At 36.4% G+C, this 72,089-nt stretch overlaps 1 protein-coding gene and 1 long non-coding RNA gene across 10 annotated transcripts; one reads left to right on the top strand and one right to left on the bottom strand.

Moving 5' to 3' along the window:
• The first annotated feature begins 6,731 nt into the window (after positions 1-6,731).
• On the top strand, positions 6,732-40,379 carry LOC131035570 (protein SUPPRESSOR OF GENE SILENCING 3 homolog). 9 transcript variants are annotated; one of them, XM_057967294.2, is made up of 10 exons: positions 6,732-6,889; positions 7,513-7,714; positions 7,827-7,891; positions 8,957-9,064; positions 9,221-9,781; positions 9,902-10,779; positions 27,901-28,195; positions 28,497-28,741; positions 28,957-29,156; positions 39,759-40,379. In XM_057967294.2, the coding sequence occupies exons 5-10, from the start codon at positions 9,223-9,225 to the stop codon at positions 39,985-39,987; spliced, it is 2,406 nt and encodes an 801-aa protein (XP_057823277.1). In that variant the 5' UTR covers positions 6,732-6,889; positions 7,513-7,714; positions 7,827-7,891; positions 8,957-9,064; positions 9,221-9,222; the 3' UTR covers positions 39,988-40,379. The 9 variants fall into 9 exon arrangements, with proteins under 9 accessions (XP_057823277.1, XP_057823281.1, XP_057823284.1 ...); XM_057967298.2 differs by having other exon boundaries at positions 8,967-9,064; XM_057967296.2 differs by having other exon boundaries at positions 6,733-6,889; positions 7,513-7,746; positions 8,957-9,085.
• On the bottom strand, positions 38,419-42,253 carry LOC131035571 (uncharacterized). The gene is made up of 3 exons (XR_009103977.2): positions 42,161-42,253; positions 38,707-38,785; positions 38,419-38,486 (listed from the first exon to the last, which is right to left on the bottom strand). It is a non-coding gene; the product is annotated as an uncharacterized LOC131035571 (long non-coding RNA).
• Between the last annotated feature and the right edge of the window lie 29,836 nt (positions 42,254-72,089).

Here is a 72,089-nt window from a genome sequence, read left to right on the forward strand (position 1 = left end):
TGTCCCCAATAATCTTCCAAATGACATCCTCCACCACATCACCCTCTATCACAAACAATTCTTTTAACTACTCTAAAACCAACTTTTGATCATAGGTGCACTTTCATTCAAGGATGGTAATGAATTCCTCAACCACGGTCTCATTGCAATCTTTTCTACACTTCTTTTTTGCTTGAGGTAAGCTTGAGCTATATAATTGAGGACCCAAACATGTTGTCATTGCCAAGTCTTATTAGTCTAGTCCATTCCAGAGCCAAAGTTGATGAGGATTGTCCTTATCATCTAGCCAAATTTTGAAGAGGTTAGAGCATATCTTACGGGCTATTTATTCACCCAAGCCCATTGCTAAGTTAAAGCCATCTAAAGCCCATGAGCCATAGAAGATGATTGACATTTCACTCTTATTAATGGCATGTTTGGAGAGAAAATTAGCCTCTGTATTTGCCTCTCTGTAGACATGTCTGATATTGTATTCACCCAAAGCTTTGAGAATCTCATAGATACCTTCAAGCCACATACCCGATTTCCAACTCGGAGCATTGACTGTAATGATAGCACAAATGATATTCAATGAATCACCTTTGACGTCTAGATTAATCATTCCTTTCTCCTTGCATAGTGTTAGGCCAGCTATAGGGGCGACATACTCAACATCATTTTTCATGCCATCAGGCATCTTGATAGACCTTCCCCATACTAGTTTCCCAATGTCATTCCTAATTAAGAACCCTACTTCAAATAAGCCCGAATTTACCCATGAAACATTGTCGAAATTCAGTTTGAGGCCCGAACTTTCCACTTGAAGGTGGCTATACCATTATTCCATGTGACCTCCATGTAATCCCTAACTTTTTGTTGGTGTAAATAAATATTCATAATGGATATTATTACACTTTACTTAAGTTAACTTAGGATAATGCATCTCTTCGTAGTTTGGATATGAGACACTTAGGGAAGTGTGCACATAGGAATATAGCTTGTAGGAGAAATTCCACCTTTTGTGGTCTTATTTTGCTGTTACACTCCACATTCGGTGGGTCATCCACCTCTTGTGGAATATTATATTATTTCTCCTACCTACCCCTAGTATTTCTTACCTACCCTTGTTTCTCATTGAGCCACATGTCATGATTGTGTGCTCGTATATCCATATGGCCTTGCCTATATAAGCAGGCTCATATTCATTGTATTGGTTAATCCAGTTGATCATTTTGTATATTGATGAGAATGTAGTTTGTTAGTGTCATTCTATTGTCTCTCTTTATGCTTTTCATTGTGCCCTTGATCTGGGCAAAATCTCACACTTTTTGCTCGATAATTGGCCAAACAATCTCTCTCACCCTTTCCATACTAGGGAAGTCAATTAGTGGTCTATATCAATTCCATGAATCCTTCTCAAAGTCTTCCTTCCTTCCATCTTTGATCCTCCAATACAGGTGATTGATAATGATAACTCTACACCTATTCATAAAGTTCCATATAGTAGAGCCACAAGGTGGATTAGCGATGGTCAATATTCATTATGAGGGATCCTCGTCAACGTATTTCTTTGGAAGTACTTGACACCATAAGTCCCCTAGCTCTTTGTACATTCACCAAATTAGCTTCGCCACTAGTACTTTTTTTGTAACATCTTTGATCCCTACTTTGCTTACATACTTAGGCTATTTAACAATATCCCATGCAACTAAAGGAATCTTATGCTTTTCATTGGCTCCATTCCACATGAATCTTTAGAATTGATTAGTGATCTCATGTATTGTTCTACTCATTATTTCCATAGTAGATAGCATATATATTGGTATGGTTGTGAGCACGAACTTGATCATTGTTATTTGACCAACCATGGTGAGCTACCTACCCTTCCAACAATCTATTTTCTTTCTGCATTTAGCCACTACTTCGTTCCACAATTTATTCCTCACCAATCCACAAAAAAGTGGCATACCCAAATATGTTGCTAGAAGCTTATCCACAACATAGCCTAAAATCATTGCAATCCTCCTCTACATTGTATGGATTGTATTGAAAAAGGAATCCTTAGATTTCTCTTTGTTGATGTGTTGTCTGGATACAATACAATAGTCATCTAGAATGCACTTGATGTTTGTGGCCTCATCTAGAGAGGCCTGCCCATATAAAATTGAATCATCAAGGAAAATTTGGTGTGAAAATGAGGGAAGTGAGGGAACAACTTTAATTCCAGACTAGGAACTCAAGAGAGTCATAATAACAACCTTTCTACTCAATGCATCAACCATAATTACAAATAAGAATAGAGACAATGGGTCTCCCTATCGCAACCCATGTCCACCTTGAAAAAATTCACATGGGTTGTAATTAATAAGGATGGAATACCTTGGGGAAGAAATGCATCCATATACCCATTCCACCCACTTGTCACAAAACGCAAACTTTTTTAGGATCAGTATTAGAAAGCTCCATTGTACATGGTCATAAGCTTTTTTCACATCTAATTTCAAAATCATTCCTCTCATATTATATTTTTTAATGGAATGGAGGATTTCATGAGCTATAATAATACCATCTGCAATGTTCTTGTTGGGTACAAACCCACTTTGTTCTAGCGATATTGTTTTTGGAAGGATCAATTTTAACCTGTTTGTCATTACCTTCGAAACAATATTTTATATTGTGTTGCACAATGAAATAGGTTGGAAATCTGAGAAGTTTTGCACCTCCTATTTCTTGGGAATTAAGACTAAGTTTGTATTCTTCATCTCTTTGAGAATAATGCTTTATCCCTAGATTCTTCAACAACCTCTCTAATTTGTTTTTCCATAAACTGTCAACAATTTTGAAAAACTAAGGCAATAAAACCATCGGGTCTTGGGTCCTTGTCTGGATTCAACAGAAACAAGGCATCTTTTACCTCCTCTAAGGAAGCAGGTGCCATTTACATTTGATTATCCTAATTTGTAATCATAGTAGGAATTTTGTTTGCGAAGTCACGATTTAAGGCATCAACAATCCCATCGCCTCCTAATAGATTACTGAAATAGTGGACACCATTTTGTATGTCTACACCATCCATCAGAAGTCTGCCATCTTTGCGGCAAATTCGGGTTTTCTTGTTTCAGCCTCTGTTCATTTTTGTTAAATTGTGGAAAAACTTGGTATTACAGTCACCTTCTTAAAGCCAACTTTCTCTCAATTTCGATCTCCAATAGCATTCCTCTCTAGCCAAAACCTTTTCATCTTCCTTCATCAATTCTTTCTCATTGTAAAATTTAGTTTGGGACATTCCGTTCTAAATGGCATATTCGCTTAGTTGTTCCAATTCATCTTCTATTGTTCGCTTTTCTTCAAAGATATTCTTAAAAATGGTTTTGTTCCATATCTTCAATTTATCTTTCAATACCAATAGCATCTGCAGAAAGAAAACATCCTTGTTCCCTTAATGTGTTGTCATTCTAACCACCATTCTTTCATAATCTCTTTCATCCTTGGCCAACGAAACCACATTTTTTTAAATTTGAACTGGCACTTGATTGGACATGAGTCTTCTATTATATTCAATTCCACAAGGAAATGCTATGATATTGGAATCCATTTGATCAAGGTATTTTGCATTAGAGGAGTATCCAACCATTCATCTAAGACCAAAAATTGATCTAGTCTTTCCATAATGTTGGAGAATCCAGGCCTTCAATTCATCCAAGTGTATTTGATGTTCGGTGCAACAATGTCTATTAGCCCACAATTCTTGATGAATTGATTGAAATCCACCTATTCTTGCACCATCTGACCCAACCCTTCAAATTTATTGCTAGGGTGCAATATGACATTGAAATTGCCAACCAGTATAGCCTTCTCTTGAGTTCCTTGTAGGTCTAAACTCAAAGCTCTCCATGGATCTTGCTTGTCACATGTTTTAACAGACCCATATATATTATACAAAACAAATTTAAGATTTGGATTTATGCTCTTCACTTCACACTTAATCCAATTTTGATTAGAAGATAGAATGGATAACCATACCTTGTTAGGCTTCCACATTATACTACACCTCTTGAGGTGCCTTTCGCTATGTGAGTGAATCTTGACCACCCAAAGCAGTACTTCACAAACGAGTATGTGTTTTCTTTTTATAGTTTAGTTTCTTGTAACAAGACAATGTCAATCAATTGGTTTTCAATTTGGCGTTTAATCATTCACCGCCTATTAGGGGCATTTAAGCCCCTAACATTCTAGGTGAGAACCTTGATTGTCCTCTAAGGGAGGGTTTGCCTTTCCTGGATCTTAGTAAGTAGGATTTGATGGATGATTGTTTAAGTAACATGCAATCTTTCGCTTGTTTCTTGCTATTGGTCTTCCTTCCCGTTCTTGGTTTGGAGGGACCCACCTTTGGGATTTTGTCATGGTTTAGCTTACGATTCGTGTGTTTACTATGTCTAATTCATCTTCACTTCCTACTTCTGGGGTTCTGATAACCAGGAAAATTGGGACTTCCTTCGCTACTTCCTTATATTCTACCAAAGCCACTTCATCGACCACATTATTTCCTAGGTTAGGGGTTTGGAATTGAACATATGGTTCTAAATTTTTTGGCACCTTCCCATTTGAATTAGGTTCTCAAGATGATCTTGTGGTTCTAAAATTACTAGATTCATTCTTTTTGTTTTGCATTCCTTATTCTGTTGCTTTTGATTTTCTTGTTTTGGTTACTAAATTATGTGTGGATGAATTTTACATTCGTCTTCATTATGGTTCCTCTTCCTACATTGCAAATAGAATTTTTGCTCTTCAATTTCTATCAATTAGGTCCATATTCTGACAATAGTCTGCAAGTTCAACATTTGAGGGACCTTTGTGATCGCAACTAATTGAATTCTGGCATATAGGATCAAATCATCATCGCCCATGTCAATTTTTAGGGTTTCCAATTGTTTGAAGATTGTCTTCACACCAAAATTCGAAGGGCAAGTTATATAAACAAATCCAAAAGGGTTGGTCTACTGAACCTATTGTAGTGGATTGAAATTAGGCACCCATCTTTGAATGTATACATATGAATCTTCATCTGCATAAGAAATATGCATTCATATAAATATACATATAAGTTTTTTCTGCATTAAAATATACTTCCTTAGCTGCTGGCCAATTCTTTTTTACCCATGATCTTATATCCTTTCTTTGCCTATTTCTTCCAAGAATGCACCTAATTATTGAAGTATGACAAAAAGAAAAAATGTCTCAATCGATTGTCCACTAGATCAATTTTAATGATCTCCTTACTTTTTTCATAGAGGTTAAGGTTTAGTGTCTTCTTCACCTTGCTTTTTGTAGTCGTTTGCCTTTTTGCCATCTTTATGGGGATATATCTTGTATGAATCCTATGCTGGCATAATTGAATCATGTATTCTATTTTGTTTGATGTTTATTAGGGAAGCCTTACACCATTTATTATTTGTGGGGGTACCTTTAGCAAATGGAGTTAATACATGTAGATGTGAGAGGGAGTATGAGAGAATGTGCATTAAACAACCCATCAAGTTTATAGGAACTTGAATTTATGGCAAATTAAGAACCAACGACTATGCATAAAGATTTGTAAATATAATATGTTTGAGTTTTGCACCTTATGCAAGTGTGTGGTTATTATAAACATAAAAGATTTAACAAAAAAAAAGTGGGTTTTTTGGAACAACTTGTCTTATATTATAAATGCAATTGTATGTGTAGTTGATCACATTCATTGGTCAATGTGATCAACTACACATTTACATGTGAACATGTATTAGTGCATTTGCAAAATTTTGTTAGACTTCTTAAAGTTTTTTATTGGTTAAAATGCAAAAGTTATTTGGTGGGTCACATGAGCAATGAGTAGACACTTATTATAACATGATAGGGATCCTTCCCTTATGTGGTACTAAATTAAAGAAGTGAGAGGAAACTTTATAACCCCATCCTAAAGACATTGTACTTAAGGTTGGGGTACTATGGGAGGCTTCAAGATCTATTTTTAAAGAGCATGAGGTTCCATAAAGAAAAAAAAAATTGCTACTAGATTAATTGGAACCTTTTACGAAAAATAACAACCCTTACTTTTTAGGATCTATTTGAGCTGGTGGAAAAGGTGGGGGGCTAGAAATTGCCCCACTAGCTTAAATTTTTTTCCTACTAATTGTCAATCAGTTCAGAGCTTTCAATTTTTATCAATTTTATTATTATTATTATTGTTGTATGTTTATTTACTTGTTGAAAGACCACCAATTTCCATTAATTTCGGAGCTTAAACTTTCAAACTTAAAATGTACTAAAAATTTAGTGAGACCACCTACTTCAAAATAATCTTTAAAAATCTTAGTAACACCAAGCTCTCTTCCATGCAACCCCAAATCCAAATCTAAAATCTAAAAGGTAAGAGCTTCTCTACAAGATTTTATTTTATTTATAATACAATTGTTTTTTTCCTCACCATAGAAATATTATTGAGGAATAAGAGAGAAACTGGATTACTCATTTGGAATAGATTCTCTAGCTAGGCCTGGCCAGATAAGATAAAGTTAGGAAGATATATAATTATATATTATACCAGAGATTAAGCCTAAATAGACAAAAGAAACAGTCTGAATTTTTTATTTATTATTTCTTAAAAAATATGAAATTTTAATTGCTGCAAGTTACACGGGAAGAGTCAAAAAAAAAACTTCTCTTACCCAGTGAAAGTCTCACAGGCATTTGAATTACAACAGGTACCACGAATATGGACAAGTCCCAGGAATTCCGCATGGAAGTTGAATTGTCACAAAGAAAATGACTACGGACGCACCATCGAGCAAGCCTGTAATGATTTTCCCGGAGAAACAGTTCGTTCTCAACAAATTTCTCGCATAATTCTTGTTGAAGCCAGAAAAATCTCGTAAGTTTCACTTTTACTTGTTCAATTTAAGAATAAATTAAAAAAATTGTGAGTTTTAATTTAGCGGAATAGATGATTCGTTCAGGGTGCTGGAGTATCTGTAATTTTGTCCTCAATAAAAACATCGCTTGAGTTTTTCCTCTGCAATTTAATTACTTTACTATTGTTCAAATTGGACAAGCACAGCTTACATGCCAGAGCAATTATTAATGTGGGGCAGATTTGAGTATATTGTACAGAATGTGTATGTACAGTCAAAGACCTGTAGAATGCAGTAAAAGCTCTCTGGAATCAATCTGCCCCTAATATACCTACGTTTGATTATTTGAGCTTGGTTAGTGAACGCCAATTTTATTTGACTGCACGGGGATCAAAACCGAGAAAATGTAACATTCATGCTAGCGTACGACGGGTCCCACCATTTCTTGCCATAATCGTTTCACAATTCACAACGTGTCGCGTAAGAGTGCCCCTGATTGTTGTCCAAAAGTGCTGGAAAAGATCTTGTCCATCCATACAATTTATTGGATAAATCACGTTGACAGTGGCTACCTTGGTATTTTTACCAAATTTTCCGTACCTAGTTTCTGATTTTTATTTTTTATGTTTTTGGAATCTTCCAGCAGGAATGGAAGTCAAATTATGACAATGTTCCAATGGACGAAGAAAATTCAAAGCGAGGGTTATCACTGGTCGCGAGTTCGAGTTCGATTTCGCGCAGGGGCGAGAAGGCTTGCTTGTTTTTAACTTGTTACGGCATGTATGGCGCTACAGCCTAGTAGCAGACGAAGAAATCTTTTTGCTCGAAATCTTCTACGGTTTTAGGTAAAGGTCGTGAGTTCGTATTTTAGCTGAAGGTATATATATGTTTTATGTACACATGTTTTGAGGACTGCGTAGCAGCTCCAGTGACTAAAATACTTGTAACGCTTATCAGATGTAGGGCAGATGTAAGGCCTGGAGCGGCCATAGACAAAGCCTTTGTGCGTTGAAGGAGACAAGGTGAATATTTGCTCGCCTTTTGCTTTTGGAACCGCAATTTTACAACATATCAAGGCTTATGAGAGAATATAATTGGGGTAGAATGAACTTCAATTGTAATTTGACCTTTTGAATATTTTTGAAAAAAATAAAATTACAAATTATGAAAAATAAGATCTAGAGCCCTCTTTGTTGTTCTTTTCAAATTATTTGGATGGAGGAATTGGTCTCATGTCTGCCACAAGAGCTTCGTTTCCGTTCAGAAAGAATTCCGCTTGACGGCTTTGTAAGCTGAGATTTTCTTAACTACACGGTGAGACTATTATGAATTTTAAAGGTCAGGAGATAGATCTGACCAGTGATGAGATCTTTTTTTAATTAACGCACCGTGATTACTTTGACTTCAGAACGTCTGAGAGACATATCTGCTAGAGATCAAGATCTTTTATGTAAATAGTGTACCTACTTTGAATTCTGAAGCTCGGGAGATACATCTGTCCGACATTTTTTATTTTCAAATATGTAAATGTGTAATTATTTCCTTGTTCTCTTAAAAAATTTCTCAAGTTAGTTTTTCTGGGATTTTCCAATTCAGTTGTTTTTCGTGAAAAGATTTAAGATGTATATGTAAGGTACGTGTAGAAGTATTAATAAAGATATTGAGTCAACAGCTACTTTGGATTCTAAAGGTCGGGATATACATCATCAGCCGAATATTTCATTTTTATAGAGATGTAAATTTGTAATTATTTCTTTTTTGTCTTCAAAATTTTGCAGTTACGAGCTTCCTGGTCTTTGAATGTTGTTTGAATACAATTAGTTTCTGTAAGTTCATAGTTCTATAATATTTTCAAGTTGATAAAGATTTGAGATGTAGTATCTAAGGCATTCCCAGCATTATTAATAAAGTTATGAGGCCATGCCTCATGGGTGAAAGGGGCGTGTGTAATCTGTGTTCTTTCTATCCAGGAAGAGACTTATATAATTCTGTCGCAATGTAGACATACCTGTTCTGTTCCTTGAAGTAATATGAGATGCATTTCTAATAAAATAAATACTGTGGGTTTTATTGATATCTAGTTACAGTTTACTGCAGGGTCGTAGAGAATTAAGAAAGGGGTAAAACCATAATTGCATATTTAACCGTGCTGTAAATCAAAGAATATCAAGGTGCTTTCAGACAAGTGGGACAGAGTTGAGTTTTTTCATTTTCTGGTAGAGTATTGCGCAGATGATGTGCTTTTCAATTATTCGCTTCTTTGGATTTTTTAACTAATTTTTTAAGCGAACATACCCTGCAATTCTTCATATTGTTACGAAGCATAACTTATTTCTGTATTGTGTGAGAAGATATGGGTCGGGATGAGGATGCAATCTTGGAAATTGACACCACATGGAAGGGCAGTGAGGATGCAAGCAAGTCAAAGAGGAAGAATAATCGCTACAAAGGTATAGCCACCTATGCAGCCATGCCTTCTGCTGAAGATGCACAGAATACAGGTGCTAGTTGCTCATTAGGGTCTTCTTCTGGAATGGAAGGTGCTTATAATAGTAACAATCATAGGAGAATGCTGCCAAAACAGGGTTCATTTCAAACTAACTCGGCATTTAGGGGGCCCCAAGAACAAAAGACATGGGTCGAAGCAGGTTATCAAGGGCAGCCAAATACTAATTTATATAGTGGAGCAAAAAATGGGAATAGAGAAATAACTTTTCCCCAGAGGTCTAAGTTGTCAAATTCGAATTTCTCAGCAAATTGGGCCAAGAGTGAGTTGTCTTCTTCAGCAGGCTTCAAAGAGGATGCAGGCACCAGAAGATCTAAAAAGGATTTTAGTGGAACTTCGCAGAAGGCACAAAGGTGGCATGATAAGAGTGGAACTAACAGGGGTTGGGATCAGCCTTATGATGCAGGTAAATTGTGGATCAATTTTGTCTCTCCAAGTCTCTGTGGATGTGTGTTTGTTTATTTTATTAGTGGTTTATGGTGTTGTGCACAATCTTGTTGATTGGCTTGGTGATCTCCTGTGTCAGCTTCTAAGACCCGGGGATTTAAAGATGGAATTCATCTTGAGAACAAGGGACAGAGGAATCTGCGAGGTGACAATTGGGGCATGAGAAATCAGGGTTGGCAACCAGAAAATAAGCGGGAAAGGAATCAGTCACGGGGGATGTGGCAATCTCATAAGCCAGAAACAAGTTCAGAATCTGTTAATGTTAACTTAAACAGAGAGAATGGACTTATCCCTCCTCCTGCAAAGGGTTTTCGATGGAGAAACAAAGCAAATAATTCTGCCACAGGATCTGGCAAAGATTCTGCATCACATGTGGCTGCAGAAGTTTCACATGTCAGAAACGGTGCATTGTCCAATCTTCTTCCTTCAGAGCAATATCAAGGATTAAGTACGCTGGATGATGACGTTGGAACTTATCAATCTGGAAGTGATTCTGATGCTCAAAGTGTGGAAAGTGATGATGATTTGTTGGGCAGTGGTGATGATGACGACTCTGATGCTAGTGATGTTAGCCATGAAACTCAAAAGAAGAATAAGTGGTTCAGGAAATTCTTCCACTCGTTGGATTCTCTGACCATTGAAGAGGTAAATGATTCTTCAAGGCAGTGGCATTGTCCGGCATGCCATGGTGGCGTGGGAGCCATTGATTGGTACAAAGGTATGCAACCCCTTATATCCCATGCAAAGACCATACGGTCAAAGAGGGTTAGGTTGCACAGGAAACTTGCAAAAGTTTTGGAAGAAGAATTAAATAGGCGAGGAGCTGCAGGTCTGAACACAGAAGGAATGTTTGGAAAGTGGAAAGGTTTGGGGGAAGTATCAAATAATCAAGAGATTGTTTGGCCTCCAATGGTCTTCATTCAAAACACTCTTCTTGATCAAGATGATAAAGAAATGGTATTTGCCTCAAACTTTGCTAAATCTTTTTGCGTGTTCTTTTAACACAGGGAAAACAGTTCTTCATGAAATAGGAATCTTGTTCTGCAAGCACTCTGAATAAAATTAAGGTTAGAGCAACTCTTGATTCCAATGGAAAGCCTTATGAAATCATGTGTTAACTATCAGATCTCTGCATAGGAGCTGCAAATCCGCTGAAAGGGCATTTTGATTAAAACCATCTCCATGGGTTTATAAGCTTTGCCTCAAATTGAGGGGATCGTTGACATATAGCTTCACTTGAATCCCTTCTAAGATTGGGCATAATTATTGGTGTGACAATACAAGGATAGATTTTGGTCTTCTGATAGAACCAATAAAGCCTCAATCTTAGAATTCTTTTGAACCATGTTACATGTAGCAGGTATGTACTTCTGAAAAGTGACTTTCAAAATTTTTGTAACAGGTAATAAGGCCTCGCAAAAGATGGATGGTACATCTTGTAGTGGCACAAAACCATAGAAAATACAGAATCTGTATCTGATACCTCTAAAAATCCTCATTTTTATCTGCATTAATGCTTATTTTAATAATAATGAAATAATTGGTTGGAAAAGAAGGAATTATAAATATATATTTTAAAATCCTAGTTTTCATAGCTCCACCAACTCCTCGATGTGAACTCTTAAAATTCCATTGGGACTTTTAGGGGCCAAGATAACCCCATCAACAACTAAACAGCCTGCAATCATGTTTACTTCCGGGTAGTAATGAAGGAAATGATACTTTGGATATTGGGGTAAGGTAGAAAGCATGATCGAATGTATAGCTTTTAACCACCAACTGGATACACTCCTATTTATTCGAGCTATAATATAATAATTAGTGAGTCTCCCTCATCTTCAAATATGGGTAATCCCCTTAGATCAAGGGATAGTATGCTGAGTACTACTTTAGCCTACATCTAGCTTAAGCCCAGGGCAATTCACCTTTATCATCCATGCTAATCCCACATGCAACAACTATCTTGGGGTTGCTTTTGTGTCTTGTATCAAAATTAGCGCACAAAGCGACCAAATCCACTTATGTCCCACTAGTAGAAACTGGCTCATATCCCAGGAGTTGCAAAACTGCTCTAGGTGGCAATTCAGGTCAAATTCTGACAAAATACCAAAAACTAGTTGATTTCTTTGCCAAGAGTATAACTTTGTGACCATAGCTTGAAATGGCCTTGTTCAAAAAGGATTGGAAAGCTTAGGATTCATACAAGATGATGAAAGCCTGTAGGTTAACAAATCTCAACCTCCAAAAACCACTTCAAAAGGTCCAAAAATTTTTAACTTACAAAATAAAATTCTGACCCGAATGAGGGTATGACTGCCATATTTATTTGACCTTATCCACCAACAAATTTTCCCTTAAACATGCATATCAAATGAGTTCTTGGATTCCGATGGTGGATGCTTCATATTCCCTTTCGAGTCTTTTTTCATTGCTTGATGGACTTGGTTTTATATAATAAGGTACTTAACCCAAAAGGTTGCAAACTTGCAAAGTAGAATCATGACAAAGCAATTTTTATATATATACGTGTAAGGTTATGTTATTTAGTGTCTTGATCATTGGATTTCCAATTAGATCGAAATTAGTGTATCCAGAGTAGTATGTTTTATGTTTGCATGCACTATCAAATGAGGCATGACCAAAGTAAGGTCTTGAGACGCACAACTCTTTACTTTGTGGTTGTAATGATATTTGATGATGGACAAATATAGGACAAGGGATCTTTTCAAACTATTTGTCAAGGAAGCCCTTGTGAAGCAAAGGGAAATGATAGAATAATTTGTCAATGTTCTGGACACCTTCAAGATACAAGTGAATGTTGACATTCATCTTTTTGAAGGCCAAACTGATATAGACAAACTAGAAAACTAGCTTGACCAATTGAAATCATATTTCGTTGAAAATAATGTTTTTTGGCAAATGAAACCACAACATTTGAACTTTCAAAAATTTCCTTCCAATGTTGAAAAATGGTAGGAATCATATTTTTTTCAAAATAGCCATGAAAAGTAGAAGATGAGGATAGACTATGTAGCTCTGTCAAAACTTGGATAGACTGTGTAGCTCGGTCATGTTGTGACGTTTTCACACATCACCCCATTGCAAATGGGGACCCCCTCTTTCACTGAATAAACCAAGTCTTTTGTGGTCAGTGTCATCTCTCGACCCTAAGGAATGAGCTATAAGGTCTTGTCGGTTTGGATTTTGATCTGTGGAGAATGGATTCTTACTGAATATACAACCTAGATAGTATATAGTCTTAATATTGTCATCAAGTCAAGATGTAGGGTTTTCATGTATTGAGAAATGCATTGTGCTTATTGCTTTATCCTTCAAACTTTGCATTTTGCTAACTATGAACTTGATTGATACTTGTACTTCACAACGTTTCCTTGTCTTTTCAGGATTGATGCGAGAACAAGACTTTGGATGTTGAGAAGAGGGCTTCGTTGAGTGGATGATATCATCGTCCAAGGAAGAGATTGCAATGATAGAACAAGGAATTCACTAGTAGAAGGATGAACTGATGGAAATTTGACTAAGTGTTGAAAGGTTTGCATGAAGGAATGAAATTGAATAGCCAAAACTTGGCTAACATGGGAAAAATCCTTCACAGAGGTGGATTTGCACTCATGGAAAATTCCTCCTCCACCCCTAGATTGTGCCCAAGGAAGCAGTTCAGTACATCAGCGGGATTTTGTCCCCAAGAACAAAATCCTCCTTAGGATCTTATTTGCACTCAAGGAGGTAGTTTGTGGCAGTGTCAGAATTCTCTCCCAGTGACAACATTCTTCCTCAACCTCTAATTTGTGCTCTGAAAGTCAGTACAAGGCAAGAAGCAAGAATTTCTTCTAAAGTGTGGAAAAGAAAATCCTTCAAAGGGCCTTCCAATGAAATTTGAGTGTTTTTCATGAACTTAATATTTTTAGTAATTTTCATTGTGTCCCCGTTTGCCCTAATATTGTGTTTGGAAGAACTTACTATTTTTAGTAAGTCTATTTTTAGAAGGTCTATCCTTGGCAACAAGCGAAGCACTGACTGTAGAAAGATCTTGAGCATCTAGTTCTAAATCCGGAAAAGCAAATGAGCAAGCAAGTGATCAAATTTTAACTATCTGGAAATCCTCCTTGGGAGCACTAAGCACGATGAAATCTAGTCTTGGGCGCAAATCCCAAGACAAGGAGGAATTTTCCAAAAATCCAAAAATCCTTCTTTGCCACTCCAATGCGCTAGGAAGACCTCCTTGGGCGCAAATTCCAAGGAGAGGAAGAATTTTCCAAAAATCCTTCTCCACCACTCCAATGTGCCAAGACAACCTCCTTGGGTGCAAATTCCAAGGAGAGGAGGAATTTTCCAAAAATCCTTCTCTAGGTCCAAAATGCACCCAAGCATGCCAGGAGTCTTGGAAAATGTGAAAAATGGCCAAGTGTGGAAAAAATTCTTCCTATCCCTCAAAATGCGCCCATGTTTGAATGGAATCTTGGAAATGGTGAAAATGGTAAAAAATCCTCGTTCACTCTCCAAATGCACTCAAGCATTCTCAAGGCATGGAAACTGAAAAAATTGACATGGAAACTCAAAAATTTGACCAAGTATTGAGAAATTCCTTCTCCAAGCTCCAAGTGCACCCAACTTCATGAAGTCATGGAATGTTACAGAACAACCCTTCCACTTGTCTCATATGTGCCCAAGGTGGAGAAATGACATGAGGCATGGTATTTAATGCTTAAGGTAATGTCTTTGATTAAGTATGGCATTTGGGCGAAAAATTGGCATCAAAGATTCATCTCCCCAATTCAAGGGCATTATTACAAGGAAGTTCAAAAGGCATAAAGGAATTCTAGTTCCAGAGAATGCTAGTTCAAAGACCTCAAGATTCAAGCAAGTACAGATGAGAAGAATTTACAACTATCTTGAATTTCCTCCGGAAGTCCAAGATCTCAGTCAGGAAAGATCAAGGAGGAAGAATTCGAGTTCTAGACGTTCAAGGAAGACATTCAAAGATCCTGAGATCTAGTTCAAGTATGGAAGACTTCAAGAATGACAGAATCATCAACAAGGAAAGATATTCCAAGAAGGTGAATTCCCAAGCAAGTACATGGAAGGAAGAAAATGATCACGGATAATTTAAGAAGAGTTGATCAAAGTTAGAACCTTGGTCCAGATGATGCAATTTGGGAATATAGTCCATCACAATTAGTCAAAATGGAATATTTTTCGTAATGATTTACCGGGTCCACATGGTGTCCAACATACTGAGGTGGCACCCGTCGCCTTCTCCGGCCAATCAAATGTCTCCCAATTGTCACGACCAGATTCATTGCATTGGCTGCCAAGGAAAGGGATAGTGGGCACCCTATTTTGGGCAATGAGCTATTAAATGCATAATGGTTGTGGGCTATTTAATGCATAGTGGGTGCCTCATTTGGAGTGATGGGCCATTAAATACATGATGGGTATGATGCCTTATAAATTGACAGGCCCACTACTTGGCGCCACCTAGGTCATTTTTGGTCAAACCCTAATTAGGGTTTGCATGGTGTAATCTTGGCCCTTGATTTCAAATCTATGTTACCCCGAGTTTCCGAGATGAGGGGATGGGAAAACAAGTTTTCGAGACGTTTTTTTTCCCAGAACAGGGGACGGCAAGGGACGGCTATATATATATATTAAATCATAGCAACATAATAACATTTATAAATTAAAGTCTTGATTCTAATTCTAATTTCATAATCTTTTTTCCTTCTCAAACCAAAATAAAAAAACCCTTTCACTTTTGAGTCTCTGACTTCACATTTTCAGTTTTCACCAGTACTTTTTTTATTTTCTAATTTTTCCTAAGCGTTGCCTGCCTTGAACTCCTCTCGTCCAACGCCCAACAATGTTTTTTTTTTTTTTTTCTTTTAACTTTGGAAAGCAATATGATATCGATAAAATCTATAACAATATCGTAAATGATATCGATAAAGTTTATCAATATCATATATGCTATCGATAAAGTTTATCGATATCATATATGACATCAATATAATCTATATCGATATCATATAATCTATATTGATATCATATACTAATTACTCTATGATATTGATATCGATATAATACTATATTGGTATTAGAGTATATTGATATTATCTAAAATATTACAAACATTGCAAAAAAAACAAATATCATTTCAAGAATCCAAATATTCATTTTTGCTTGCTGAATCAAGGAAGTTGAAGATTGATCTTTGAAGGTTCTACAACGATTGTATTGTCATTCCTATGTATTTACAAGTGTCCATTGGTTGCCAAGAAGATCGTAGAAGGATATTTTTTGCAAAGAAGTAAGTTTTTCCAAACTTTTTCCTCCATTTTTGTTTTACAAACATGAAACAAGCTCTTTGCTTTGTTTTCTAAATGTTTTAAATTGTTTTATGAATGTATCAAAAGAGTTAGGTTTTATATATATTTTTTGTTTTTAATTTTTATTTTGTTTTGAATGTGTTTATAAAATTTCCTGCCATAGGAATCACAATGGCAGCTAGTTCTAGCTCCACAAGTTGACCTAAATTCAAAATATATTCGAGTTCTCTATGGAACTATGTTGATATGACACAATTGGTTCTAGGTGATGGGGGTTACATTCAGATTTGCTAGGGATGTGATGTTAGGCAATCTAGTTCACATAGAATGGTGAAAGCCCATTTGTGTGGAATACTTGGGTAAGGCATCAAAACTTGCCTTGGAAAGGATGGTGTACCTCTACCACCAGAGAAATTGATAGATATATTATGGACCAAGAATGAGCAGATGAACTAGCAGGCCGTGTTGTGACGTTTTCACACATCGCCCCATTGCAAATGGGGACCCCCACTTTTTTTCTGCTTTCTAGTTTGGTTGTAGAGTCTTTAGCTATTAGCCTTTCATATGGAAGAGGTGTAGTATCTTAGGTGACCAAGAGGTAATCAAGTCAAGTCTCTCTTTAGGATGAGGTAAGGTTTGTTTGTTTTCAATGCTTAGGAAGTGAATGATTCATGATAATTGTCATCTTTTGCTGGCAAAATCAGGGATGAAATGCTAAATTTGACTAAGGCAGATTTTTTTTGGAGAGTCAAAATTCTAAGGAAATGGGGCTAGAGTTCAAATCATCATGAAAGGGCTCAAGGAAATGATTAAGCTATCAAAGTTCACATTTTGAAATCACTTCCTTTGACCCCCCAAATCAACGACTTAAAGCATTTTGATGCATTTCCTTTCCGAGCCAAGGCATTGCCACCACTTCCTTTGCTCAACTAAGGATTTCACTTCCATTGACCCCTCCAATGTGCAACCTAAGGCTCTCGCTACCCAAGCAAGACCGCAATCACTTCCCTTCCATCTTCCCTCATTTCCACTTCTCTCCCATCTTCTTCCATCCTCATTTTCATCCTTCCACTTCCCAACTCCCTTTTCTTTCACCATTCCTCCCTTCCATTCACCTACCATTACCACCTCACCTACATCTTCTATCCCTTCATCCTCTCTTTATCTTTCACCTTCCACCCATCCTTCTTCCATCCTCTATCTTTCATCCCTTATCCCTCCATCTTCCTCACCTTCCTTCCTTTATCATCTCCTAACCTTCCTTTATCACCTCCTAACCATGGCATTCACCTTCCCCAATTTCCTAACTTCTCTTCCCTAAACCCCTCCTTCCATTCACCCTACCTTCCTCTAACCTTCACCCCCACTTCCTACCTTTATTCCAACCCTTATACCTCCCAACTTCCATTTCCCACATCTCATACCCTTTCCCCCTTTCCTTCCCTTTGCCTCCCCTTTCACTACCCACCTTTCAACACCTTCCTTGCTACCATTTCACAACCCGATCTTATCCTAGCCTACACCCCTACAACCCTCCTAGCCATGACATCCTTTTATCCCTTATAACTCCCCATCTCCCAACACCTTCCTTTCTTTTCCTAGCCCCTACCTCCCACGTCGCTCATCCTATCCCACATCCCTTCCAACTTACCCCTGCATCCTCCATCTATCTTAACCCCGCGTCATCTCCCTTTATCCCTTCTTCGCTGCAACCTTCCACCTCACTTGCTTTGACTCCCCTCCACTACCGTGTTGCATTGCTTGGGCCCCACCAAAACTTAGAGTGGAGCGAAAGTTTTTAAAGACATTTACATGCCACATCATAGAAGCCAGCTCTTCCTTTGACCATTCAACCAAACCAACATCAGCACTTCCTTTGGTCCCAAAACAAAGCGAATTAAGGCCTTGCAATTTCCTTTGACTACTTCAAAGCACGAGCTCAGTATTCGAATTATTTCCTTTTACCATTTTAAATCAGCGGCATAAGCATTAGAACAATTTCCATAGCCATGTCAAATGTGCGATTTAAAAGATTAAGGTTTTTCATTATTTCCTTTGACCATTCAAGAGAGCAACTTTACCCTTGGCAGACCTTCCTTGCCAATGACCGGACATTCCTAGACTTAGGATATTTCATCCCTTGGCTAAGAATGATGATGACTTAAGATTTTTACGTCCTCCCTATGCAATGTCAATGTGCGATTCAAGGATTTGGGACCTCCCTTAGCAAAGATAGGATACGTCTAAGGCAATGCTACCTCCCACGACATGCAATTTGATGAATATGACTTGCAAAATATTTGATTTGAGCGCTCCTTTGATTGGACCCTTGCAAACCAATGCAGATCAGACCTGTCGCAGACCTGAAACTTATCAAATCAGGCATATAAAAGTGAGAAATAAGACATAAATCAGGCCTGAGACACAAAATCAGACTTAAAATCAGATGTTTCCATGATCAGAAAATTCATTTCCAGATCTAGAGAAAGTAGTAGGAAGCTTGATTAAGTACTTTTTGCAATGTTTTGATTCAAGTTGTGTTTGTTTCCAGATTTGATGCAAGTAGGATGAACATGTAAAGCAAGTGATGAAGATCAACTCCAAGATGAGGGCATATCAGATCACATACAACATCAAGATTTCACTACATAAACAAAGATAAGAACCCAAGGAAGACATTGCAACACTTCAAAACTCAAGCTCGTACAAGGCAGCTGATGGGATCATCATCACAAACTTCAAGCAAGATCACATAGGAAAGAGCAAGATCAATGCATTCAAGGCAAGATCAAGATCACCATCATGAAAGAGAAAAACACTCACGATGAGGTGCAAGAGCAAGCATAGGAATGCATGAACTCAAGGAAGAAATTTTCACAATCTTGAATTTCCTTGGGAAATCCAAGAAGCATTGCTAGTACAAAGGAGTAATCAAGAAAAGGAATTGCAAAGAAAATCAAAGACAATCAAGACAAGGAGAATGCAAGTGATCAAGACAAGAGGTAGTTTCAAAAGAGTTAATCAAAGTTAGAGGATCGACTTGAGAAAAGTCATCATCACATCAGGCGCTTGATAATGTTGAGTATCAAGAGATATGCCTCATTCATCTACAACTTGTGATGAGTTACAAAGATAAAGCAAGCTGAAGTGGCACCCAATCATCACTTAGCCAATAATATTTGTATTATGCTAAGGCATCCAAATTCAATGAACCTGACTTATCCATCAAAGAGATAACTACCACATGTGGGCACAAAGTCCAATGTACCTACCATCGTCATCTATTGGTCGAAAATTCTAGGAAGGACGTGTCCTATTTTACGTAAATTTATCATTGGTCAAGCATTAAATGCTTTGTAATGGGTGTAACAAACCCTAATTAGGGTTTCTATCTTTCAATCTTGGCCATTGATTGTTAATCAATCAGAGCCACTCATTTGTAATGAGAGCACTATATAAGGTTCCACTTCTTCATTTGTAAAGGTTAATACATAATAGTTAATAGTGAGTAGTCAATAGTTCATAGATAGCCATTAGAATAGAGTAGGAAGAGAAGGCAAAGATTGTTGCCAAGACTTTGTTGTATGAAGCATGTAAACTTCATCGAAGACATGGTGAAATTCATATGTTGATCCAGCAATTTGCATGATCTATACTTCTCGTTTGATTTTCATGTTGTTAGATGAATGGAAGAATTTTGTGAACAATCAATGATGAAATTCAAACATCCATACTACTAACACCTTGCCGATGGTAAGTGCCTTGCGTAGTCAACTGGATCCATCTTAGCTAAGCTTAACTTCAATTGTTGCTTCTTCATTGATATGCATCAACTTGATGGTGTCTATGCTTGTAGTGGTGATTTGACAATTATAAAGCTATCCTTAGAAGATCGCATTAGCCTTGTGGAGATGTTCGTTGCATGTCAAAGCAAATCTTAGTTGAATTTCATCAAATATTGTCCATTGCTCTTACATTCCTAGGATTAGAGTAGCTTCCTCAAACTATCCTTTTGCTCTTTTTTTCAACCAAGTGAAATTTCCACATTCCAACGACATTCAAAGCATTCAAGCATTCAACGTAAGTCCACCTTGTGATTCCAGCAATATCACATCACACAACTAAGTCTATCCAAGAGCACGTCAAAACCTGACATTTGGAACCTTGGAGTCGTCCCATTTGATCACGCAACTTAGCATTTGGGGAGTCTTTGTTCAAGAGAGGATAGAATACTTAGTATTTTATTCTATGTTGCATAGTGCGTAAAAACACCATCAACGGACCATAAATCAAATCATCCTTTAATAAAAAAAGATCAAAGGTATTGAAGCCCCCAATGCCCCAATCCAATTTCAATGTTGTGGTAGAGAGCCACCCATTTTTGGTCACTCCTAAATGTAAAGAACTTGCTACGAAAAAAAACCAAAAGGACCTTGTTGACCAACACATAGCAAGATGTATTTATGTAAATGGGTTGGTTTTCAATGTCGTTTACTCACCATATTGACAAGAGATGGTGAGAAAAATTAAGGATGCTCCAAAAGGGTACAAGGGCTCAAGCTATGAACCCAAAACAAACACAAACCCATCTTTTTTGAATCCATGAACTTGAACTGGATCCATACCAAAACCGGCAACTTAGCAAACAATGACAACCTTCTTTCAATCAAACCACAATGAAATCAATTTTACCTGGATCCTTGTTGGCAAAAGAAGCTGTATTAAAAAAATTTGGTAACCATAGAGTGGGGCCTTGTTTGAACTATATGTACAAGAAGCTGAAAATAGTGGTTTTGAATAAAGTGTTTGGAAGTGGTAAAGCAAGTGGTGCTTAGTCCTTCATAGCTAATTTATAGAGCAAATGTGTTGTTCCTTAAGATATTTTGAATTTGGGTTTGGATTGCACTTGTTAATGAATAATTGGAATGGAAACTATTTTGCCACCTTTGATAAGGAGGCTAAAGGAGGTGTATTGTGTACCGTTTGGCTCTTTTGTCATGCCCCCTTCTTTAGCATAAAATTAATTAAGATCTTAGCCTATTTTTCTCAATTTTCTCATAGGCTGATGGAATGGTCTGTTGAGTCTGAGTCCTAAAACTTTGGGGCCAACACGTATATTATTGTTGAGTGGGGATCATAGATGGTGAATTTTGTATGGTAAAGTCATATGGCAGATAGGTTGGAGGATGTGAAACAAACCTTTGGATTGAAGAAATGTTTGCAAGAAGATTTTGGGTGTTTCCAAAGTCACTTGGCTGAAACAAAGTTTGGATTTAGTTGTCGGTATTCTTGGTCTATCCAAAGTTCTACTTCTCACACTACCAAAGTTCTACTTCTCACACTACCACATTTTTATCTTGTAGCAAGTACTTAGTTTTTTTGGAATCCTCTATTAGTAGTTTTATCTTTTGACTATCTACCTATCTCCACCTAATTGGTAGTTATTGCTAATGACCAGGGAGAAAAACATATTTCTTACATGCTAAATGTCTCATTGCTGAAATGGAAGATTTCTTGAGGGCTATTTATAGAATTTGATCCTTCATACTTGTTCCAAGTATTGATTAAGGGTAGATTCTTTGGTGCTGTAAGTTTATTTGAGGTTGGGTTAGAACCATTTCTTGGGATCTGAAAGGGAGATATAGAATGGATTTGGATTTGAGGTTGGTGCCAGTTTTAGCTTAAAAAATCGGATACAAGTTGAAATTGGATCCTTCCAATGTTGAACAATAGAGAGAAGCTAGTGACATAGAATCTCAATTCAAAATAAATCGAGTACAAGGTGAAGACACTAGAATAAAGGGATGCTTGCATTGGATTGCATAAGATGATGTACCTGTTAGGATTTAGGTGCCATCAACCTTGTAAATCTTTTAATTTATTATTTTCCTAATATTTTTTATAATTTACCATAAGAGGTTAAATTGTTTAACCAACAGTGGTGAAAGAGACCATGTAAAGGCAAAGTTACTTTTACTGTTTGAACTTGGGGGAAAAGGACAAAATAGTTAGGTGAGCCTTTTTAGGAGCTTCTATTTGTGGTGGTTGGACACTTGTAAGAGTTTGTAAGAGCATCTATGACAGTTATGACAGTCATTATTGATTCTATGACAATATCTATGACAAAATCCTTATGTAGGTGCCCATGCATGAGAGATGCCTTATGATAGCTGTAAGAGCATTTGTAAGAGGCTTTTTTGGGTGTTTTTGATTCATTTCAAGGAGACACATGTGAGTTTTTCCATGTGGTTTTGTAGCCTATTGTTTGGTGATACCATGGTAGTATTCATCCTCACAAGTCTCTACAAATTGGAGTCTTAAGCTAGAGTTATTCATTCAGTCTCGTTCAGTTTCTAGGATAACGAAGAGCTGCTGGATATTATAGAGGTCTACAAGAGAAGTGTGTTGCTGTCGTAATCTTCATTTGATTAGTAATATACTTGCCTCTCTTCTTGTGGTGGAGTTTTTTCCTGAAAGGGTTTCTCCACATAAATCTGGTGTTTCGTGTGTTAGGTTTTCTTCTTCTTATTTTGATTTTGCAATCACTTTGTTAAGGGTTTATCTTTAGTTTCAGATTTGCAATAATATTCATTTAAAGTTCATATTGCAAGCTTTCTTCACCTTGTTTTACAACAGTACCTTAAAACTTTACAACCAATATGTAAGGTGTAAACAAATGCTTGAAAGAATTCTTGTAGTTTGAGATTCTGGTGGTAATTTTTAGAAAAAAAACTTCAAATTTGAGATAACCTCAAGACCAATTTCAAAAGATTTTAACATTTGGTGGATTTGATATGCAATACTTTTATGGATCTTGTCAAGCAATTGGTTCCTCAAAAGGAGGACAGTTATTGAAGGTTTTCTTTTTTATCTAGAGAGCTGGAGCTATAGGAGTTGGAGGCAGCAACAGTGAATGATATGAAGAGGGCCAAATCTCTAGACCTAGATGGTTTCTTAGTAATTTTGTAGTTACATGGCATTTAATCTATTGTTGAACCACTCCATTAAAAATGTGGCATTAACACATCAAAAGTGAACTCATGTGTGATTTAGTCAGTGCAAGATTGATCAAACAATTTCAAAGGAATAAAAAAGTGACTAGATAGGTGGTTTGTATTGTATTATCCTTCTAAATATTTCCGAAAGGGTTTTGTCAAAAACCTAAGTTATTGGTCTGTTCCTCAGAGACTCCAGGTCCTGGTCCGGTTCGAACCCTATTCAGGGTCCAAGTATAGTTTGCTGTGGGTCCAGATAGGATTCTGCCCAAAGACTGTGGGTCCGGCCCGGATGGACCTGGGTGAGCCTAGAGAGAATTTCACCCTCAAGCGTGCCATTTTGTCGATTTTGATGATTTTTTTTTATTGACTTATTTTTTATTCCAAAGCCCATGCACAGGCTCATGATACATTGTTGAAGATTCAATCTAAACAAAGAGCTCATGATACCCTCCCACATATTCTCAGATTTGCAACAATTTCAGCTCCACTTAGAAAAACACTAGCAATGGTTTTTCTTTGAAGAGTATCCCAAGCGCAAACCTCTTTGGTAAGGACCTTACATCTTTTTGCTACAGCATGGAGAAGATGCTTTAAAATTAGATCTTCTTTCTCAGCTTGGTATACAAAGTTGTTGCACATCAACTTCAACTGTATAAGCCACTACATATTGAAGAAGAAATTGTCAGATAGAATTCCACAATTCAATCTAATTTGTACAATTCTGCTTGAAGTTCATACCAACATATTAGGGGAAACTCCACTAAGTTGTTCACAAATGCTCATTGGCAATCGCCAAATCAAACTAAGTGGATGCCCCAATCAGGATTTATGAAACATTTTCTACATCTATTAGTTCTTGATAGATCATGAAAATTAGTTATGTTCAGCTAACTAAGCTACTAATCACAGTTCACTAGTTAAAGTGATTAAATATGCAACTGCAAGGGTATCCTGAGCTCTTTGTATTTGTCTTTTGAACTTAATTACTGCTGCAAATATGTATATATTTCTGATTTTTATATGTTTTTGTAATGAATGAACTGAAGATTAACCCAATGACAAATTTTTTTTTACTAAACCCGTGAACCAAACATTGAACCCAAACCCGTAACTTAGTCAAAAACCTGAAAGGAATTGGGTAAGAGAATCCGGTCAAAAATATCTTTTTTGGAAGATTTTATTTGATAAAACTTATGTCCAGAAAAAGTGGGATTTCATAATAAATATGTTCATGTTAAGCTTGGGTTAGCTTTCGCATGTGTTATTGTGAATGGTATACCTAACCAATTCATGCATAGAGGCCCACCAAGTAACGACACTCCATAGCTCCCAGCCTCTATGTTAGTCTAGTTCTTTCTCTTAGAAATTTATCAGATGCAGCCAAAATTTAGGGGCAAAACAGAGCATTCATCTGCTACATAATTGGTAGCTCCTCAATGCAAAGTTTGAAAAAGACTTGTGTGTAACCCTTGATTTGTACTAAAAATCAGCTCATTCCATGGTTGAAATAAGATAGAAACTATCTATTATTTGGGAATTCCGTTTGCAACTTAGCTCATTATGGCTAAGCAATGACATTAGCCATCATGGTAAAGTTTTGAAAATAAGAAACAAGTGTGAAATAATCTGGACCTTCCCCTTTTTGGAAGGTTACAATCACCAGAACTTTTGCAACAAGACGTATGATCTATTTGTCTTGTTAGTTCCCCTCCCAAACTGCATGGAAGGCTCTTGAGAAAATTCTTGGATGTTTTTGGAAAGGCAAGCAAGGAGTTGGGAAAAGCGTCTCTCTTGTTTCATGGGACATTTGCACTCTTCCACATGATCATGAGGTATAAGGATTCCAGACATAAGAGAACAATGAATGGGCCATATATGGAAGTGGACTGTAAAAGCAATGGAAGACAAGGCTCTTTGGAAAGCCCTTATGCACCACATAATCCTTATTTCACACCATCTACAAAACATAAGAGGCACCTAATGCTTTGTGACATAATTGGTAAGTCCTTGTGGCTAATGTTTGAACAACATTTAAGAAAATTTGGGATGTGTAGAAAAGAAAGAAAGAAAGATTCTTTTATAGTCCACGATGCTAGGTGGTCTGTATATGGGTCTACAGATGGCTTATAGCAATATGGAACTACCCAGTACTCCTTGCAGGAGGCACCTAATTATGCTACAACCGAGGCATACACACCTTACCTGTCTGTATTACAAATGTACCAAATGCTTTTGGATTAACTGCATTTTTCAACTCACTGCACAGTCAACTTGGCCTTTGTTGTCCTTTGTGGGAAACGGTGGGAGTGGAAGGCTTGTTTTGGTGGAGAGATCTTTAGAATAATGGCAGGCACCAATAGCAATCTTGGATGGACCTATACTGCGCTCTAGTGTCGATAAGAAAAAAACAAACCAACTTGCCAAGTGATGTGTAAGATGATTCTTAAAACTTGTCCTTTCAAATTAAGATTAGAGTTCAGGTCTGTGTTGAAGTGATTGAAAGTTGATTATTGGAAATTTCTTTTTCAAATATAAGACAAAAGACCAATATAAACATGAGAGGCATTCTTCCAGCACTTTTTCCTGATTAACAAACAATGATGGTTCAAGGATCCTGAAGTGAGATGGTACGACATTGCCAATTGTCAAAGCACAATTGAGTAATGTGGGTATTATGAATGCTTTTTGCATTGTTTAGGAAAGAGAAGAAAAACATATCTCCTGGAAATGTTCAACTGCTAGAGGTTGTTGGGGGTTGTTACAAGCTGAATTTAAATTCCTATTTATCATCTCTCTTTTGGTAGGACAGATTCTAAAGAGATTCTTAGATGACAGTTAGGGACACCAACAAAAGTCTGACATACAATTTAGTTGGCAAACAATCATTTTCCTTTGGTTTTGGAAGGGTTTTATTTTTATCCTGTTAGGACACAGGTCCAGACACTTATTTCCTTTCCTATATAGGAGATATATTCCTTGTAATCATGATGCTTAGCTGAATTTTTTTTTTTCTAGAGCAATATCAGATCATTTTTTTGAAATAGAAAATAAAAGAAAAAAAAAATCCTAATAAAATTCAACCTGATGAATGCAAAGGATTATGACAAGAACTGGTTGCCTTTGCTTCAGATCAGGGCAATTCAGGTAAATAATCCAAATAATTAATTCACATAAAACAAACTGAAATTTAGATCTCCAAAACTATTATACAAAAATGTAAAATTGTAATGACAAGAAATAAATGTGCTTAATATAGTAACAAAACTGGAGACTACTGAAGAAAAGAAACAAAATAATGAGGAGTTGGTTGTAATGAAGACTGGAGTTACAATTTGTATCCCAGTAAAGCAGTAAGCAGATAGGTTTACTGAAACATCAAGCTTGTTACTTCCATAAACGTCTGGATTAAGGACATCTAAGTTCACCCAGAAGGAAAACAGATTTTCTGCAAATGCTATAGATTCACAAAATAAAACTGTTTAACAAATTTTGCTAGTGAGATTATCTAATCAATCATTCAAATTCTTGTTTGATTATGATTCACTACAAATAATGCTAAATCTTGTATCAGGCCAGTAAGCTAATAATAAACAGAGTATTATTGTAGCAAATTTTCATCTGGTACAGAATGTAATATTCATATTCCAGAGTAAAAAAGTCAAGATAGCCACTATGGCTAAGTTATTTTACTGTACGTGACAGACTTAAGAGGAAAAAACCAGCTATGATGAAATCTTGGCTCAGCATACCTTCTGTAATCGACAAAAGGTTATAATCTCTTTTTTCTTCCTTTTACAGGGTAAAAAACAGTTATTCAGCCAACAAACGGTAAGGGTTGAAGATTTATTTTTTCTTTTAATAGTTATGTTGATAGGATAAAATTAAGCGTTGGGAAGCCCAAAGTCTTTGTAAATTCAAGAGTTTGGTAGATATAGATATATTTGCATAGTTAGTGTCATACAAATTGAAGAATTGTCAAGTTGAAAGAATAGAAAGCTCCTAGGGTCTGACATTGCAGAATTTTGAAGAGAGGGAGCAAATTTAACAGAGGGAAAAGTTTGATGTTGCAAATGACACTCATCAAATGGTATTGAAAATGGACACATTAAGAATCAAAGTCCTTAAGGGGGAATATTAGAGAATCAGACTGCATGCTCTGGTAATGCAAACAATGCATTGATGTAAAGTTTTGCCATGATCGCTAACATTTGGTATAAGCCTGAGAAATACAGCACGCTTCAAGGATGCTGCAGTAATAGTTCTTTCAAATAGTGGGATCTGAATTATAGCATAAGCAGAGGAGCTGTATCTCTCTTCGCAATGTTATGGAATCCTTATATGTCAACTTTGCGCATGTTTTCCTTTCTATGTCATCTTGTTGGTTCACTGCAATCCCTTTTTTCCCTGTTTAACATCCATGTTTTTTAGTATGTTTCTATCTCTCAAATTCTTTATTAGGTGATAATACACATTTAAATTGAGTGGCTTGTTGTTCAATTCTTGTTCAAGATTTATTTATAGCAGTAATTTATAAAGTTTTGGAATTTTTTCTTATCTTTAAATCTTTCATATGATAGCTCTACTATAGAAAGTTGAATTTTCCTTGTCCACTTTGCAAGAAATCTGGAAAGTATTGTTTGTAAGAGTCAAGCATTTTTTTATACCATCATATGGTTTTGTTAATTTATTTTCACTAATTTGATGTTGCTGTTATGGTTTACACCTGTTTCAAGTGGCTGGGAATGGGAAATAAAGAATTACTTGAATATTTTAAAGGCTACAAGGCGATGAAGGCAAAGCATGCATATGGGCCCAGAGGACATCGAGGAATGAGTGTGCTTATCTTTGAGGATTCAGCAATGGGATACTTAGAGGCAGAGCGCTTACATAAACATTTTATAAAGGAAGGTAGGGGAAAGGATGACTGGGACAGATGCCATGTACATTTTCAACCAGGGGGGAAACGTGTATTGTATGGCTACATAGCAACAAAAGAGGATATGGAAATCTTTAACAAGCATTCCAAAGGTTTGTTTTTGTTTAAAATGTGGATTCATTTGTCATGCTTTTAGAGGTATTAATTTTGCCTATGAAATTAGGAGAAGCAAAAAAGCTCTGCATGATGTTCTTCAGCCTTGAAAATCAGACGTGAATTTCCAAGTGACATTGTTTAAGTTGAAATAGTTTGGTTATTGAAGATCCCATTAGTTGACTTGCAACTCATGGATGCTATATAGATAGAACGGTTTTAGGTGTCAGACTTGTCTGTTTAAGGGAGTGAAATTTGTTTATGATGCTTCTCTTCTTGTAAGACAATTTGTTGTTCCAGGAAAGGCGAGACTAAAACATGAAATGAGGTCATATCAGTTAATGGTTGTAGAGCCTATGAAGAAAATGAATGAGGATAATCAGAAGTTGATTTGGACTAAGAATAAAGCTGCCAAAGAACAAGAGCATAATAAAATATTGGAAGAAGCAGTTGGTATAGTGGGAAGAAAGCTGCGCATTAAAGAAAATGAAATTAAGATAATTAGACAAAGGGCTACAGAGCAACACGAGGAAAGCACAAGGGAAGTATGTTTATTCCATTCTCTCAAATTAAGGCATTCAGGTTACATGTAATATATTTTACAGGCCATTCGAGTTTATGTACCTACTAGTATTCTAAGTTTGTCAAATATCTTATTTTCCAATTAAAGTGGTTAATTTTGTCAGTTGTTTTCTTGTATTTGTGTGGAAATCATGTTTTAAAAATCTTTCCTTTATTAGCGACGGAAATTTGTTGGCAGATGAATTATTTAGAAGAAACCTATAGAAAAGAATTGCAACAACTTTCTGAAGATATAACAAGAAGAGAGCAGGGACTAGAGAAGATGCAAGAGGATTTCAAGAAAGAATATATGGATCGTTGCCACCAACTTGAAGTTGATTGTGTCAATCTTCCCCTGGATATGAAAATTGGGAAGGATGAACAAGAAGAACAAGCCAAGTAATGTTTCTTTACTCATTTAATCCTGATTTATTATATGTTAATCCAATACAGTTCTAAAAAAATGTCATAGAAAAATTGAGCTAATGTTAACCTGCACTGGAACAAAAAACTGAATGTGTTCATATCTAGTTTTGGAAACAATATGATTCTCTCAATTTTGTGTTTCTGGTAGCTCAACTGTTTATCTAGTAGAACTGGCAGAGATGCATATTTACAAGATGAGCTGAGAATTCAAGGGCATACCACTTTTATGCACTTAAAACAAAATTGTATGCCAAGGATTCAAAGCAAGTTTGACCTTTATTTATTTTGAGCAGTAACCACCAGTGTTAGGTACCAGTTTACTGAGAAGCAACATATGCTCTAGAGGCAAGGCAGATAATCCTAGTAAGAGAAATTCGGGCCTTATCATATTGGGTACCTATGCACCTTGATATAGCCAATAGCCATGTTTTATTTTAGTAGTTTGGTAGTAGGATCCAGGCTTCCAAATTGGTATCTCTAATATTTTTCAGGTTGCCAAAGTCTCTAAAACCACACTTACTACAGTTACATGCAACTGTTGTATCATTGTGAATCAGAAATGAGTCCATCCTTCTGCAGAATAGTTTCTCTTTTTTAGATTACTGCATTCTTTTAGCAATTTTAATCTATACAATTTTCAGTATTACCATCATCTGCTAGCTAGTTATTTATTAAATTTGTGAGAGAATTTTTTTATGTTCGGCATAATTGTACACTAGTAATTCTTTTTGGGAGTGTTTGGTTAGAGATTGCAAATTTGCGTTGGAGATGTGTCATATACTCTTTTCTAGTTAAGGAATTATTAAGTTTTAAGTTAGTCCTTCCTATTAATGTTATTTAAAAAAATATTGTAAAATGACAACTTATATATTATTTTTAGTTAGATAAAGTGGACATCTAAATGGGACAAGATAAGGCCTTTTGTAATAATTTATTAAAATGTATTTAGATGACCACTTTTGGAGGGAAAATGTGAATTTAAAATATTGGCACCAAAAGGGAATCTATAATAGAGATACAATCGCTCATAATGAGATTATCCAATTAATGAAATCAAAACCTTCTTTTTATTTGATAGCTTGAGCACTTGTGTTCATCTATTTTTTCTAAGGATGAAACCCCTCAAGATGTAGGGATTTGGAGGATGAAAATCCTTAGAGTGCGTAGATTTGGATGATGAAAACCCTTCTGATTTCTAGGTAGGATCAGAGGACAAAACCCTCTTTTCTCTTGGAGGTAATTTCACCCAGGATTTGCACGTGTGTAGAGAAGATTGTACATTTTCTCTAATTTCTACTTTGTTATAGTACAAATCCCCTTCTTATATAATAGCTTGAGCACTTATGTTCATCTATTTCTCTTAAGGATGAAAACCCTTGGAGTGTGGAGATTTAGAGGACATAAACCCTCTTGGTTTCTAGGTGGGAGCAGAGGACAAAAACCTTGAGGCAGTTTCAACTAGGTATTGCACTTGTGCAAAGAAGATTGCAATTTCTTTCCACTTTCTAGTTTGTTATAGTAATGTCGCTATATTACTACTTTGTATCATTGCCACAATACTACTTTAGCACCCTGTCATTGTGGTAAGTATTTATTTGCGTGATTTAAGTATCAACATATGTCTATGTTTCAACTGAAAAACAAACCATCTTTTCTTGCCAAAAATGCTATAAAAGCATTTTATTTATTCTTTCAGTGAATAGCTAACTCGAGAAGGGAATGGTTCTCTAGCCTCCTGGTGAGTCCTCCAACTTCCATTATGACCCCCTTTAAATTTTAGAGTATATAGATGCCTTTAACAAAACAAGATTCCTTGATCACCATAAATGGACTACTCGTCGAGTAGTAAAAAATTGTCAGTTTTTTGGCCTAGCAAGTAAATTCGCCATTTACTCGCCAGAAAAAATCGCCAAGTTTTTGGCAAAAACTCAGCAAGTTTGTGCGAAAAACTTGGCCGCGTAGAAACAAAAGGCAGCGTCAAAAAAGGTAGTCATTTGATCATTTTGTGTCTTCTAATTTGCTATCAAGAGGAAAAATATCCTTCCAAACATTTCCAACCTGATTTCCATCAATTTTAGTCAATTATAAGTGGATTTGAAGTGGTTTTCAAAGCAAAATCAAATTCCCAAGTAGGTTTTTTGATTTTTTTTTCTCTGTTTTTTAAAAACATTTTATTTCTTTTTTGTTGCATCTAGGTTAATAAATTAATAATGGCCTTTCCTAAGTAGTCTAAATCTATGTTAGCTCGAGTTTCCGAGATAGGGACGGCAGGGGACGACGGGACGAGTTTTTGGGATGGCAATTTTTTTTGCCAATTTTGGGGACAGTGGGGGGACGGCTATATAAAATATAGGAAAAAATTAAAATATATAGGGAAATTTTAAATGTTCATATGAAAAATAGATAAAGCATGTATATATACATTATATTCATATGAAAACATGGATAAAGAAGACATATGTACATTATAGAACCTTAACATACCACATTTGTGTTCAAAATTCATTGTCAATGCTCAATATGCATTCATAATTCAGAATTCATTGTCAATACTCAATATGCATTCATAATTGAAAATACATTGTCAATATGCCAACACTTGTTTGCTTGTAGTTCATTGTTTCTTTTGGTTGGAGGATATTTTGATAGTCTTCCATTTCTATTATGACTTACAACCACTTCTTTATGCACTACAAAGTTTTGGGTGTTTGTGAAATTCTATACCTAGCTGTTATTCATATTTCTGAGTGCTTTTGGCTATGATTCGGACCTGTTTACCTTTCATATTTGTGAAAAGTCCACTTTTTTATGCACTAGCGAGTTCTAAGTGTTTGTGAAATTTATTACCAGGCTGCTGCTTATTATTTCTAAGTGCTTTTGGAAGTGATTCAGACATGTTTACTTGTCATATTAGTGAAAATCCAGTTTTACAAATCTATAATAAAATTAAAAAATGTTTTTTTAGCATTTGAGTTTTTTTTTCTTTTAAATGTGCTAGGAAAAGGGGGACAGTTAGGGGATGGGGGGATGTCCCCTTTGAGAATCATTGTCGTCCACGAGTTTCCGAGACATTTCCCACAAATTTGGCAATTTTGGGGATAGTGGGGGGACATTCCCTGGCCGTCCCCAAGTCCCCGAAACGTCCTTGGTACATGGACGGGGGATTTTAGTTCGGGGATGTGTCCCTGAGTAACGTAGGTCTAAATTGATTTAGAGTCCAATGAACATGATTTAACACCATTTTTTGACAATTTTTATTGATTTTTTCGCTGTTTTTTCAAGAATCTCTAGTTTTTGCAACAAATTTCAAACCCTAATAGTTTTTTAATTTTTTTTTTAACTTTCAATTATGTCTAAAATTATTTAAACTAATTTAGTTAGTTTGCTAAATTTTTTAACTAAGATATTAACTTTGTGTTTTCACTTTGTATGTGTAGGTTCAACTTTAGGGTCTACCCCGTCAGTAGATGCATGCCCATCTGGATATGTAGGCACTCATCCTAAAGGTTCTAGAGACAGGGTTTGGAAGTTTGCCTTTGAAGGACCGAAACCTGGGTCGGTAATATGCATTAAATGTGAAAGAGTATTTCATGGAGGCATAAACTGCCCCAAATATCACCTTGCAAGCATCAATAAGCATGATGCTAGGGTATGTCCTGGGGCCACAAAAGAAATAAAAAGAGAAATGAATGCCATACTTGCAGCTAGGGAAGATAAAAAGTTGCAAAGGGAGAGGGCAAAACTAACCATGAGAGCATCCATAGCTGAATCTTAAGGTGCTTCAATCAACCTTGAAGAAGAGGAGCACTTCAGGGCATAGTGGGCTCTCTTCGTGGCCCACGTATCTGTAAATCTAACACCACCTTGGCCACCACTTCAGCTACTTCTAGTAGAGCATGTGTTCTAACACCATCAGTGCATAGTCTATAGGTGATTATTTTGTGAACATAGCTGAAGCACAACCATCATTAGAGGCGATTGGGTGGAATAGGGAGGTGCATGAGAAAACAAACATTGCATGTGCTGATTTTTGGTACTTCAACAACATCCCATTCAATGTGGCAAACAATCCTTATTGGCTTAATTTGGTCACCGTATTGACAGTTTTGAGAAAAGGATACAAGGCCTCTTCTCGCAAGGACTTGGGTGGGAGGTTAGTAACTTAGTCCACTTGTTTTTATTTTTAAATGTTTTCCTTATTTTTTTAATTAATATTGTGTACTAAGACCTGTTGATGTGTTTTTTATGCACATGCAAACACAAAATAAAATACCCAGAAGTATCTTATCCTCTCTTGATTGGTGGAATGATGACGAGGACGCCACCTCAATTTGCACTTGTAGATTTGATCCATCATCATGAATGAGCATTGAGTAATATCTCTTGATATTCAACATTTTTCAACTTGCTCAATGTGACGATAAGAGGAAGCATCATTATGATTAAGCAAACTTCTACTTTCTTGATCATGTTTGATGTATAATGTGTGATGACCTTGGTTGATCCTCCCTTGTTCATGATACACTTGATGAATGGTGCACCTGGTGTAGTATCTTAGATTCTTGGATTCCTGGAGGGAATTCAAGATTGTAACTTTCTTTCATCATCTTGTAAGTTATCTTTCTTTCATTCTCCAAGGTCTTGACTTTGATCTCTGCTTTGCATGACTTGAGCTTGATCTTGATGTTGACTTGTCCTTGATTCCTTACTTAATCACCTGCAAAGCAAACAAAAGTGTATCAAATACATAGAATACATATTAATTTCACTTACTTTCCACTTTTAAATGTCTGATTTTGTGCTTGCTATAGGTCTGATGATGCACAAAATTTCACCAAATTTTGCTTCTTGTTTGCCTCCAAAATAGATGAAAAGATGCCTTCAACTTGATCTTAAAACCTTTTCTCCCTCAAAATTGCCTTCTTCAAGTGAATTTTGATCAAATGTAATGATCAAAAATGGTTATCAAATCGCTTCCTTGAATAATGTTTTGAATTGAACAAGAATACTCTCTTATATAGGCTTTGAGGGCTAAGGATGTGTCTTTTCATTCCAACTCCCCCATAGGCCGACTTGCATCTTAAAACAAACATTTTAATTTGTTCTTTGCTTGGGAGCACTCATTCTTGAAGGCCGACCTCCTCATTTTGTTCATCACTTTCGGCCTTTTAGCTTTCCTTTGTACCTAGCAATCTTAGTGGAGATTTGAACTTGCTTTGCATCATTTGGTCTAAGCGGCCTTTTGAGGTACCTTTGCAAGTGGCCTTTTAAGGTACCTTTGTAACATTTAGTTGGAGGCAGCATTTTAAGACACCTTTGCAACTTTTGGTCTAGGTGGCTTTTGAAGTGAGGCAATCACCGATTAGGAGAGACCTCAAAGAGATCAATCCGAACCGGGCAGCAAGAGTAAACACAACGGAAACAAGAGGATATAATGGAGGCAATGCAGAACTGAATGAATTAGATCATGAAAACTGATTATAGATAACCAGTAACATCCGGGATACAAGATTCGGCTCACTGGCCTGCTACATACATGCTCAATTACAGAATTGGTCAACTCCAGACCTCTAAATCTTAGGATATATCTTCTATATTCTTCTTAACTGATTTATGATGCTTAATTACGTTGATTTATATGGTCTAGAGGGATCCGGTCGGCCCAAGAGGGATCAAATGCCGAAGAACAAGATCAAACGTGTAAAACACCAAGTCGGCCTCCGCCAATGAAAATCCTCCGGAAAATCCAAAGGAAGAAGTGCGGAATAGAGGGAAGGTTGGCCACACGCCAAGGAACATTGGAATCAACAAACTGAAGCTCTGCAAGCTACGGGAAGGGTTCGCAAGATTCACCAATAGCAAATAGGTCCAAGTGATTCCGGTGTTCCAAGCAAGAAAACTATCTTGAAATCCAGAAGTGATAACTTGTCGAAAAATGAACCAAATGCTCCACGGTTTAGGAATGAGGAAGATGATCATGTTCACAAGCAAAATCCAGCTCTGCAAGATCTGCTGAGCAAATGCAAGAAAATACAGAAAGGAATGCTGAAACTGCTAAACAAAAAAGAAATATTTTTGGTTGATGCAAGATCTCCAAGAACCGGGGATGCTCCTGCATCAAACATCCAGAGTTGTTGAAAAAGTGAGTCCCTCACTTTGCTGGGGTCAGAGGAAAACCAAGGCGGTTCACCTCTGCCTGAGAAATCCAAGATGAATCTTCAACTGGTCTGTCCTTCCACTTCACAAGATACTCCTTGTACTGATTGCTTTGGGTACTACGCCCAATCCTACTGTCCAAAATGTCTTCAATCTGATCCGGTTCCTTCCAGGGCAACTGTTTCTCTAAGTACTGTTCACTCACCAATGCTACTGTTTTGTCAACACCAAAGTGTCCAGCTAATCCTCCACTATGCTTCTCCTTTATTACATTCTCCCTCATAGAACTCTTAGATATACACAACCGAACTCTTCTAAATAACCTCCCATCTTGAATGAAATAATCCAACCACTGACTTCTATCCACCATAACCGGTTCTCTACATGCTTTCCAAGGTTCTCCAAAATTGGGGTCATCATCATACAAGGTCTTCAACTCCTCAAATCCTAATACTATCACTCTCATCTCTGCCAGCAAATTCCTCCTTCTACTCAATGCATCAACAAATTTGTTTGACTTCCCACTCCTATGCTTCAACACAAAGGTGTAACTCTGCAAGAATTCTACCCATCTCATATGTCTATGATTCAGCATACTCTGATTGTTCAAATACTGCAAGGCTTGATGGTAAGTATACAACACAAATTCCTTAGGCAACAGGTAATGTCTCCACTTCTTCAAAGCTTGAACTATGGCATAAAATTCCTGATCGTACATTGAATATCTCCTCCTGGCATCATTCAACTTTTCACTCAAATAAGCTACTGCTCTCCCTTCCTAACCCAATACTACTCCAATTGCATTCCTACTTGCATCACAGTCTACTTGAAATACTTTGTTGAAATCCGGTAAAGCTAACACAGGCTGTTCAGTGACCTTTTGCTTCAGCAATTCAAAACTTTTATTTGCTCCGGTTGTCCATTTGAATTCCTTCCTATCTCCTTCCATTGTCTTAGTCACATGGCTACAAACTGAACTGAAATTTATGATAAATTTCCGGTAGAAACTAGCCAATACATGAAATGATCTTACCTCTCCAATGCTTGCCGGTGTAGGCCATTCCACAATTGCTCTTACCTTCTCAGCATCCATCTTCAATCCATCCACAGATATCACAAATCCCAAATAGACTAACTCTTCTTTCATGAAACTGCACTTCTTAAGATTTATCAGCAACTTCTCGTCCCTCAACTTCTGCAAAACTTGTCTTTAATGCAACAAATGCTCCTTTTTTGTCTTACTGAAAAATCAGAATGTCATCCAAATATATAATAACAAACTTACCCAAGAATTTCTTTGACACATCATGTAGAGGAAACACTAGTTGATCCAATTGATTTGGATGATATAGATTCTTACAGTGATTGGACATCGTGGGAGCAGCCTCCATTGTTTACCGACGATGACATCTATGATTTGGAGAGGCGGACTATGGAGGAGGGGGATGGATTTGGATTCACACTGGATGACATTGAGCAGGATGAGGATGATGAGGAGTTGTTGCCAGGAGCAGCTAGAGGCAGAGCTACAACCAAGATGGAGGTCGAGCCATAGCCAGTCGTATCGAGCGAGGCATAGCCATGGCAGACTCCTAGGACTAGACCCTCTAGTTCTACCTCTCCCCTAGTTTTTACTAGAGCTAGGAAGAAGAAGATTTAATTGTATTGATGTATTTATTTTTAGTTTTACAAAAACTATTTACTATTTTGCTTCTAGCCATCAGCATTCCTCATGAGGATGTGATTTTGTACCCAATTTGCATTTAAATCAATTAAATATATCTAGACTCAGCTGGTTTCTTTTGTGTACTCATTTATTGACTCATTGGATGCATCTCCTCATTGAATTTTGCAAAAAAAAAATGCATTTCTAATTAAATTTTAGCCAATTTTTTAGTTCTTGAGTTTTTTGTGGAGTTTTCACCAAGTTTTTTTTTGGGCCTTGGAGAGTTTTTGTTTTTGGCGAGTTTTCCAACTATGGAAAAAGCTACAAAATTTATAGATGTTTTTTTCTTTGATATCTTCTTTAAAGTACACTCATATGCATAATGGCCAAACATTTTACATAAGAAACACTTAACAGATCTTTTATTTTGGTACACATTGTTATTAGTACTAGAAGAAGAAAAATCTACAATATCATCCTGATATTGTGGCAAGAATTATGTATTGATAATCTAGGACTTTTTTTCGTTTTCTGTTTGAAGTAGCAACATAAGCTCTCTCAATTATGGACATATCTTTCTTCTTTGCACATTGGTATCATGTTGAGTGAGCAAGTCACAAACTGAGTCAAATGTTGCTCGATTAAGTTTGTTACTGAGGTGTAACATTTCCATGAAGTTTGTGTAGTTGTAAGTCCATTCAAAACAAACAGAGATCAACATATCATCGCCAAGTTTACCCCCTGCAGTACCATATTCATGGTTTACTTTCACCCTAGAGATGGATTTTGTAACATTTTTATCATCGTTGTGTTTAGTGTTTTACATCTACATTAATAGATCAATTTTCTTATATGCAAGTTATTTGTAATATAAATCCTTGAGCATCTTCCAAGCTTTCCAAGCTTCAAATTTAATAGCCTTTATGTGGATTATAACTCGTGAAGAACAAGAAGATTTTAATGGTGCTAAAGCTTTCTTGTCTTGCTTTTGAAATTTAAACAATTTTGCAACATCAGTAGGGATTGTAGGTTCATTCTCAACCAAATCCCAAAGATCATTGAATATAAATGTACTTCATAATCTTTAGGTGTCAGATTTCCTATTTCTGAAATGTGAGTAATAATTTTAGGCTTATCAACACAATAGAAAAATAAGCCATATAAAACTAGGAGGTTTTAAGTGAGCAAATTCTTATAAGAAACTAAAAGGTTTTGAGTGAGCAAATCCTCATAAAATTTTCATAGGTTTGGGAGAGCAAATCCTTATAACAATGCCTGTTACTCCAGAAAAATTCTTATCACTCCATACTCGCATTTTAAATAAACAAAACTATTTTTAACATGTCTGAAAAAAATGTAGCCCACAAGTCAAATCCAGAACCTACAATTTTGAACCAATGAAAAATGTGTGTACCTTGATAAAGAGTCACGATTGAAGCCTTCAAATCAGTTTGCAAAGAATCTAAATCTGGGTCATGAATCTGCCAAATACAAAAAGTTAAATAGCTGTGTTCAGACGAAATAGAAACAGCTTTCAATTTGTAGGATCTAATTTTCTCTGCTCCTCTGCCTTCCAGTCAAAGTAAAATTTGTGCAGGAATGCTAGTGATAAAAAATCTCTTTATTTACTGCAGCCAATCCACTGGTCACATGGGACTGTAATCTGCACAAATTGAATTTCATCTAAAAATCAATACATACCTAATCTGCCTGCTCATATCTATCAAGTTTATCACAACTTAGCTCGTCCACCTTCCATCATTTGGTTGTGTACCAGGCTCTGTTACCAATGCCAGTTTGAGGCTTAAATATGCAAAAAATAATGATGGAAGAGAATTACATTGCAAATGACAGAAATGAATACACAAACTATATTTTTACACAGGATGTCAATATGGATCAATACTACAATGAACTTGTATCGACTTACAATGCCATTCCCGTGAAAAACTAAAGAACTAACCCCAAAACCAACTACATATAGGAAAATTCCCAAAACTAACGATAAAGTACTAAACTAACACAATATTATTAACTACTAACACTTCGGGTCAACTAACCTAACAACATCAACTACTTTTGGTCACAGTAAAGAATGAGTGAGTTGGATGAGTTGCAGAAATAAGATCCATTCTGGTTATTAAAGGTTACTTTTATGTTTTATAGGATGGAAGCATCTGGTATTTGATGTGCAAAAAGGTTGATTTTACAATTCTAACTGCCCAAAGAAAACTGATCTCATATTCACTTTCCTTCATAAGCAGGATACAATTTCTATTAGGAGGGAAAACACCAGAAGTTTCTAACAATGTCTTATATTTTGTATGTTATGTATCATGCAGTGATATTTTAATTATTTAGGAATAGCATTCCCATGAACAGGTGGTGGGGATATGCAAAACAGGCAAAGAAGATGCTAATTTTCTCTTCTATCAATTAAAATGTTTAAAAGTTGGCAGTAAGAACATACTTTACTGGTTAGCTTTTTTTCACTAAGATTTTTATTTGATACTCCAGATAGTTTTTCTGAATAAGAGCACATGTCTTATATGATTCTCTTCTTTCCTCAGACAATATAAAAAAAGAGTCTTTTATAATTCTATTTTTTACTCAGATATAGTGATGTTACATATACAAGTTTAATGTTTACATGCTTATAGAAATCATTCTTAGGGGTTTCAATGTCTTGCAGAGAACGTACAGCTGATATCCTCTTTGTTATTTTGGTTTGCAATTTTGATGTTTCTTGCCAGAATTCGAGAAGAGATTGCAACTATTGTTGAGCTGAGCATTAAAGAAACTGAAGAATATGAACGTGAGAGACAAGAACTCATTAAAGATCATGATAGCAGGAGAAAGAAATTCAGAATGCAACAACTTCGCGAGGAAGTAGGCTTCGAGAAGGAATGCGAGCAAGAAAGGTTTAATATATTGGATAAGTTTTCCAAAAAAAGGCAAGAAGCAGAACATTGCATCAACTAGTAATTTGGAGCCAACATGCTATGGAACCATGGAATTTCAATAAGCAAATAATGATGGATCCTTTGTTAATATCTGTTAAAGAGTCTCTGAAGGGTGTAAGGTTACTCTCAAAAATCTAACGAGTGTCAACAAATTTGAATGGCTTTGAACATAGACAGGTGTCTTGTAGTGTATTACTCAGCAACAAAAATGTGTGTATATGCAAACCATAGGAACAAAACTGCTGGATGCATCTGTTGTTACAGACTCAGAAGCCTTGTCAAAACTTGCCAGTATCCTAAAGGGCCTGATTTCTGTCTTCCCTTTTATCCGCAAATTGGATAGGTTTTATAAATTCTTTTTATGACTGAAGAAACTGTTTTTCTAGCTGGCAAGTATGTTTTTTAACAAGATATATCGAGTTCAGCACCATTTAGTCATAAACGGAAGGTGGGGATTTTCAGGGAAACTATTTCACAAATTGCAATCCAATATGTATATTTAATAATATATTACAAAGTTCAGCACCATTTAGTCATAAAAGGAAGGTGGGGATTTTCAGGGAAACTATTTTACAAATTGCAATCCAATGTGCATATTTAGGTTTAGCTTAGTTTTGTGATCAAACCGATACTTTGATTCATAGCTGGATAAACAAAAGGAAAGAACTCCAGGAAAATTATATTCTTACATACAAGCCAGTGTGCTCTAGGGTTGAGGATATGTTTTCTCTTTTTCTTCGTCACTGGTTTTCATTGTATTTGGCATTGTTTGTTCTAAATGCGGACCAAGTGAATGAATGAAATATCTAAAAAAACATTTCCAAAACCCTTAGATCTATGGGACATCCTGTAAGAGTGAAATAGGAGCAAGACAGAGAATGACACTTGTTCATGGGACACAATTGCTCCATTTTTATAGAGTTCTACTACTTATTTGGTTAAATCTTAAAATCTCTCCTTCCTTTGCTTGTCTCAACTCCACAAACAAAGCATGCAATTAGTTGACTTACATTTCTCTCAAATGTTAATGTATGTAGTGCACTGTATGTTCTAATGCCATTCGGTCTCAACTACTCCTTGGTGCAAAGTTGTCATTTCTTCTGTTCCCTCTGTTCTTTAGACCTTGTCCACTACTACGTTCACACAACATAATTGATGTAAGCTGATCCTCAATTGGGCTAGTAGCATCTTTTCTGGCATCTAATTTCAGCCCTGATTTTGTATTTTTGGTGGTGTTCGTATGTAGAGCTTCATCTATGTGACAAAATCTTTTTCTTTCACATTCATTTCTGCACGAGGCTAACTTGAAATTTTCTCATATACTTTTCTGTTTCCAGATTGTCGTTTAAACATTCCTGAAGTCTAATGTCCCATATTTTAATCCATTTACAATATTTTTTTCATCCAAATATTCTTTCTTCTTTCGCATTCTTCTTTCATCCTCGTAAAAATCATAGAAGCAGTTCTTGCCAAAATATTGCGAGAAATCGTTTTGTTTCGCGCTGCACATGCAGAGAAATTAGTGAAAATATCGCGATATTTTTGCTAAAATGTTCAATAATATTTTGACCGAGAAATCCGGAAAATTTTCATAATTTTCATTTTCTTCTCTGCATATGCCTGTGGACTCTGAATTTTTAACTAATTCTGCTCCGTGATTTTTTTTATCATTCTGCTCTACGATTTTTTATACGAGTTTTGACTGAACTTTTTAGGGTTTTAGGGTGAAGTGTCATTGCGATTTGAGGGCACATTGATTAGATCCACAACATCACCTTTGAATTCAGAAGATATCTTCATCCTTTGGTATTCAACGAAATTCCCGAGAAAGATAATTGCTTCTTACCCTAAAAAACTCCAATAGCATAGAGTTTATTCATATGTACTGGGTGGTATGTGTTGGGCCTATGCATATATCATATATGAATTCAATGCAAACATATGTTACATTGTAAAATACATGGCAATTATACAAAATGGAAAATTGCTGAGAATTACTTTGAATGCGTTGCACCAGATCATGGTCATTATAACCCAGTTTAGTTGTCATTTCAATTTAAAAACAACACATCGTTAAATTAGTAGTTTTAAAAGAAGTGAAAAGAATTTTAGATATGTAGGATTTTGTGTGGATCTAATTCTAGAATACAATTACTGATTTGCAACTTGAATTTAAGGTTTAATGTAAATACCAAACTGTAACAGGAGTCCTGATGGTCGAACATGAGTCTCACTCGAATCAATTGTCCCACGGAAATTGCTCTTTAGATAAGCATATGGCATATACCACCATAGACATAAAAGGCCAAATGGAAACCACATATATTAGTTCAAAATATTTAGGGTTTATTTCAATTTTTCTTGCATAGAGCCACTTCAAATTGGACATGTTCATTACATATATAGATCCAATTATTGTTCACCTTTCACCATTGGACAATTTATTAGTTCAAAATATTTAGGGTTTATTTCAATTTTTCTTGCATAGAGCCACTTCAAATTGGACATGTTCATTAGATATGTAGATCTAATTATTGTTCACCTTTCACCATTGGACAATTTATTAGTTCAAAATATAAATATTTAGGGTATGGGGAAATTTTTTAATATAATATTTTGCAATGTGGCTAATTTTTGGAACTTTGAAGTTTTAAACATTTAAAAGTATTCAAATTTTCAATAATTATATAATAGAATATTCGAAAGTTTCGTGGAAGTTTTATAAATATCAATAAAAAATGAATACATGACTCTTTGATGTTACAGTTTTGTTTTTTTTCAATCTCATATTCCTCCTTAAGAAGGGTGATTTTATGTAGTTTAACATGGGGATGAGAGCATGAAGATTTTACTCTTGAAAATTTCGTAGAAATTTGTCGTGTTTATGCATATTTTAAAAACTATATGGAATGTTGTTTTGTGTGGAGTTTAGTTGATTCCCTTAAGAAGGATACAATTGGTATAGGAGGTAAAATTCAACTTTTGTCTAAACCTTTTTTAAAAGTGTACTTTGTAGATTGACATTTTTATTTTGCAGATTGTAATTGATTTTGATGTCAATAATCTCAAACCATGAGAAAATTTAAATATCAAAACTCATAGTGTACCTCCCCCCTCTCTCTAGAATGGCTTTAAATATTTTAAAAAAATTGTTATTTCTCCTTTAAAATAATTTTGGGTCAATTTTATTTTGAGAAGTTGAAAATATCTTTATATTCTGGTAGAATATCTTTATATTTTTGTCTTTTGAGGAATTCTTGAGGAAGGTATTTGTTCTTGTGCTTCAAATAACCTAGGAACTCAATGCCAACTCTTGTTTGATACATACATATTTTTTTGCTAATACAATCCTAGGCAGAAAGGCTTTGATTTTGAAATTTCATGTAATAAGATGATTTTGGGTTAGTTCAATTGTCTTTATCTCATACACAAAGGTCTTGTTTGTTAGAGCATATTTAGCTATTAGTTGTTTTTTACTAGTTATATTTTTTGGCTTAAGTTCACTTAGAAGTGCTTATTTTAGTTGTGCACCTAGTTTAGTTTTTATGCATCTAGTTTAGCTAAACTTGAGCTTTATTTAGCTCCTCATGCTTGCACTTTAGTTCTTCTAAATTTAGCTTTGTGCTTTCTTTATAAGCACCTCATTGTACAATTATAATTCATCCTATAATTCTATATTCTTTTCTTTTGAGTAATATAGCATTCATTCGTGCAGCTCTCGTTTGTGAAAGGTGTTCCTATTTTCTGTTTGATCTTGCAAGTGTTTGTGTTGCAAAATTCAACGCGGTATCAAAGCATGGATTCGGCAAGCCACTTCTCAAGTTTTGAGGGTTTGTTTGCTCAGAAGTGTTGTAGGGTCACATATTTACTTTTTGTGGATTTGGAGGTAAGCAATTTATTTTTATCAATTTTGGAGCAAAATGGGCATCGTCGTCATGTTCACAACATTGAAAAACCCTAAAATCGATTGTTGTTTCATCAAAATCTGGGTAGTTGAAGTTTGGGGTCAAATTGATTGAGGACCAGCGTTTTGAGGTGAGTTCTAAGGTTAGCTAAAAAAATTTGGTCATTTTGGGGCAAAATGGACATCACCATAGTGCTTAGGAGGCTCCAAAATTTTAAGATCACTTGTCGATTTGTTAAAATTGAAGATTGAAAAATTCTTTGCAAATTTTTTTTCAGAAAGTTTTTCGTTTTTGAATTTTTTTTGTTTTAGGAAAGTTTCTATTTTTGGTAAGTTTTTATTTTTGGAAAGTTCCCATTTTTGGAAACTTGCTACATTTAAAAAGTTGCTATTTAAAAAAAAAATCATTTTTGGCATCCCTTCAAGCTTTCCAAGCCCTAAAAAGCAATCTTTAGTGTTATGCTCATAACTTCATCATACGGAGTCAAAATCAAGTAAACGAGATATCCTTAGAAAGCTGGTTTAGAGGGTCATCCGATTTTGTGCCAATTTTTTCGTAGCAAGCCTCCAAAGTTAGCCTTTAGTTTCACACTATTGGGGCTATAACTTGAGCAAATAGACTTTGTTTTTTGAATTCTGCATATCGTCATAAAGCTCTTAGACTCCTCTATTTAGATATGCAGTTTATTTTTTTAGAATATTCACCAAGTACTCAGTGATCTCAATTTTAGTCTTTTTTAAATTTTGTAATTTCTCAACTTATACAAGTGCAAAAGGGTCGATGAGCCTAAACAATGGCTCTATTTTTATAAGATTTCTGATAAAATACTCCTACCTAGGTCTTATGATTAGATGACATTTGGATTATAATGTTTTCCTAAGATGATACCTTTCAAGTGTTTTTGAAAGTGGTTTAACCTATACCTAAGGATGTCTTATAGTGGTTTCAAATGATCTGTCTATGCAAATATCTAAAGTTAATTATAAATATGGTTTATGTTATATCATGTTAGCATTAGTATATACACATGTTGGTGTGTGCGTTAATATCTTAGTGCAGGGTCAGCAAAGGTGAAGTAAAGACAAATGGTGGTTCAAAAGACCATCAAGTATATAACCGCAATGCAGACCCAGTCAAAAGAATGCGGTTATGATCGGGATCACTTGACCAGTTCTTCAACAGATTGATTTATGAAAACATTTATAAATGTTCCTAGTGGATCTCAGATCTAGGAGGCAGTCATGCTATATTTTCTCAACTGCATGACAGATGTTGTTATGTTGTCCTGTGCTGACTTCTTCTTCTTCTTTTTTTAATAATTCATGTTCACCTATTCCATAGGAATGTGGGCAGTTAGTTAGAAGTTTGTTATCATCTTTCCTATAAATAAAAGGATCTCTCTCCTCTCGGGGATAACAGAGAAAAAGATAGTATTTTGTAATACACAATTTTCTAGTGTTATGTATGTATTTTTCAGTCAAAATGAAATAAAGAGATCAACGTGATTTTGGATAATTAGATAAGTGTAATATGAAGTTTTGGAAATACTCACTCAAGGGGACCCACTTGGTGAGTAATCCTTTGTATGTTTTAACTAATTTTCATACTTCTGTAATAGTTGTTTCTGCAATTGTATGTTCCTGCAGCCATAGGAAACAGTTCATGTGTTTGTTCCTGCAGCCATGACAGCAGAGTAGTTCTTGTTGCTCGCCATAACTTTATCTTTTAACAACAATTGTTTAAAACAATTTCCAATTGTAGGATTAAGTATTAGTTTATTAGAGATTTAGTGTGTTTACTTTAAGAAGAATTTCCTTTCCTACAGTTATATAAAATGGTTGCAATATGAACTTGGTGCACATACAGTGCTGGCCCATTTCAATTTTATGTCCCTGGTTGATAACTAAATGAGCCTTTGCCACAGAAAAAGTCAGCTATTCAAGGATATTCAATCTCTGAATTGTGTTTTATCACCTAGTTGCCATTCTAGTTGTGAGGACCAACATTTTTGGCGTCGTCACCGAGGATGGTGCCAAGCTAAGAATTTGTTGTAAACCATTAGTTTCAAGTTTTTTTAATTAGCTTTGTGAATTTCTTTCATTAATCTGCATGCATAGGAGGAGAAGAGATGCATTAGGAAGATTTCCTCCCTCGCATTCAACTCAAGATATAAGATCAAATCAAGCACCTGAAGTAAACCCTTTTGCAGAAACCTATGTGTTAAATGGTAGTGTCTTTAATTTGTCAAAATATTTAGGGTTTATTTCAATTTTTCTTACATAGAGCCACTTCAAATTGGACATGTTCATTAGATATGTAGCTCCAATTATTGTTCACCTTTCACCATTGGACAATTACATATATGGGGAAATTTTTTAATATAATATTTTGCAATGTGGCTAATTTTTGTAACTTTGAAGTTTTAAACATTTAAAAGTATTCAAATTTTCAATAATTATATAATAGAATATTCGAAAGTTTTGTGGAAGCCTTATAAATATCATTAAAATGAATAAAATTTGAATACATTACTCTTTGATGTTACAGTTTTGTTTTTTTTCAATCTCGTATTCCTCCTTAAGAAGGGTGATTTTATGTAGTTTAACATGGGGATGCAAAGCATGAAGATTTTACTCTTGAAAATTTCATAGAAATTTGTCGTGTTTATGCATATTTTAAAAACTATATGGAATGTTGTTTTGTGTGGAGTTTAGTTGATTCCCTTAAGAAGGATACAATTGGTATAAGAGGTAAAATTCAACTTTTGTCTAAACCTTTTTAAAAAGTGTACTTTTTAGATTAACATTTTTATTTTGCAGTTTGTAATTGATTTTGATGTCAACAATCTCAAAACCATGAGAAAATTTAAATATCAAAACTCATAGTGTACCTCCCCCCTCTCTCTAGTATGGCTTTAAATATTTTTAAAAAATTGTTATTTCTCCTTTAAAATAATTTTGGGTCGATTTTATTTTGAGAAGTTGAAAATATCTTTGGAGGAGAAGAGATGCATTAGGAAGATTTATTCCCTCGCATTCTACTCAAGATATAAGATCAGATCAAGCACCTGAAGTAAACCCTTTTGCAGAAACCTATGTGTTAAATGGTAGTGTCTTTAATTTGTCAGAAGGAGACTTGGACTTCCTGAACGAACCCCTTGAACAAAATATTTTATCTTTAGTTATTTATTAGGGACCAATGGCAACAAATCCTCCACCTCCACCTGTAAATCCAACATTTGAGTTTCCCATTCCTGACTTGCATGATAATGCAAATTTGAAAAACATACCAGCCTCTTCACTTCCAAAATTGTATGGGTTGGTAACAGAGGATCCAGACACCTTTCTATTTGAATTTGATATCCTATGCAGGAGTTATGATTATACCACCGATGCTCATAAACTCAAGTTATTCCCTGCTACTTTGAAAGAAGCTGCTTTGAGATGGTTTATGAGTTTAGGAAGAAATGTAATCACAACCTGGGAGGGAATGAAGACAAACTTGTTGGATAAATATAAAGACTATTGCAGAGGAATGGACCAACATGGTGATGATATCTTCAGAATGACACAAAAAGAAGATGAAAGCCTAGAAGACTATTTGGAAAGGTTTTTATTTAGTGTCAGCAAATCTAAACATAGTAACTTAAGTGAAGACTCTATGAAGTTGATCTTTCTGAGGGGAATCAATGATGACTGTGTTGACTCCTTAGATCTAATGGGAGGAGGAGATATTACTCAAGTTCAATGGGATGACATCAGACAAATCTGTCAAAAATATTCAAGAACTGCAGCAAAAAGGGGAAGACATTATAGGCCTGGTTCTTCAATTGCCAAGTCATCTTCAACAGTCTCAAGAATGGAAATAACTCATCTATTGAAGGATTTTAAAGAAGATATAATTAATAATATGGCTACCCAATTGGATACACTACAGGCAAAGAAGAAGCATGAAAAGGCAGAGGCTATGCTTGCTGAATTTTGTCCTCACTGTCGACAAAAGAAGGACTCTAGAAGCAAATTGTTAGCTAAAATTGATAGCCAATAGAGTTCCCTAGATTTAAAGCCTATCTATGGAGATGATGAACAAATTTTCTATGTTGCACAATGGAGGCCTTGGCCTCCAAGATAAGGTATGCCACATGATCCATTGTCATTTTCTAATCCTTATATGAATTTCAATGCACAAAACAATCAGTGGCAACCTCCATGTTCCCAAAATTTTGGAAATTATACTCCTCAAAACCCTTGGCTTAATTATTAGAATTCCTCATCTCAATGGCAACAACCACAAGGGAATTGGTCTCCTCCTCAAGGTAACTGGCAGTAGTCACCACAATGGAGGGGAGGACAACAATGGGCAAACCAGTCACCAGGTTGCTTGCAACCACAACAACAGTCCCAACAGCCAACTTTAATGCCACCAGCTCCTAATGCTACTCCATCCAAGCCTACCCAATTGCCAACTCAACCTATTCCAAATCCAAATAATAAACCACAACAACAACAACAAGTCTTTTCAACTGATCCTAATAAATACCCTGCATATTCTCTCAATATAAGTGATATTCATTGAGATCAAGGACAACATTGCCTATTCCATCTCCTCCAGTCATAATAGAGTTACCAACAGAGGAGACTGCTCAGGAAAGTATACCTGATAAATATGGAAATCCTGAGCAAGTTTAGCAGTCAAAAACCCCAAATATATCTATAAGAACTCCCTCATTTCCTCAAAGATTGCAATTAGAAGTATCTAGGTAGCAGGATGATATAGCCTTTGATCTTATTGATCAGCTAAAACATATGTGTTAAAATTCCATTGTTTCAAGCTATTAAAGATATTCCCATATATGGAAAAGCTATTAAAGAAGCTTGTTTGAAGAAACCTGGGAGGAAGGAAAAGGATCCAAAAACGGTGCATGTAGTAGGACAGTTGGCTGATATTATGTTGGGAAAAATAGCAGTCCCTAAATATTCGGATCCAGGTAGCCCTATTGTCAAGATAGTTATTAATGGAACTCAAATAAAAAATTCCTTGATAGACCTAGGAGCAACAATAAATGTGATGACTAAGGATGTCATGCAGCAACTCAGCATTACTAATCTCAGATCAACTCCAACAGTCCTGCAGCTTGCTAATAGCTCAACTGTTCGGCCTGAAGGAATGGTTGAAGATATTGTTGTCACATTAGATTCTTGGGAATATCCTGCTGATTTCATAATCCTCTCTCCCAAGGCAACATTAGGAGGATATCCAATTATTTTGGGAAGACCATGGTTGGCAACAACTGATGCATATATAGGTTGTAGATCTAGAGATATGATAATTTCAGATGGTATTACTACTAAAACACTTGCACTCTACTCTCCAACACAACCTCAACTTGATCAAGAACCAGTAGTGTGGCCAGACATAAGAGAAGAAGCAGAGGAAATTAAATTTGTTCAACAACTAATGATGTTATCAAGGGACCCATTCATTGCACTTTGAGAGGATGATACAATATTTTCTAACATCATAAGGAATCATTATGGAGCAGCTCCGCAGTCAGTGGATATACCATTAAGTCCTCTGCATACCCTTCTTCCATCTGCAGGCTTATTAAATTCTCCTGCAGCCACATATATGTTTCACACATTGCTACCACAGGAGATTCAAACCTCTTGTTTGTCTAAAATATCTAATGCAAAATCAGTAATTCCAATAGAAGTTGTTGTAGGGAAAAATCTGAATATCAATGATCAATTGCCAACAGATCAAAGATTGTCATTAATAGAACTACTCAAAGCCCAACAACAAGCTTTTGCATGGGATTATCAAGACATGAAAGGATTAAATCCTATATTGTGTACCCATACAATTTATATCAAAGAGGATTGTAAACCAATTAGATAGCCTCAACAAAGGATTAATCCCGCTTTAAGGGAAATAGTTAAAGAGGAACTGCAAAAATTGCTTCGTGCAGGATTCATCTACCCTATTTCAGATAGTCAATGGGTTTCTCCTCTAGTTATAGTTCCCAAGAAAGGAGGAAAATGGAGAGTTTGTGTGGACTATAGGGAGCTCAAAGCTGCTACTAAAAAGGATCATTTCCCACTGCCATTTATAGATCAAGTATTAGACTCTCTGGCAAGTAAGCAATACTTTTCATTTTTTGATGGATTTAGTGGTTATAACCAGATCAGAATAGCTCCAGAAGATCAGGAGAAGACCACCTTTACATGCCCTTGGGGCACATATGCCTATTCAGTGCTCCCATTTGGTTTATGTAATGCTCCTACAACCTTTCAAAGGGCAGTTCTCAGTATATTTTCAGACATATCCCATGATTGTGTGGAAATTTATATGGATGACTTCACTACATATGGAACTACATTTAAGGAGGCATTACAAAATCTGACATAAGTATTGCAACGATGTGAAGATCACAATCTATCCCTTAACAATGAAAAATGTTTTATGATGATGCAAGAGGGAATAGTGTTGGGGCATCAAATCTCTCAATCAGGAATTCAAGTAGATCTAGCTAAAATTGAGGTAATACTTAATCTTCCTGCCCCTGTTAAACAAAAGGATGTGAGAAGTTTTCTAGGCCATGCAGGGTATTATAGGAGATTTATCAAGAACTTTAGTCAAATAGAAGGGCCATTGTATTCTTTATTGACAAAGGATGTTGAGTTTGAATGGATAGTTAAATGTGAAGATGCATTTTCTAAACTAAAAGAAGACTTAACTCAGGCCCCTGTACTTAAAGGACCCGATTGGTCAGTTCCTTTTCACATTCATACCGATGCATCTGATTTTGCAATAGTAGTAGTTTTGGGACAGAAGCAAGGAGTTTTGGAAAATGCAATTTATTACATTAGTAAAAATTTGCAAGGACTAGAACTGAATTATACTGTTACTGAAAAGGAGATGTTAGCTGTCATATATGCCCTTAATAAGTTTAAGCACTATATAACATGATATCAAATATTTGTACATACTGATCATGCAACCATCAGGTACCTCATGAACAAAAGCTCCATTACCGGTAGATTAGCAAGATGGTTGTTATTAATGAAAGAATTTGATATTACTATCATTAATAAGCATGGAAAAGAAAAAGTGGTGGCAAATTTTTTGTCAAGGATTCAAACACCAGACAATAGTGAATTCATTAATGATGCTTTTCCAGATGAGCATCTATTTTCTATCATTTCCAATAGTCCATGGTATGCTGATATAGCCAACTACCTTGCAGCTAACAAGACACCCCCACATTTCTCACCCAAAGAAAAGAGACTATTTGTAGAAAAGAGTTTCAACTTCTCTTAGATTTCAGATTGCTTATTTTACACAGGTCCAGATCAGGTTATGAGACGCTATGTAAGGGAAGATGAGACATATGACATCCTTCATGCCTGTCATGATGAACCTTATGGAGTCATTTTGCAGCCAAAAGAACAACTTTTAAGATATTAACTACAGGGTACTATTGGCCAACCTTGCACAACGATGCAACTCAATACACCAGGAAATGTGACAGGTGTTAAAGAATAGGCAAACCAACTCAGTCTGATGAAATGCCTCTACACCCTTAGTTGGTTGTTAAGCCATTTGACAAATGGGGACTGGACTTTGTTGGGCCAATCGATCCACCATCCAATGGTCGCTCCTATATTCTTGTTTGTACTGATTATGTTACTAAATGGGTAGAGGTCAAAGCCTTCAAGCATGCCCAAGATAATAAGGTGGCCGAGTTATTATATGAAGAAATATTCACTCGGTATGGAGTTCCAAGAGAAATAGTAACAAATCAAGGGGAACAGTTTACTTCTACTCTGATCACAACCCTGGTTAATGAATACAATGTCAGGCACATGAAATCCACTCCTTATCATCTGCAAGCTAATGGACAAGCAGAGGTTACTAACATGGAGCTTGAATCAATATTGACAAAAACCATAGCACTCAATAGGAAAGATTGGTGTAGCAGACTCTTTGAGGTTGTATGGGCTTATAGAACCACCTGGAAAACTACAACAGGGTTTACACCATTTCAAATGGTGTATGGAATAAAAGCAATGATGCCTATTGAGTTTGAACATAAAAATTTAAGAACAACTATTTCCTTGGATATGACACTTTCTACAACACAAGAAGAAAAGATGTTGCAGCTTAATGCTTTGGATGAAATAAGGAAATCTGCCCTGCAGCATACTGAGTCTATTTAGAATCAGCACATGAAATGGTATGATCGCTATATCATGGATAAATCATTCAAGCCGGGTACAAAGATAACTTTGGCAAATTGTAGACTAGATGGTTAGGCCCTTATGAGATAGTTGACACATTTTCTAATGGTGTTGTTAGATTATCTACCATAGATCCTGTTGAGTTTAAATTATTAGTCAATGGTCATCGTCTACGCCTATACCATAAACCTCTGAGCAAAGATGACTTCCTACGACAGTTTTCCACTACCCAGCATGCCAAGATTCCTGCAACCACTAATGACGGCTTGGTCATCACCAATCCATCTTAATATATTTGTCACATGATCCTAATAAATACTTCCGCATCTCGAGGGAGTACTTTTCTGCATAATAAATATCTCATTCCGTATTCAATCATTCCTTTCCTTTCACTTCATCCATTATCGCATTGTTTTCCATGCATGGCGACATCATATCTTTCAACTGCAGTCATTCTCACGTGATATAAGGTACGCTCACGTGTCATTATTTTTGCTACATGTGTATAATTAAACCATATTACTTCTCATTATGATATTTTGCATACGGTCATTTGTATTAATCCTCCTCCGCATGTGTGGACACCTGTCAAACCTTAGGTTGGGGGGGGGGGAAGTACACTGATAATTACTCTAGCAGATAATTGTGATGTCCTCTCGGATTGCATTTTATTTTTTAAAATTGCTACTTTGAGGTGATATCTTGTGTTCCGCTTGTCTGTTTGTTTAGAGTTATTTTTAAGATTGCAGCTAGGTTCCGACCAAGTAAAAACATTGAGTATGCTATAGTATAGAACATAGTGCAGAAACTAAGTAGATTTACGCCATTTTAAAAGTTGAAAGTGTTATTGTTGTAATGGGTGGTCCACCTATTCGACATGAGCTGACAGTCCATGAAGTTCTCCTTCAGGACTAGGATTGTGAACAAGTATTTAGGAATAGTGGATGGTTGGATTATTTCTTAAAGTTGACAAAGTTTAATGAAGAAATTGTGAGGGAATTCACCCGCACACTGTCAAATGGAGAAGCTCAGGTAAAAGGTTTAAGAGTAGTGACTACAAAGGAAAGGATAACAGAGGTAACTAGGCTACCAACAGATGGGGAGAAGTACTCAGAGTCCAAGGATGCATGTAGTACAAGGGAATAATTTACATGTCCAAAAGACCCCCCATTAATAGTAGATAGGAAAGGAGCTAGGCGAGAATCCCTTCCGCCTGAATGGAGAGCAGTGGCATTGTATGTCTTAAAATATTTAACTTGCAAAGGAAGGTTTTCATGTCTGCATTCTCATCACTTCAAGCTTCTAAGTCATCTGCACCACGGAAGAAGGATGAACGTTCCAAGCTTATTGTACAACCTTCTTTCTATAAGTGCATCAGAGACTCAGAAAGGTAGGCCTCACTCTGTTTCTCACCATTGTCTAATTAAGATTTTAGTTGAAAAATACTTGAGAGATGTAGCCCTGCAGCCAGAAAAGGGAAAGTTCAAAGAAGTAGTGGTAAGCTCCGTAAAAAGCATAAAATCCAAGACCAATCAACCAAACCAAAAATTACCATCTTGATTGACTCCCTAGAATGATATCAATATAGTCCTCTTCATCATGATATCCCTTCTTCTCCATCTAATGAACCTCAAATGGAACATGAAGAGGAGGAAGAATTGCAAAATATGGGGGAAGAGAAGGAACTGCAGCTTCATAAAGAAGAGGAGCTTCCGAATATAGAGCAGCCACAGGAAGAAGTAGATTTTGAGAGACTAAACAGTTTAGCATCTATTGTAGAGAAGGTTATTGAAGCAAGGAGTAAAGTAGAAATGAAGAAACCTAGGGAACCTATTCATAGACCACCTACCTCTCTTACTAGTCATGCAGCGAAACTTGCTCTTTATGAGGATTGAGAACTGGAGAAAGTAAAAATGTAGATGATAATCAACTAGTAGAAGAAGGTTATTGAGTAGAAGGACAAGGAAATAGCCCAGCTTAAAGCTAAGGTAGGAACAATAGCCACCATGGTTCCACAACTGATGCAATGTCGATCTCCTCCTCGTGTCTACTCTCTATATTTAAAAGAACATCACATCAGTTTCCAAATGATGAGGATTGTTAGGGATTTAAGTCCCTCATTGCAAACACTAGAAGAATTTTACAATGCTTTTCAGACGTCTCCTACGACAATCAAAAACTTACTCTGTGAATTGTATATTCACAACTATGTTGTCCCTAATAAATGTTAATTGGAACCCTCTCCTTTACATTGGAGATATTCAGTTGAGGGCTCTTATGTCATGGATGTAGAATGAAATATCAAGGGGAGAGCAGTTTCAGGTTCATCACAGGGAAGAAATTGAGATTTCATTTCCCTTAAGGGCTAAATCAAGAGAACCCAGACGATTTTACTTTGATTGGCAAAATATTGTTTATGAACCAGACTATGCAAAGTAAATCCTACCCCTAAGGGAAGCAGTGTATAAAGAATATGAATAAATAGCCCCAAGGGAAAGACATGAAGCAAAAGAACATTTAGTCCAGTGCTGGGATAGCCAAATAGATGAATTAAAGCAATTTGAACCACACTCTGTGCAAAATTACCATGCAACATTAAACAGAGCACCCAAGTACATGCACTTGGGAAGAACAAAGGGACGACATTGGATTCCCCTCAGTTTTCAGCCTCCAATCCTCCTATGGCCACTGATGGGTTGCAGAGATAGTGACCCACCATACAGTGAAGCAACAAAACGTACCAGGTGGAAGAGATTGGAGAAAATGAAAGGATTCTACCGGAGCTTAAAGAATGGTGGTTCTAGGTAGGTTACTCCAGGCAATTTCCAAATTAATGCCAGAATCTAAAATTTTCCTGTTGCTAGAGGATCAACAAAAAGTTAGGTTAGGGGGAGATGATGAGCCTAAACAATGGCTCTATTTTTATAAATTTCTGATATAATACTCCTACCTAGGTCTTATGATTAGATGACATTTGGATTATAATGTTTTCCTAAGATGATACCTTTCAAGTGTTTTTGAAAGTGGTTTAACCTATACCTAAGGATGTCATATAGTGGTTTCAAATGATCTGTCTATGCAAATATCTAAAGTTAATTATAAATATGGTTTATGTTATATCATGTTAGCATTAATATATACACATGTTGTTGTGCGTGTTAATATCTTAATGCAGGGTCAACAAAGGTGAAGCAAAGACAGATGGCGGTTCAAAAGATCATCAAGTATATAACCACAATGTAGACCTAGTCAAAAGAATGCAGTTATGATCGGGATCACTTGACTGGTTCTTCAGCAGATTGATTTATGAAAACATTTATAAATATTCCTAGTGGATCTTAGATCTAAGAGGCAGTCATGCTATATTTTCTCAGTTGTAGGACAGATGTTGTTATGTTGTCCTGTGCTGACTTCTTCTTCTTCTTTTGTTAATAATTCTTGTTCACCTATTCTGTAGGAATGTGGGCAGTTAGTTAGAAGTTTGTTATCATATTTCCTACAGATAAAAGCATCTCTCTCCTCTCGGGGATAGCAGAGAAAAAGATAATATTTTGTAATACACAGTTTTCTAGTGTTATGTATGTATTTTTCAGTCAAGATGAAATAAAGAGATCAACATGATTTTGGATAATTAGATAAGTGTAATCTGAAGTTCTGTAAATACTCACTCAAGGAGGCCCACTTGGTGAGTAATCCTTTGTATGTTTTAACTAGTTTTCATACTTCTGTAATAGTTGTTTCTGCAGTTGTCTGTTCGTGCAACCATAGGAAACAGTTCCTATGTCTATTCCTGCAGCCACGATAGCAGAGTAGTTCCTGTTGCTCGTCAGAAATTTATCTTTTAACAACAATTGTTTAAAGCAATTTTCAATTGTAGGATTAAGTATTAGTTTATTAGAGATTCAGTGTGTTTACTTTAAGAAGAATTTCCTTTCCTGCAGTTATATAAAATGGTTGCAATATGAACTTGGTGCACATACAGTGCTGGCCCATTTCAAGTTTACGTCCCTAGTTGATAACTAAATGAGCCTTTGCCACAGAAAAAGTTAGCTATTCAAGGATATTCAATCTTTGAATTGTGTTTTATCACCTAGTTGTCATTCCAGTTGTGAGGAACAACAAGGGTTTGTTTTTCTTGTTGTGGGGCGGAGGGGGGAGGGTGTAGAATCATCTTTCAAATTCCTATATTTCTCTATCCCTAGCCTATTGGTGGATCCTTCTATTGAAAAACTCACCTCTCATAACTATCATCGTTGGAAGACTACAATGATTAAATTACTAGTAAGTATGGTCTTTTTAAAATCAAACTCAACCCAACTTGACTAGTAAGTATGAGATCATTCAGAGTAGGGACAAGACAAGTCAAGATATGGGTTTGATTTCCCCACATGTTTCAAACAATCTCCAGTTCCATATTGATTAGTGCACCACTTCTAGGCCTATGTGGCTCAAATTTGAGCAATTTTTGGGGGTATTAATGAGTTTTGTGCACTTCATCTTGAGACAGATTTGACATCATTGACATCTAATTCATTTCCTTCCATTGAGGACTTTCTAGTGAAGTTCAAATCCATCATATCACAAATAGAAGGTTATTTGATACATCACACACTCCAGACATTGGGGACACAACTGAAGATATTTCATTCCTCCTTGATGACAATTTGAGCATTCCTGTCATCCATCTTCAGTGCCTTCAAAATTTGTTCATTAGTTATCTTCATAGTTGTTTAGATTTGCTTTAGTTGATTTGGCATTTTTTCATTCAAATAGTTGGATAGTTGAGCAGTCTTCCATGGCACACATCCAGGGACTATTCATTCAATCTCCTTTCATGGAGTTGTTTCAGCCTTGGGCACTTGATTTGTTTCTTCCTAAGGGGAGGAAAATGGTTTGCCACTCTTGGATCTTCATCAAAATTTGTCTTTGAACCTTCATCTTCGGCATTGGAACTTCTTCATTATGGGGGGGGATACATTGTCTCTTCTTTTCTCTCATATGGGGGGATCTTGATTGTACTTATGCGACCGATTCAGTACTTGGGGGGCTACTTGGAATCCTTCATTTTAGTCACATGTAGTAGTTTTTTCATTTCATTGCATGTCTCACTTTGGAGAAGGGTTTTTTTCCAAGTGGTTTTTCTCTTTTTCTCCACTTAGAGAAACTTCTTTGGTTTGTATATGAGTACCTAATTAGGCCTTTTGTTTTTGGGACCCATTTCTGCATTCATCCACTTAGATTTTTTCTACTCACCCACTTAAGGGGGGTGGGGGGGGTCTTAGAGCATATTTATCTATTAGTTTACTTTTTAAAACTAGTTATGCTTTTTTTCTTAAGTTTTCTTAGGAGCGCTTATTTTAGTTGTGCACCTAGTTTAGCTTTTATGAATCTAGTTTAGCTAGAGTTGAGCTTTATTTAGCTCCTCCTGCTTGCACTTTAATTTTCCTAAATTTAGCTTTGTGCTTTCTTTATAAGCACCTCATTGTACAATTGTAGTTCATCCTAAAATTATGTATTCTTTGCTTTTGAGTAATATAGCATTCATTTGTGGAAGGTGTTCTTGTTTTTTGCTTGATCTTGTAGGTGCTTGTGTTGCAAAATTCAACATTGTTGGTCCAAGCTTCACAATCATATAGAAAGAAACTTAAGCTCTATTAGATATATATACATGTTATTGCCAAATAATTTCTTAGGGACAAACACTTTGGCTTTGAAAATTTAGAAAATAAGATGTTTTTTGGTTGTTTAAATTGTCCCATTTTGCATAGAGTTGTTGTCTTCCTAAACGTCACATTCATATAACATCATGTGTCTGACAAGTAAATAAGACAAAGTCATAATTGTCTTTTAATCCCATGGATTTGCATCAATACATTTATTCACTAACAAGTAAAGTGCTTTCCACCCTCAATTCTTCTCAACCTACATGATCTTAGTTGAGTTTTCTATGAAAACCAATGCCTTGGTTTCTCCTTTGAAGAGGAAGATTACATGTTTTTCTCATCAAAGAGAAAAAATTATGATCATAGTTTTTCTACTATTTACATTGATACCTATCTCCTCGCAAAAAAATCTGAGGGCTTTATAGTGCTTCAATATATGTATTATTATTGTAATTTAAGTTAAATTAATTAGGGGATATTATCACTATGCTATTCATCTATCAACTCATATAACTTATTGATGTATAGGTCAAATATAATGGGATATTGGGCAACCCTTCTTGCCTAGATGTCACTATTGAAGTACTTTGATAGTCATGTATGTGTTTCGATTTTGGCCTAGGCTTGCTTATAAAGATTCTAGAGTGTTTCTATGTTCGTTGGGTATAGCAAGTTTTGTACTCCATAGTTTATGTCTTAGTAATGAAGCAAAGGATTTTTGAGGTCAACATAACAACAATAAAATTCATCCCCATTGTTTTTTCATGCTTTGTCAACCAAGTGCCACATTGATACAATACATAGGCAATTATTGAGTATTCTATCTAAAATTGACTTGTCTTTTGGCCCTCCTTCCTTTCTCTTTTGTCAACTGTTAACTTTATAGTTTACCATATGGCTTAAAATTTTTGCTGAGAAGCAATGAATCATGATTATTTGGTAATTTAAAGGGATATCAAAATACTTGTTCTTGAGTAGAGGTATAACTAGGCTAGTTGTCCATTGAGAAAAAAACAAATAAAATGTGAAGGGTTATTCTAGCGTATTCTAGCGTCATTCTAGCAGGTTTATGGTACTTTTGCTATGTAGTGCCAATAGTTCAAGGCCCTACTTTAAAAATTCTTTATTTTCCCACTTTAATCTTAAATGTCACACTTAACCCTTTCCCTAATCCCTTCTTGAAGGCCTTTTAAGCTAAGCTCAATTTTAAGGTCAAGTTTAGGTTTATATCTTCTTTTTTTATTCTTATAGCTATTTGTCATACTTAAATCTATAGTAGCATTACATTTACACAATGATTGAAATTATAAATTAAAATAAAATTAAACATATTTAAAATTTAAAAAACATACTAAATTGAATGCTAAATCTGAAACCCTAAAATATGACTTTTTTTATAGTGAAAAAATCAATAACCCACATTTCAAAAATATAATTTTGACCAAATCAAAGACATGTTGATTGACATGCTCCAACCATCATTTAAGCACAAGTGCTTGCCTGCTATTTCCTTTTATACTTCTCTACTCAAGTCATAGTCATGTTAAAATATTACTCTTGTTGTTTCTCACTTTCCTACAACTCCCTCTAAAATCATTAAAGATTATTTTCCTAAAAATATTGGCTCTTAATACCTTCTTATCACGTATTCTTCTTTCGATGTCAATTGTTTTACGTAAACAACCAAAAAGATAACAATCAAGAAAGGAGATTTTTTGAGAAATTGGCTCTGTTAGGGTTTTTATCATTTGAGTAACTTGGTTTTTCTTTGTGGTTCCACCTTGCATCATACCATATTTATTGTAGGATTTTTTATTGTTTCTTTAAATGGTCTCGACCAACTTCAACCCAGCTATTTATGTTGGTGTTCATAGTTCGGTGGTTGTGAACAATGGCTCCTTTGAGCAAGTGTCCCTAAAAATTCATGTTGAAGGTATTTCATGAGGTATGCATTCTAAAACTCCCATGAATTTAGTTTTACTTGAAGGGCACACAATATATTGAGAGAGGGGGTGAATCGATATATATTGAATTTTACTTATTCTTGTGAGATTTTGCCAAGATTAAGAGCTCAATGAAAAGTACAAAAAGAGAGACAAAATATTGATAGGAATAAATTGTATTCTATCAAGATAAAAAATATTGATCAACTGGATCATCAAAAGTTACATACAATGAATATGATCCTGCTTATATAAGCAAGGCTATATGAATATGTGAGCACACAAACATGACATGTGGCTCAATGAGAAACAAGGGTAGGTAGGAAATAGGTGTGGTAGGTAGGAGAAACAATAAAATATTCCACATGAGGTGGATCACCCATCGAAGGCGGAATTATCATCCCACAATAAGTGGATATCATAAAGTAATAATAAGATCACACCATAATAGGTGGAAATCTCCAGAACACACTATCCCAATGTGGAACAAACACCCAAGTGTATCATATACAAACTACTATGATATGCATGTACCTAAGTAAACTTAAGTAAGGTGTAATAATATCCAACATGAATAAATAATTACACCAAAAATTCTCCAACATTAATTACTATTTAAATAACTTCTTCATGCAAACACCATATCTACTATCTCATGTAACTCAATGAAGCACTAAGTAAATGACCACACATACACACAAAGAACACTATATTTACATAGAAAACCCAAAATGGGAAAAACCATGGTGAGAATAGTTTCTTTGATTTATTGCCCAAATCCAGACTCACAAATAAAAGATCATTTACATAAGTTTGTAGGCACCAAACTATCAGAGACATGAATCCCCTTGAAGTATAGTGAGCACCAACCCACTAGAGACACCAATCTCAATTACTTAGGTTTGAGCAACAACTTAGGAGCTAGGACCTTAATCTCAACATTATGGAAGATGTAGTATCAAGACCTTCAAAATACAACTTTCCTCTATTACAATCAACTTCAACATTCACTCTTTATCATCTTAAGATGTTTATATATTGGCACACTTGAATCAATAACTCCCCTTTTGATTCATTCTCTTGCTCGCTTGTTATGAACTTGTATCCTCAAAAGTACATTATATCATACCTATAACATAACAATTGACTATATGAGTTCTATTTACAATTAAAAACATGAGTTGGCTACATACATAGTTACATAATTTACAAGTTGGTCATAAAATTTATTTCACCAAACATGTAGTAGGCTAGGTCCTAATTAACCCATACATAACCCAATTTAAGGATTCTCATCGCATGCTTCATAGATTAGCTTAATCAAGTCCAAATATCCACCTCGTGTAATCATTGGAAGATGCACATGCTTCAATTCTTTCATGGGTCAACCATATAAAACGTGCACTAGGTCTAGCCCAAAAACATACAGACTACTCCTAAGTATCACACTAATCATTGAGAGATTCCACCCTTAATTTCCAACAACCCACACTCAAATCAACTGCTACAATGTTTCAAAAACCAAACTAGATCTTCTACCAATGTAGTAGAAAACTAGTGAACCAAATAATGTATTCCATCATACTAGAGATCAAGAAACACAAGATACTGATAATAATTGTGTAGGCATACTTACCATTCAAACTGTAGGTCATAATGCTTAATCATTAGAAGATATGAATCTCTTGTAGGTTACCAAACCAAGATTATTATCTGGGTAACAATATCAAACATTTTGAAACAAACTTCTTGACCACTTCCATCAACTCATGTTTAAGCCAATTTCATAGTCATATCAAACAATAAGACTACATAAGATTATCACAACTCAGAATGCACTAACATTACAATGACAGTAACATAATTGACTCTCTGAATACATTAGAGGGTAAACAACAAAAATCACCTCAATGACAACTTTTGCCACATACTTTGACATCAGTGACAACTTTTGCTCAAAATTACAAACCACAAATTTTGATTTTGCATGTCAATGGATAGAGTATCATACTTATTGGTTACTTTGTTGGTAGGCCCCCCTTGAAATCATGCTATGAGATTGGGTTGCAAAAATCTAAGCCCCTTATGGGGTTCACCTTAACGGTGTCCAAAACCTCACCAAGGTTTTTTTTTTACTGATTTAAGCCATGTTTCAACACAACCCTTGGTATGTTTAGTCATCTCTTTTTAGTTTATTCAACCTTGGACTTGAGAATTTTTTATCTCCGATGATAGGAAACCTTATGTGCTAGTTTGGCTTGAGTTTCCTAGCCTTTTTTTGGGGGATTTTTCTTCCAATTATTGCTTCTTCTCGAGGAAGGTTATTTGTGTTGAGCCAAACCATTTTATCAAAATTGACCCTAAAAATGGGTTTGCATTGATTGGGGGATCTCAAGGACTCGATTGATATTTAGATTGGAAATATTTGCCACACTCAACAAGTGATCTATTTGAATATGCCTAATACTTGCTTATGGTGTCATTCATCGGAACACAAGATCAAGGATTGCCCGTTGGTGGCCCTTAGGGTTAAGACCCCTCCGCGAGCTCTTGACCCTTCACAAGCTCATGAAGATTCCAAAACAAAAGATAAATGGACTATGATGACCTATAAGGGTAAAAGCTCCTCAACTAGAAATGCTTAAGGTAAAACTTCAAATCTTATTGAAGTTCAGTCATACTCGATTTTTTTAGACCCTTTTGCAAAGGGGAAAGATTTTTCTTCTTTAACCACTCTTGAGGTTTTTGTTTGACCAAAATTTATGTGAAAACCTTAGAGACGCCATTTCTTTCTTCTCAACCGTCTAATTTTTGTAACACACATCCCAACTAGGCGCTTGCAGGAAGGTGAGCTTATTTTAGAAAAGTGGAAGAATGGAATATCAAGCTTTCAAATGACTGTAGAGTTCTACAGAATTGCTAGTCCACTTTGGAGGATGGGGATGATACACAAGATATTCATTCATGAACTTCCTCTCTTAGAATGTACGAGGTCTCATTGACCTCTACATGAAGTATTTTATGTAGGATACTTGTCAGAAGTATTCTAGTATTGATGTTTTGTGTCTTGAAAAGTTAAAATTGTTGCATTCGTTCTTTCTATAGCATGTCATGTAATTTAGCCAAATGACCTATTCTTGCCTCCAATAATGAGGTTGGTTGTGGAGGATTTATCACCTTTCTTTCATCGTGTAGTGGCAATCTTGTGCGGGCAATAGTGGGTCTAATTCGACTCAATGTCTTGTTTAGATTCTCATGAATATCAAAAGTCATTCTTTTGGGATCATTAATGTTTATGCTCTCAATGATGTTGTTGAGTGATCTACTTTTTGGCAGTGGATTGCTGATTCAATACCCCCAACTAGCAGAGATAAGAATGAAGATGTAGGGCAATATTTGTAATTACATGGCATGTATGTAATCACATTCAACCTTAAGAAGAGTACATACATATTATACATATATGTATTCTTTCTTCTCGATGTGGATTTGGCTATGAACCTATGGTTGTGTCATTTTCTTTTGTGGGAGGAATAAGATTAAAAAAGGCCCCCCCACCCACCTTGTTCATATCTAGGGGGATATAAGAGTGGGAATTGGTACATTCACTTAATCTATATCCTCCACACCCATTAGAATAGTAGGGGCCCTGGCGAATAGTAGGGCCCCCAAGAATTATGGGGTTGGGTTGGGAACTTCTCTCTGGGCTTATTAACTAGGGCCTTCCGGATGGATGGATTCTTGCCTGGGGGTGAAGAATGGAAATGAAGGATCCAAAATCCCTTATAGATAGTAGGGGGTTTTCTCTATGAGCTTCTCTCTCAGCACCTCCCTTTCTTGCAAACTGCCTTCCTTCCTAGCTCCTCAATCCCTGCCTCCCCGCCTCCCTCAAACATTAACTTCCTTCCGGATAGACACTTTATTGCCTCCCCGGTAACAGTAGAAAACAATATAGTCTAATGGAAAGAAAGCACAGTGCCAACATCAAATCAAATGGATGTTTCTCGTCAGTCTACTCCCTTTCTAACTAAACCGACACTTCCTCCACTTCACCGAGCACTCAAGCCTTTGTGAACTCTTCCCATGCCTTAGCAACATAGAGTTGAGTTGGATGGCTGGACTAGCAGCTTTTCCTCCCATCCTATCTGAGGTTATCCAGTAATATGACCCTTAGAATAGTAGGGTGAAGGTGAGGGAAGGGATCTATTGTTGTCCTCCCATCCGATTGTCCCATCCCAGGGTGGCGAGGATTTGGGACAATTCTAGTTATAGTTTGATCCTAATATATGTGCTATTATTCCCTCACCCCTGCTGCGGGCCTAAAGAAACTATAGGCATCTCGATCTGTTTTTGATTCAACTCAACCTGGGACCCGAACTGCTCCTACCTCTGCCTTTGGGTCCGCGTGCTACTAGAAATTTTACAACAGGATCTACTGTTGGAACTAGTTGCCTCTGATTCCACCCTTGCTTCTGACTTAGATGCCTTTTGCTTATGGATCAACTGATTCACCTTAGATATAGTAGGGCAAATGTGGGGTGGGATGGGTGGTAAGATATAACATATAATAGTAGGGCCATATAATTGTAGGGATGATTTCAATATGGTCCAGATGGCTTATGATAAAGACAAGTCTTTACCTTTTCACTAGACAACTGGCAAGTGGGAGGCATGGTTTTATTGTAAAGCAGAAAAATCGAACCCTAGTTGTTCTCCCTCCCCAACTCCAAGGAGAGAGAAGGGAGAGTCACTAGGGTTGATGGTTTTCACTTAGGAGAGACTTTACATTCAAAAGAGGGGTTGAAACCCACAAGATCCAATCCCACACAATGCAAGATTGGATTCTAAATGAGTTTCAAGGGTTGTGATAGCAAGGATACCCTCTTTTGTAAAGAATGTGGATAGAAAGATTGAACTAGGAATGCATGTAGAAGCAAGAAAGATTCACTTATAAATAGAGATAGGGATATGGGATGAAGTTGCGGACCCGGAATTAGCAGTAAAATGTTGAGATGGTGCTATTCTGAAAATTTGAGCGAAAATTGACAGGACGATGGCGCCCGGCGTGCACACGGTCCTCCCAAAAATCCGCGAAACGAAGGGGGATTTGTTTGTCTCTGCACAAGGATTCCAGATCTTCAATTACAGCTGCGTACCTGCAACCTACACACAGAAAAGAGAGGATGATTGGGGGGTTAGGGATTAGGGGTTTGCCTTTAGGTCAAACCCCGGTTTTGGAATTAACCAAGAAATGAGAATGCTGTAAATGTAAATGTTTGTAATGTAAACAAGTACTAATACCTTGTTGTAAGAATGTTTGTATTCTTACATGCGAAGGTGTAATGTATGTAGTATGTTGTATGTTGTATGTGATCTCCTCTTCAATGGTTGAATCCTTGTCTTGAATGCAACACCTATCCTTGAATGGAGACTTAGAATGCTCAATTGCTTGAAGGAATGCTTGAATGCTTGAATGTTTGAATGTTTGAATGTCGCTTTCGCCTCTTGCTCTTGCTTATTTTCTTCCTCCCTTTCTAGGAGAGGAAAAGTAGTTTATATACTTGTTAATTAGGGTTGATAGACTGATTTTCCGACCTTAGGCCAACCAGGAAACATTATTTCCCGAATTGCAAACTTAAAGACCCGATGCCCAAAAGGAGACTGGGCCCAAAATAGGGCCAGGGACCAGGGCGCTGGGCGCCATGGTCCTGAGGGACAAGGGCACTGGGCGCCCTCGTCCTGAAGGACCAGGGCGCTAGGCGCCATGGTCCCACCTCCCAGGACAGCAGGGTGCAAGGAGGGATCAGGCTAGGGTGCAGAAAAATGCAGTTTTTGGTGTTGTAAACAGGTTTTGGGGTCTCCATTCAGGTTCAACGTTGCGCTGCCATCGTGAAGACCCAAATGCAGTCAAAATTGCAAGTGTTGCAATTTTAGGATGCTACATTTAGCCCCCACTTTAGCAGGAGTATAAGCGTACGCTCATACTTCCGGTAAAGTACAAGGAAACAACATTGAAAAACTTTCACCACGTCAAGGAGGCAAGATACACCAAGCCCCTAGTGGACTAAGGATCTTACGACTTCGATTGACAAAGTAAAAGGGAACATCACGAGGGAGAACCATGACTGTCAGTGGTAAAGTTCCCTCACTATGAGTCATGCAAGAAAGATATCAAAAATTTTCAAGGCAAAGCTAAATTTGTCAAGAAATTTTCAAGTATCTTGAAAAGATATGAACGGGATGTATGCCCCCCTACGTTAAAGCGATCGAACATGCCTCACTGGGGGTGATTTCTTTAAGGTAGTGATACATATAAGAAATGAGAAAGGAGCAAATTATCACAAGTATTTAGCCCCCAAGTGTGAGATAAGCCCAAGGATAATAGACACAAAACACAAAGCATGAGGTGACTTCGCTTTCCTCGGGGTCAGTATGCTGTATGATAATTCATGCATATCATATGTATGTATGCATAATTGTTCTTCATTCCCCAATCAAGGAAGGTCACCTAGAAGAAGGTAACACACGTGTCTTTTGAGTCAACATGAGAGAGACCAAAAGAGATCTCAATGCTTTGCATCATCCTCAAGTAGACAAAACTAAGGACAACGAATAGAAGAATGATAATAACACATAGAAGAAGTAACAAAAGAGATCAAGAGAGGAGGAGAGAGTCTGCTATGCTAATGAACTAGTCTAGCACGTCATCTACCCCCCGATCTTGCTGATCAATATTTCGGAAAGGCAGGAAACACGCTAGAGGAGGAACATCCAACACAGCAGGTGGAGCTATCACAAGATCCAAACAAGGGCTATGTTCATGTTCCGAGCCACGTTGTTCTTGTCTAGGAGCTAGGATAAGTACTTTAGAAAATTCGTTAGATAAATGGTTATCAACATCAACATATTCATATTCACTATCAGAATGAATAGGAGTAACATTTTCATCATGAATAACATTTTCATCTATATCATCATCAAGATTTATAAAAATAGGATCTTTAACTCGCACAGGATCAAGACCATCATGCATCTTATGTTTAGGAGATTTCGGCTCAATCGTCGGCTGAGGAGAAAATGGAATAATACTGGCTGAAGGTGTTTTTGGGGATTGCAAAGTTTGAGAAGCAGCTGCCTGAGCTCTAAGACGATGCTTTCGTCGGCGTTCACGTGCAGAACGATTCTGTCTAGTCTTAGTAGGAAGTTGAGGAGATTGAGGAGGAGGAATGTTCTCATCCTTATCACTTGGGTGTTTATGTTGTGGTCTCTTAGGTTGAACAATAGGAGAAGAGGAAGGTCTCTTCTCTCCATAAGAGGAAGGAGGAGGAACTACTCCATACAAAGGAGGAATATTCGGTTTAGGAAGGAGACCAAGTCCATCATGACAAGGAGGTATAGGTCTACTTTTAGGAAGTTTATTAGATATAGGCATAGTCACATTCATAGGAATGGGTTGGGAATCTTCTTGAGGAAAGACATTAGTTTTATATTTCAAAGGAAGAACTTCCTTCTCAAGAACGATAGGAATGTCAAGTTTGGGTGTTCTAGGTTCACTTAGAGATAGGATCATATCTTTTTTCCACTTTTGATAAGATTTGAAAACATGATCACTTCGCGGAGGAAGAGATTGGAATTGTTTAGGCCAAAAATAATCAATAGGAACGCTAGAAGTTCTTTCAGCTGGTTTAAAGAGACTATGATTGACAGTAACAACTTCACCATTATGGGGAAATTTCAAACACTTGTGAATAAGAGAAGCAATAGCTTTCATGGAAGACAACCAAGGATAGCCTATCTTCACACGAAATTGTTAGGACGATGGAATAATAGCAAAGTCCACATCAAGGGATTTGTTATGGACCTCAATAGGTAATGTAATAGAACCAATTGCAGGAGAAGAAAATGCATCAAATAATTTCACAACCACATTTGTTTCATCATAGATCACTTGATTCAATTGCAAAGTAAAAAGAAATTCTTCAGTAATGATATTAACCATACAAGAAGGATCAAACATGGAAATGTAATTAAGGAAGCAAATTTTTTAGATCTAACCATGAATAATCAGAATGAGGATGTTCACGTCGGGTTCACCAAAATGTAAAGCGGAAAAATTGAACCCTAGTTGTTCTCCCCTCCCCAACTCCAAGGAGAGAGAAGGGAGAGTCACTAGGGTTGATGGTTTTCACTTAGGAGAGACTTTACATTCAAAAGAGGGGTTGAAACCCACAAGATCCAATCCCACACAATGCAAGATTGGATTCTAAATGAGTTTCAAGGGTTGTGATAGCAAGGATACCCTCTTTTGTAAAGAATGTGGATAGAAAGATTGAACTAGGAATGCATGTAGAAGCAAGAAAGATTCACTTATAAACAGAGATAGGGATATGGGATGAAGCTGCGGACCTGGAATTAGCAGTAAAATGTCGAGACAGTGCTGTTCTGCAAATTTGAGCGAAATTTGATGGGACGATGACGCCCGGCGTGCACACGGTCCTCCGAAAAATCCATGAAACGAAGGGGGATCTGTTTGTCTCTGCACAAGGATTCCAGATCTTCAATTACAGCCACGTACCTGCAACCTACACACAGAAAAGAGAGGATGATTGGGGGGTTAGAGATTAGGGGTTTGCCTTTAGGTCAAACCCCAGTTTTGGAATTAACCAAGAAATGAGAATGCTATAAATGTAAATGTTTGTAATGTAAACAAGTACTGATACCTTGTTGTAAGAATATTTGTATTCTTACATGCGAAGGTGTAATGTATGTAGTATGTTGTATGTTGTATGTGATCTCCTCTTCAATGGTTGAATCCTTGTCTTGAATGCAACACCTAGCCTTGAATGGAGACTTAGAATGCTCAATTGCTTGAAGGAATGCTTGAATGCTTGAATGTTTGAATGTTTGAATGTCGCTTTCGCCTCTTGCTCTTGCTTATTTTCTTCCTCCCTTTCTAGGAGAGGAAAAGTAGTTTATATACTTGTCAATTAGGGTTGATAGACTGATTTTTCCAACCTTAGGCCGACCAGGAAACATTATTTCCCGAATTGCAAACTTAAAGACCCGATGCCCAAAAGGAGACCGGGCCCAAAATAGGGCCAGGGACTAGGGCGCTGGGCGCCATGGTCCTGGGGGACCAGGGTGCTGGGCACCCTAGTCCTGAAGGACCAGGGCGCTAGGCGCCATGGTCCCACCTCCCGGGACAGCAGGGTGCAAGGAGGGATCAGGCCAGGGTGCAGAAAAATGCAGTTTTTGGTGTTGTAAATAGGTTTCGGGGTCTCCATTCAGGTTCAACGTTGCGCCACCATCGTGAAGACCCAAATGCAGTCAAAATTGCAAGTGTTGCAATTTTAGGACGCTACATTTATATGCAAAATATTATGTGCCTTTATGACCCTAATTTACATCACTATCATTCGCAAACCATTTGTCATGTGTGGAGTAATTTTTGGGTGGGAAATGATGTAGTTTTTAAACATCTTGATCGTGACATGATCTTGATGCAATCTCTCTTTTTTTATCTGCCTCTAATAACGATTTGCTAGCTATGCCTCTTCTCGAGGTGACCTTGTCAAACCATTTTCCCAATAAATTTAGCATTGAATGGCAAGCAGGCTTAACATGTCCTTTCAAGACCTAATTCTTTATGAACACCTTGTTGATCTATTAGCGCATATTTGCCCACATTTGGCATATTTAGAATCTTGAATATCATCCTACTCAACATACAAGATGGATTGCTTGATAGAATAGAGCTATCCAATGCACTTCACATTTCCTTCATATTTATGATCATCAATTGGCCATTTATGATCATGTGTGGGGTAATTTTTGGTTGGGAAATGATAGAGTTCTTAAATTGCTTGACCATGCCATGATCTCGATGCAATCTTTTTCTTTTTTTATTTGCCTCTTATAATGACTTGCTAGCTATTCCTCTTCCTAAGGTGGTCTTGTCAAACCATTTCCCCAATAAATTTAGCATTGAATGGCAAGTGGGCTTAACACGCCCTTTCAAGACCTAATTCTTTATGAACACCTCATTGTTGATTCATTAGCCCACAGTTTCCCATATTTGGTAGATCTAGAATCTTCAATGTCATCCTACTCAGTAGACAAGATGGATTGCTAGAGACAATTTCACATTTCCTTCATATTTATGATCATCAATTGGTCATTTTTTGCTGGTAGTCATATGAGGCCACCACCTTGGATCTCCTCCATGCCATGGAAGCTCTTACTGCGGAACCTTTTTCTACCACCTTGAAAGTTTTTGTGGCATAGCTTCGTCAATAAAATAAAATTGTAGATATTTATGTTGCAAGAGGAGCTCAAATTAAAGCTAGATTGCATTGGCTTAAAGTGGGTGAACGTGCATCCAAAGAATTTTTTGTTTCTCTTCGCGCTTGTCACTCTTACCAAGGTATCAATAAAATTACAAAGGACCAGCTAATTCTCTCCAAGCTACCAGATATTCTCCAAGTATTTGTCTACTTTTATGATAAAGGTTTTCACAAATTAGTAGCCTTCTCTTGAAGGAGAGAATTCTCTTCAGGATAGCCTTTAGGTTATTTTGTGCAGGCTTTTTGGTGCTTAGAGGGCCTTCTATGATCAACCACTTTCTCTCGAGGACCTCAAGGAAGTTGTTAATTCTATGGCTAATGATAAAATGTTGGGGTGTGATGGGGTTCCGTGTGAATTCTACAAAGCCTTATGAGCCTATGTGGACTCTGACCTTCATAATGTCTACCTCAAGGCTTTTCATAGTAAATCTTTAGGAAAGTTGATAAATAAAGGAAATAATAAATTCATACCTAAATATGAGGATCCTAAAGACATTTGCAATTAGCAGCCAATTATGTTTCTCAATGTGTCTTAGAAGATCATGACCAAGGTCCTTGCTTTCAAGATCCGACACATGCTTTCTCAGATTATTTATCTCAAACAAACAAGATTTATTAAATCTAGATTCATCCTAGATAACATTATTGTTGTTTAGTATGGCATGTAATGGGCAAGGCATTCTAAGCAGAAAGCCATTTCCAAAAAAATAATTTCGCTAAGGCTAATGATCGCACTACAGGGCCCTTCATTCTTGCTATGCTTGGTGACTTATAATTTTGTCCCATATTTATTCAAATAGTCAATATATTTTTTTTAATACCTCTACTTGTATCCCCATCAATGGCCACCAGTCTCAAGTCTTTGGCCTTTTTCACTCAATTAAACAAGGGTTCCCTCTTGCACCTTCTTTGTATGTTGTTGTTGAAGGGTTTGGCTATTTGTTTGCAAACTCTATCTATCATGGGAAAGTTGAAGGGATTTTCCTACCAGAGTCATAAAACTAGTTGGTCAATGGTCACTTTGCATATGATCCATTTCTCACTCTTATTAAGGAAGAACAAAATATTAAGGAGGCACTCAAGTGTCTTGACACCTTTCGCCTGCCCTCCAACTGAGCTATTCAATGAGAGAAGACTCGGTTCTTTTATTAGTTCATTCTCTTGGTGTCGCCATGGCTTCTTAGTTTTGGCTAGAAGTGGATTACACATGGGAAAATCTTCATATTTTTTGGTATTACCTTTGCCTTTCAAGCTTCTTTGGTTGACCTTTTGAACATGATTCTTTCTAGAATTAAGAAGAAGCTATCCTTTTGGATTACCAAACCACTCTGATTTGCAAGAAAATTCCAGGTTTGCTCTAAAATTCTTGCAGCTACCCAGTCTATTAATCCTCTTGTTGGGCTCCATCTAAAGCTTTAAAAATTTCTCTGTGATTTTCTTTGTGCCTCCTTTCAGGACGACAAGGGTTTTCAACACATGGCCTAGGAGTTTTGTTGCCTCTCGTGGGATTTTAGTGGGCTTGGGCTACTTTCTACCTATTGACAAAGTTTTGCTCTTTATGTTAAATGGGTCATCCATGCCATTTTTGACAACGAGGTCTAGAAGATTCTTCTTTGGCATTCCATTTTTTTCAATTTTTGAGTAAATTGACCTACTTGGAAGGGTATCGATTTTCAAACCCCTCTTTTTTATGAAAGAAGTTGTGCATACTAAGGGCACCTTTACTACCAAAATCATATAGCATGCTTGCGAAGTTGTTAAACATTGTATTTTTGTTTGGGTCTAGTTTCAAGGAGGGGCTTTGCTTCAACTTGGAAAACCTTTGGTGGTCTTCGTTCATTAAACATTAAGGTCTTTCTTTGGTAGCATTCCTTGATTCAAAGACTTGTGTTCTTACAATAAAGACATTCACACTCCACAAGATTTGTTTTCTAGAACTACCAAGAGTCTTCTCTCATGGGATGATTTGCATGCCTAGTACCATCTCTCTCAGCTAGATCGAGAGACATATGAAATCTTCAAGGAAT

The sequence above is a fragment of the Cryptomeria japonica genome, chromosome 3, assembly GCF_030272615.1.
Source record: "Cryptomeria japonica chromosome 3, Sugi_1.0, whole genome shotgun sequence".
Lineage (NCBI taxonomy): Eukaryota > Viridiplantae > Streptophyta > Pinopsida > Cupressales > Cupressaceae > Cryptomeria > Cryptomeria japonica.

Coding starts and splice junctions, on each gene's coding strand:
- LOC131035570 (XM_057967301.2), top strand. CDS start 9,223: ATGGGTCGGGATGAGGATGCAATCTTGGAAATTGACACCACATGGAAG. Junction 10,780..27,900: donor ATCAAGATGATAAAGAAATG/GTATTTGCCTCA, acceptor ACCTGTTTCAAG/TGGCTGGGAATGGGAAATAA. Junction 28,196..28,496: donor CTTTAACAAGCATTCCAAAG/GTTTGTTTTTGT, acceptor TTGTTGTTCCAG/GAAAGGCGAGACTAAAACAT.